The sequence below is a fragment of the Salvia splendens genome, chromosome 8, assembly GCF_004379255.2.
Source record: "Salvia splendens isolate huo1 chromosome 8, SspV2, whole genome shotgun sequence".
Classification (NCBI taxonomy): Eukaryota; Viridiplantae; Streptophyta; class Magnoliopsida; order Lamiales; family Lamiaceae; genus Salvia; species Salvia splendens.
The window spans coordinates 1265523-1326386 of record NC_056039.1 but is presented as its reverse complement, the minus strand read 5'-3'; the positions used below and the strand labels follow the sequence as shown (position 1 = coordinate 1326386).

At 40.0% G+C, this 60864-nt stretch overlaps 4 protein-coding genes across 33 annotated transcripts; 3 read left to right on the top strand and 1 right to left on the bottom strand.

Moving 5' to 3' along the window:
• Nucleotides 1–18351: 18351 nt before the first annotated feature.
• Nucleotides 18352–23146, bottom strand: LOC121744194. 9 transcript variants are annotated; one of them, XR_006038511.1, is made up of 7 exons: nucleotides 21726–23146; nucleotides 20739–21390; nucleotides 19643–20052; nucleotides 19271–19561; nucleotides 18933–18983; nucleotides 18660–18780; nucleotides 18352–18552 (listed from the first exon to the last, which is right to left on the bottom strand). XR_006038511.1 is itself a non-coding variant. In XM_042137669.1 (6 exons), the coding sequence occupies exons 2-6, from the start codon at nucleotides 20761–20763 to the stop codon at nucleotides 18493–18495; spliced, it is 432 nt and encodes a 143-aa protein (XP_041993603.1). In that variant the 5' UTR covers nucleotides 20764–21390; nucleotides 21726–23144; the 3' UTR covers nucleotides 18352–18492. The 9 variants fall into 9 exon arrangements, 1 of the variants encoding a protein (XP_041993603.1); XR_006038507.1 differs by having other exon boundaries at nucleotides 18933–19561; nucleotides 21726–22359; nucleotides 22533–23146; XR_006038510.1 differs by having other exon boundaries at nucleotides 18933–19561; nucleotides 19643–19735; nucleotides 19878–20052; nucleotides 21726–23145.
• A 94-nt stretch (nucleotides 23147–23240) lies between these two features.
• Nucleotides 23241–25345, top strand: LOC121744192 (F-box protein At5g49610-like). Its single transcript, XM_042137666.1, has 2 exons — nucleotides 23241–23375; nucleotides 24067–25345. Exon 2 carries the CDS (start codon nucleotides 24082–24084, stop codon nucleotides 25246–25248), a length of 1167 nt encoding a protein of 388 aa, XP_041993600.1. The 5' UTR covers nucleotides 23241–23375; nucleotides 24067–24081; the 3' UTR covers nucleotides 25249–25345.
• A 5550-nt stretch (nucleotides 25346–30895) lies between these two features.
• On the top strand, nucleotides 30896–36502 carry LOC121744190 (sialidase-like). Of its 22 annotated transcripts, none has more exons than XM_042137645.1 (21): nucleotides 30896–32149; nucleotides 32232–32306; nucleotides 32386–32460; nucleotides 32588–32662; nucleotides 32775–32849; nucleotides 32959–33036; nucleotides 33139–33213; nucleotides 33321–33395; nucleotides 33506–33577; nucleotides 33678–33752; nucleotides 33860–33934; nucleotides 34047–34121; nucleotides 34223–34303; nucleotides 34379–34453; nucleotides 34564–34614; nucleotides 34701–34821; nucleotides 34895–35002; nucleotides 35233–35393; nucleotides 35508–35834; nucleotides 35944–36066; nucleotides 36143–36502. In XM_042137645.1, the coding sequence occupies exons 1-21, from the start codon at nucleotides 30977–30979 to the stop codon at nucleotides 36305–36307; spliced, it is 3210 nt and encodes a 1069-aa protein (XP_041993579.1). In that variant the 5' UTR covers nucleotides 30896–30976; the 3' UTR covers nucleotides 36308–36502. The 22 variants fall into 22 exon arrangements, with proteins under 22 accessions (XP_041993579.1, XP_041993580.1, XP_041993577.1 ...); XM_042137646.1 differs by having other exon boundaries at nucleotides 32383–32460; nucleotides 34229–34303; XM_042137643.1 differs by having other exon boundaries at nucleotides 32383–32460.
• Nucleotides 36503–39431: 2929 nt separating this feature from the next.
• On the top strand, nucleotides 39432–48972 carry LOC121744193. Its single transcript, XM_042137667.1, has 4 exons — nucleotides 39432–40111; nucleotides 40194–40203; nucleotides 48159–48352; nucleotides 48466–48972. The coding sequence occupies exons 1-4, from the start codon at nucleotides 39935–39937 to the stop codon at nucleotides 48631–48633; spliced, it is 549 nt and encodes a 182-aa protein (XP_041993601.1). The 5' UTR covers nucleotides 39432–39934; the 3' UTR covers nucleotides 48634–48972.
• The last annotated feature ends 11892 nt before the right edge of the window (nucleotides 48973–60864 follow it).

Below are 60864 nucleotides of genomic sequence, written 5' to 3'. Positions count from 1 at the left end.
GGACGGACTCAAGGCAAACCCCTCAAAAGTTCAAGTCGTTCAGAACATGGCAATGCCGAAGTCCATACATGACGTGCAAAGGCTAACCGGATGTCTAGCCGCACTGAATCGATTCCTTTCCCAAGCAGCCGAAAAGCAACTGCCGTTCTTCAAGGTGTTGAAAAAGGCACCAAAGTTCGAGTGGGGAGCCGAGCAGAAAAAGGCCTTTGACGAGCTCAAAAGTTATCTAGCCGAGCTTCCTATTCTCTCTGCTCCAACCGAAGCCGAAGCAATATTCTTATACTTAGCGGCATCGGATCAAACCATCAGCGCGGTGCTTGTACGAGAAGAAGGCCTAAAGCAGCTTCCCATCTATTTTACAAGCCGAGCATTAAGAGGTCCAGAAACCAGGTATCAACCACTGGAAAAGATTGCTCTGGCATTAGTAAATGCAGCAAGGAGACTGCGGCCATACTTCTATGCTCACAAGGTATGTGTCTTAACTGATCTGCCACTTCGGCAAGTGTTGACCAAACCAGAAGCATCAGGCAGAATCGCCAAGTGGGCTATAGAGTTGGGAGAGCACACAATTGAATATCTACCTCGGAAAGCCATCAAGGGACAAGCCTTGGCAGATTTTCTTGCGGAAGCAAAGTTCGATCAAGCAATTCATGTTATTGCCGAACAGAAGAATTCTGCCAATGCCGAACTAGCACAGCCCTTGGAATCCGAAGTAGAGCCGCCGGACTGCTGGAGCGGATTCGTAGATGGAGCTTCAAACAAGATGGGAAGTGGAGCTGGTATTCTACTTGTCGCTCCCGACGGACACGAGGTAACCTACTCACTTCGGTTCCTATTCCCCACTACTAATAATGAAGCCGAGTACGAAGCCCTCCTGGCCGGACTCCAGCTAGCGCAAAGTCTGCTCGTCAAATCTCTCAAAGTCCATTGTGATTCACAAGTCATAGTAAATCACATGTTGGGTACAAGTGAAGCTCGTGACGAGAGAATGAAGAAGTATTTGGACAAAGCGCAAAGCATCAGCCGAAGTTTCTCCTATTTTCGGATAATCCGCATTCCCAGAGCGGAAAATAGCCGAGCAGATACCTTAAGTAAGTTGGCCTCAGATCCGAGCTCAAAGGCGGAAGAATTAATGCATCGAAGCATTGATGAAGCCGAGGTACATTCAGTATCCAGCTCGCCGAACTGGATGACGCCGATCTTGCAGTATCTGGATCAAGGACAATTGCCCGAGGATAAGAGAGAAGCTCGGAAGATCACGTGCCGAGCACTTCGGTACGAACTTCATGAAGGAGTCCTCTTTAGAAAGTCTTACCTCCAGCCGTTATTGCGGTGCGTAGGACCAGAAGAGACGGACTACATCCTCAGAGAAGTTCATGAAGGATCGTGCGGTAGCCACATCGGAGCCAGAGCTTTAGCTAAAAAAGTTCTGAGATGGGGATATTATTGGCCAACCATGGTACAAGAGGCAGTGCAGCTCGTCAAGAAGTGTACGAAGTGCCAAATTCATGCAAATGTCCCAAGGATGCCGCAGACCGATCTATACACTATGCAAAGCCCTTGGCCTTTCATGCAATGGGGCATAGACATAGTGGGACCACTTCCTCAAGCTCCTCGGCAAATGAAATTCCTTATCGTTGCCGTGGACTACTTCACGAAGTGGGTGGAGGCTGAACCATTAGCTACGATAACGAGCTCAAAGGCATTGGACTTCGTCTGGAAGAACATAGTGTGCCGATTTGGCATACCTCACATCCTCATCTCGGATAATGGGACTCAGTTCACCGACAAGACGTTCAAGAATTGGTGCCAAGAGCTGAACATTCAACAGCGGTTCACTTCGGTCTCCCATCCCCAAGCAAACGGACAAACGGAAGTAACGAACCGGATTCTGGTGAAAGGGTTAAAAGCTCGGTTAGAACAAGCCAAAGGACAATGGGTAGAAAATCTCCCTCAAGTCCTATGGTCCTACCGAACTACACCCAAAACCTCCAACGGTGAAACTCCGTATAGTCTGGTGTACGGCACTGAAGCCGTAATTCCGGTGGAGATCGGCGTACCCAGTCCCCGAACTCTAAATTTCTCCTCAGAAATGAATGACGACGGACTGAGAGCAGAACTAGATCTCGCCGAAGAAAGAAGAGAATTGGCGTGCATAAAAGCAGCCAAGTATAAGGAGCAAGTAGCCCGGTATTATAACCAAAGGGTGAAAAAGCTTCAATTTCAAGTGGGAGATCTCGTCTTGAGAAACAACGAAGTAAGCCGAGCAGAAAAGCTGGGCAAACTCGAGCCCACATGGGAGGGTCCGTATCGGGTGTCAGAAGTCCTCGGCAAAGGGTCTTATAAATTGACTCACATGTCAGGAGAACAAGTACCCCGAACATGGCACGTCTCCAACCTCAAGAAGTTCCACTTGTAAGAGACAAAGTCCGGTCAGTCTGTCTTGTGTCTAGTTCGGTCATAGGGGTACATGTTTTTATTTGTTTGTTTTTTACTTGTACCTTTTACTTGTCGTTTTATAAAAAGTTTAAAGTTTTTTTCTTTCATCTTTTTCATTTTTTCTCTATGTGTTTTGTCTCTATGTGCTTGTCGTCTCTTACAAATGGTACCAAGGTATATCGTTCTTTAAAGACTGATCCCCTTTTTAGATCGATTATTAAAGACTATTGTGAGTCCAAGCTTCTAAGGAGGATATAAGACCACAATTCAGCTTAACAAGCAGTCCGTCTGAAACGAACTGCAATAAGCCAACGATTGTGAGTCCAAGCTTCCAAGGAGGATACAAGACCGCGATTCAGCTTAATAAGCACTTCGTCTGAAACGAACTGCAATAAGCCAACGATTGTGAGTCCAAGCTTCTCAGGAAGATACAAGACCACAATTCGGCTTAAGAAATAAGCACTTCGTCTGAAACGAACTGCAATAAGGGAAAGTCCGATCCACGCGATAAACCTCGCCGAATTAGGACAACCAAGTTCGGTCAAAGAAGTTTACCTCATAAGACCGGGGACGACCATGTCTAGTCAAAGAGGTTTACTGCATAAGACCACTTCGGTTAACTGGGAAAGTCCGATCCACGCGACAAAACTCGCCGAATTAGGACAAGGGAAAGTTCGATCCCGGCGACAAAAATCGCCAAATTAGAACACAAACCAAGTCCGGTCAAAGATGTTTATTTCATCAGACCAAAGACGAGTCCGGTCAAAGATGTTTATTTCATCAGACCAAAGACGAGTCCGGTCAAAGATGTTTATTTCATCAGACCAAAGACGAGTCCGGTCAAAGATGTTTATTTCATCAGACCAAAGACGAATCCGGTCAAAGATGTTTATTTCATCAGACCAAAGACGAGTCCGGTCAAAGATGTTTATTTCATCAGACCAAAGACGAATCCGGTCAAAGATGTTTATTTCATCAGACCAAAGACGAGTCCGGTCAAAGATGTTTATTTCATCAGACCAAAGACGAGTCCGGTCAAAGATGTTTATTTCATCAGACCAAAGACGAGCCCGGTCAAAGATGTTTATTTCATCAGACCAAAGACGAGTCCGGTCAAAGAAGTTTACTTCATAAGACCAAGGACCAAGTCCGGTCAAAGAAGTTTACTTCATAAGACCGAGGACAAGTACGATGAAATTTTTTCGCTAAGCTGTAAATACAGTGTTAGAAGCGAAAACAAAATTTCATTTTTCAAATCTTGTTCGGCATACAACTCCGCTACCCTACAAGAAGAGATTTCACCTCGGCGAAGTCAAGAACGGCTCACAGATATGTTCCGAAGGCCAGAAAATCAAGAAGATTTCACCTCGGCGAAGTCCGTGGGCCACAAAAACGGCTCACAGATATGTTCCGAAGGAGGCGCCAAGACCACGTCTTTCTCTGGCGCTCTCGGGGGCTTCTGGGCCTTCCCCTTCCCCTTTGCCGAAGTCGACTCCGGCTTCTTCGGATCCGAAGAGGTTTTTTGCCTTTTCGGAGTCCTCTCGGCATCAGACGCCGAGCTGGTGGTTTTCGGCCTCTCCGGCTCCTTGGACTCCGAAGATTTGCGGCTAGCCTTACTCAGCATGTACACTGCCAAAAAGCAAGGAAACAAGGTTAGTTTTCGCTGCTAAAGCAGTAAAGCATAAAAAAGAAATCCTCACCCTCAGTTTCTTCGTCCGAAGACGAGATATTGAACACGAGGTCGCCCTTGACGAGCTCAGTTTCCGAGTATTGTTTCCTAATCATAGGAATCTTATTGAGCTCGCCCTCGAGCTCGGCCAACGGTTCTAACCGAGGATGAGGAATCACGGACTTCGGCCCTCTCCAGGGAAAGCCCGGAGCCGCTGTCCTATTATAAAAAAAGAAGCGGTTTTGCCATTTCGGCCACTTGGTTTTGCAGAATGCCCTAAAAGGCTGTAAGGGGATCAAGTAAAACCAAGATCCTTTCCTTTTAAATTGGAAAAAATTAAGGATTGCCCGCACAGACAGATCCTTATCTAGCCTACGGAGTTCGGCAGCAAAAGCCGACAAGTGCCTCCAAGAATTCGGAGTCACCTGACCTAAAGGGAGTTGAAAAAAATCAAGAAGCTCTACAAAAGGTGGGGGAAGAGGGAAACGAAGCCCGCATTCTAAGCAGGCTTCGTAAACGGTGGCATAACCCTCCGGCGGGTCGTTAGCCCTATGATCATCGTCGGGAACCACCGCCTTCCCCCCGGGAAGAAGATATTTTTCGTGTAGAGATATCACGGTGTCCTTACTCAAGACGCTGTGAAAGTATTCTACAGTCTTCTCTCCGGACTCTTTCCGGCTAGAAGACCCCTTGCCCCCTCTCCTACCGCTACCCGACTCCGAAGAAGAAGAAGAAGACATTTTTCTTACTTTTTGAAGGTGAAGAAAGTCTGAAGAAGCTCGTGAAAGCGGAAGAAAATTTCTCGAGAAAGAGAGAGTATAGAAGACGCAACAGCAAAAGTGCTTCAATGATGAAGAAAGGAGGTACTTATCAGATTCGGCGAAGATTTCAAAATCGTCGCACCGTTTCGAATCCCACCTTTTCAGGATTCAACGGCCGGATTTTACTGTCGCATTTAATGCGGCCACGCGCAAGGCACGTCCCCTGACGTCAGCCTCCCCCGTACCTTTATCAAAATGCCGAAGTGTCTCGCTTCGCCGAAGTGATTCACTTCGCTTTTCGGGGGGGGTAGTGATGGGGTACGAACTAAACCCTAATGGCAAGCCCAATAACAGTGACGGCCCATCAGCCCAGAGCCCAAGAAAGAGTATCTGTTCGGCACCAAAGAGTTCGGCACGACCAAAGAGTTCGGACTCAGCCTACAGCTCGGTAAAAGCCGACCAGTCAAGCTCTCCTCTCAGATCGGCAAGAGCTGATCGGTAAAGTCCAGCAGTTCGGTCTCAGCATTCGACCGAACTAGGATTTAGTGGACTCATGAAAGGCCTCCACGACCTCCGCTATACCCACGATCTATTTAGTGGTACGAAGCAGTTATTGAGCAGTTATTGCTCACCCACGATCTTGTTAGTGGGGCTGCAAACCACGACCTTAGTTCATTGTATAAATAGAACTTAGATCAGATAGAAAAGGGTTAAGCTCTCTAGAGATAAAATACCATATAGCAAGTCTGTGTTGTAAGCTGTAATCCCAGATCAAGCAATACAATCTTGCCCTCCCTTCTTCCCGTGGACGTAGATTTACTTCAGTAAATCGAACCACGTAAATTCTTTGCGTCGTCGTTTTCATTCTCTACCAACATTTACTAACATCAGAAATTCGCGGATCCATCAATCATCAAATCTAAAATGCTTTAACTCTTTTAATCTCATTAGTTATTTTACGTGTTGGATTGGTAGATGTGAATAAGTTAGCATGTACATAGAAAATATTAATTAAAAATTACAATCTAATCATTCTAGTGTGAGTTCATGCACTGCATTTGCGTGTATGCTCGACTGAATGAATCGAATTAGGGGTACCGTTTTATTTATTTGAAGAGGTAATTAATAATCGCACATTTAATTTGTCATGACATCACTATAATACTTACTTAAATAGTATTAAATTAAATATTTTGTTAAACATTGTTTTGTTGGAAAAGCCCCCAACTCAAAAGTTTTTAGTTTAATTTATGTATGGCCAAATGAATAGTTATAATTTAAAGTTGGCGTCATAACTGACTCGAACTCAACGACATATAACTCAATCCCGATCAATGCATCACTTTCTTGTTTTTAATACTTAGATTATTTATTTTAAGTGTGTGGTTAGTTTGTTTAATTTGGTTTTCATTTTATTCACTTACGCCAGGAATAAATTAGCTTGTTTTATATGTGCACGTTAACAAGGAGTATTTGAGTACTAAAATGTTATCTTAATATGTAACTCAAATTTAAATAATATATGTCACCATATCATATACGATTTGGGTCGCAATCATATTACTATTGAATTGTGGACTTCAAAAAATAACTGAGCTTACGACTTACGAGTCAACGGGCATGGTCCTTTACGAAATAGGAGTAATTAAAATAAACAATTAAACATCCTTGTAGTGAAATTACATTAATCATATTGCATCACTTAAATTGTTTTTATATTAATCGCAGTTATGCGTATATGTTATCGCAGCTACTTGTCACCCACTAGAAAGTGGAGTAAATAGGAGTATGATTGAGATGATTCAAGAAAAAACGTGTTCTCTCTACCCACAAATAAATAATAATAATACTTAATTATCTGCTATACAAATATATGTATCGACAGAGTTAACAGATTTACCTTTAATTCAAATACATTAAAATATCATAATTTTATGAACATTATGTATTTGCATTTAAGTATATCATTTTATTTATAGACATGTTTGATGTTTATTTATTTTCTATAAGTACTTATGTTTATTTATTTTCTATAAGTACTTCAATCGTCCCTACTAAGTTTAGTTAAAATTTTGGATATGAAAATTTAAAAATAGTGTTGAAAAATATGAAAAACATTTTAATGAAAAGAAATAAGAGATGTATTTATTTTCAAATATAAATATGGATATTTTTAATGAGATGAATTAAAAAAGATAAGATGGATATAATATTGGCATTATAAATAAGAATGTAACTTGAAAAGGTTTAATAATTTTCTAATATGAGTTGTGACGAAATTAAATTTGAATTAAGTATCTCAGAACCCTTGGCTTTACATCACATTAATAAAAATCTACAACAAATTGCCAAAAACTAGGGTCAAATTGATAAAACAACCAATATTGTTTGGATTCAAGTATTTTACTAGCACAAATCGACAGCGAAATTAAGATCAATGTGGAGTAACTAGTAACTAGGTACGTACTTACTTTAATATTCAAGCAGACAAGCACCAACCAATGAATTGGTTTCACTAGATTTTTGGAACAAAAAAATGAACTGAATCAGTATTAAAATATTAGTACTATTTGAAACTCTTCTTCAATTGAGTGTTGCAGTGGATTTGCATGACGAGGGGCGCCGACTCATTGAAAGGAGTGAAGGTAGGTTGGCCACTGATCTTCCTATTACTAGGCCTACGCTTATGATTATCTTTTTCTTTTTCTTTTTTTTTGGTATTTACTGAGGGCATCCACTGCGCGGCGCGCCACGGTCCCGCGTTCCGTCGCGAAGGGACGGAACGCTCGCGCGACGCGTTGCGACACGCCGTCCCGATCCCGTCCTACGGCCCGTGCCTGCGAGACACGGGACGGGCTGTCACGCCACGCGCCGTGGCGACGTGGCGCGCCCCTGCGCCATGCGTGACGCCCACTCGTCGGCCCGCGAGCGGGCATCGTCACGCTGACGCAATAAATCAATTTTTTTAAAAAAAAATCGAATTTAAAAACAAACTTTTTATTTATAAAAATAGTTTTTATATTTAAAAACAATTTTTACAAATAATTAAATACAAGAAATTCGTAATAGCCCACATATATTTGATGGATTTGTGAATTTATGAAACCCATTCTTGGTTGTTTTTCTTTTATAGAGACAACCTTGAATGTTTTATGTTCCACTTTCGAAGTGGGACAAAGTCATTCTTGGTTGCTTCTCTTTTATAGAGACAACCTTGAATGTTTTATATTCCACTTTCGATGTGGGACAAAGTTATTCTTGGTTGCTTCTCTTTTATAGAGACAACCTTGAATGTTTTATGTTTCACTTTCGATGTGGGACAAAATCATTCTTGATTGTTCTTCTTTTATAGAGACATACTTGAATGTTTTATGTTTCACTTTCGATGTGGGACAAAATCATTCTTGGTTGTTTCTCTTTTATGGAGACATCCAAGAATAATTTTGTCCCACATCGAAAGTGAAACATAAAACATTCAAGGATGTCCATATAAAATTGTATTTTAAATTATGTCATTTTTATTTTTTTAAGATTTTAATTATGTTTTTTTTTAAATTTTAAGTTGTATTTTTATTTTATGTTGTAATGTTATTTTAATTTTAATGAAGTGTGTTTGTTTTGAATTGTGTTGGAAATATAAATAAAAATGAAATTAAATGAATATTAATTTAAGGGACGGTTAAGAGATGGAGCGTTGCAGGTTCCGTCCCTTAGTTAAGGGATGAAGTAAAAAAGTACATTGGAGCCCTCAAATAGTAGTTAAGGGACGGTATGGAGACAGCGTAGTGGATGCTCTGAGAACTAGTACTCTCTCAGTTTGGATAATTTGTAAAAGACAATATAATAAAAAATAGAATTTTAAAAAATATAATAGAAAGTAGAGTTTTAAAAAATATAATAAGAGGTGATTTGAAAAAGTCTATGTAATGTAAATTCTAGTTTAATATATTAATTTTAAAAAAATGTGAATAGGAATGAATTAGTGGAATATGAGATTTACTGTTAAAAATTGTAAAAAGTGAAATGAGATAAATTATATGGGATAGGCTAAAATGAAAAAAATAGGACAAATTATTTGGGAGTAGTAGTGTATTTTCCTATTCACATTTATATTTGATGTCCTTTAAAATCCCCGTTTGTTAACCAATATACATTAAATCAAAATTAACCAATTTAAATTAGTAGGAGTACTACTACAATTAAAGTCGGTAGGCACGGCTTCTGTTTAGGCCATCCGCAATGGCGCCTAGCGCACCGCCTAGTCGAGCCTCGGCGCTAGGCGGTCCATTGCAACCGCCCAGCGGATTTCGGAATTAAAAACCACCGAGCGCTCGGCGATCCGCTCGGTGCTATTGCAGCGCCCGGATCGCCTATCGCACTGCCGAGCGGATTTTTTTTTCGAAACATTATATATACGCAGTTTGTACGTCATTTTCATTCGCACCACTTGTTTTAACGAGTACTCTCTCTATCTTAATTTCTGTACAAGATCAACACCGAGAAATGAGTAACGCAGGTGGTAGTAGTAGTGGTAGTGGTGGGGATGCTGAGTAGTACGATAATGAACGAAGTGCTAGAGGCCTATACGAACCGTGAGATTGATCGATGGATGCAGAGGGCCTTGCAGTCGGCGGTACCTCGACCTCGCCCAGTGGTCCACCGTCGAGTGATTGATCGTGATCACGTAGCTGCACATCAGCGCCTATACGAAGACTACTTCGCACAGGAGCCGCGGTTCAACGCCAACCATTTCAGGCGCCGTTTTAGGATGAGCAGGGCCCTGTTTATGCGTATTGTTAACGCTTTGTAGCATCGATATCTGTATTTCCGCTTCAGGCACGATGCGGCTGACAGACCCGGCCACACACCTATTCAAAAGTGCACTGCGGCAATCCGGCAGACATGTGGGACGAGTACCTCCACATCGGTGAGTCGACTGCCCTTGAATGTATGAAGTATTTTTGTCTGGGCGTGATTGAAATATTCAGTGATCAGTACCTTCGAAGCCCTACCCCCGAAGACTGCCAGGATCTTTTGCGGATGCACGGGGAACAGCATGGGTTCCCGGGGATGTTAGGCAGCATAGATTGTATGCATTGGGAGTGGAAGAACTGTCCCGCTTCCTGGAAGGGGTTCTACACGACCGGCTACAAGGGAAAGAATCCCACGATGATCCTCGAGGCCGTAGCTGATTACCGAATGCGGATTTGGCATGCGTATTTTGGGATAGCCGGTTCGAACAACGACCTCAACTCGTCGTCACTTTTCAACGAGCAATGCCAGGGTGTCGGTCCGGCCATCAGTTTTGTCGCCAACGGCAACTGGCATGATATGGGCTACTACTTGGCCGATGAGATATACCCTAGGTGGCCCGTCTTTGTGAAGACGATCCGATGTGCATCAGATGAGAGGAAGGCCTACTTTGCGGCACGACAAGATTCGGCGCGCAAGGACGTCGAGCGCGCATTTGGTGTGCTCCAGTCTCGATGGGCGGCAGTTAGGGGTCCAACGCGTTTGTGGCATGTCGACTGCATTGTTGATATAATGTACGCCTGTATTATCATGCACAACATGTTTGTCGAAGATGAAGGTGTACAACTGACTAGTTGGACCAACGACGATAATGAAGCCGGTCCAAGCCACGGCGTGGTCGCCCCCAACGTACGGAGTGGGGTACCTCACGATGAAGCCGGCCGCCTCCAAGCACATGCCGACATGCGCCACTCGAAGGCTCATATTCGACTCCAAAAGGATTTAATTGAAGAGTTATGTGCGCTGAGGGCCGCACGGCGCTAGTTTTTTTTTAATTATGTAATTTTTTTAAGTAATGCACTTTTTTTTAATTAATGTACTTTTTTTAATTAATGTATTTTTTTTAATTATGTAATTTTTTTAATTAATGTACTTTTTAAATTTGTAATAATATTATTGAATTTTCTCGTATCTATGTCGTAAATTTAATTACGTATTTTTTGTGATTGTTAATTATTTGTTTTATACTATAATTTTGAGTGATGTGACTAGGTTATGGCTGAGCTATTTGGTTGTTTTGATGATGTGGCAGGAGGATTTTTAGTGTTATGATGTGGCGGGAGGAGTTTGTGGCTAGGTTATGACTGAGCTATTGCTGAGCTATTTCTACTGTGGACGTCGGATTCAATCAATTTATAAAAATCTCCTCGTGCACTCGTCCACTCTCTCTGGTGGCGAAACCTCTGGATTGTACTTTTTCGTCATTTTCTTGACGCTTTCTTAGAGTGTCCACTATAGGGGGCGGACAGCCCCCTCCCACCGCCGCCCCCCGAATCGAACCGCCGCGTCAGCCGCGGCTATAGCAATAGACAGCCGCGGCTATAGCCCCACTCCTTCTCTCTCCAGCCACCCTCAGCCGCGTCCTCGCCCCGCTCGCGGCAATTCCGCGTCCGCCGCCCCTCCCCCCCCACCCGCCGCGTCCACCCCCGCGGCGGACGCTCTTAATGTCGAGACGCTCCCTCCAATTCCCAGCCTCGATTCGGGCCCTCCTCGGCCCGAGCAGGCTCTTTAGGGCTTCGGTCGAATATTGGGCTTTGGGATTGTGTAAAGGCTGATTTCGTACCAGATTGTACTAAAATTTTCGAGTTCATTTTCTTCTGTTTTTTTAGTATGAGATATAAGTGTGTTTTTACATTTTTGTATTCGGCCTGCTTGTTTTTTCTTTTTATTTTTAATCGAAATTGGTTTCTTGAGGCGTTTAATTTTCTTCTGACAAAAGAAAGCATAAATAATCAAAAGTGGTTTTACTGTGTACATTCTAAAATAGAAGTAGATGTTAGAGCGTCTAGAGCGTCTCCAGTGGAGGCTAGCGGATAGGCTAGCCGATCGCGGGCGCTAGCCTCCATTGCGACAATTTAGGCTAGCCGATCAGCGAGCTCTAGCCGATTCGCGGGCGCTAGCCGCTCCGCTAGCCGCCATTGCAGGCTCGGAATCGGCAAGCCGATTTTTTTGTAATTATATAATTTTTTTTTATAATTTACTTTTTTTTATAATTTAAATAAAATTATTGCATTTTCCCGTATTTGTGTCGTAAATTTAATTCCGTATTTGCGTGATTGTAATTTTTAATTATGTAATTCCGTAATTCATGTGTGGAAGATGAGTTTTTTTTAATTATGTAAATTTTTTTAATGTACTTTTTTTAATTTAAATGAAATTATTGAATTTTTCCGTATCTGTGTTGTAAATTTAATTCCGTATTTTGTGTGATTGTTAATTATTTATTTTTATAATTTTATTTATTATGGCTAGCCTATTGCTTATCCAATTGCTTGTCCTGATGATGTGGCAAGGAAAGTTTGTGGCTAGCCCTATTTACCATCGTGGATGATCTTATATTTTTAGTGATGACACAAGATTTTATAAGATCTTGTTTTTATATATTAAATAGAAATGTTTATTTAATTTTAATTATAATGGGATTCAGAACTAGCCGTTGCAATCCAATCGGAACTAGCCGTTATAATCCAATCGGAATTGCGCTTGAATGCAATTGAATATCAGTGAGATATCCAATTCATTCCAATCTTCAGTCCAATTCGAAATCCAATCCAGATAATTCAATCAAGAAAATCAACATGAGAAACCCCAATTCCATCTTCTTCGAGGAGGAAGCAGAGGTCGTCGGAACACAACGCCGCCGCCCGTCGCCACCCTCTCCACGCCCGCGCGGCCGTGCGCCACCCTCTCCACTCCCACGCGGCCGCGCGCCACCCTCTCCACGCCCACGCGGCCGCGCGCCACCCTCTCCACGCCAACACCGCCGCGCGTCTCTATCTCCACGCCCACGCGGCCGCGCCCCACCCTCTCCACGCCGCCGCGCGCCACCCTCTCCATGCCCACGCGGCCGCGCGCCACCCTCTCCACGCGGCCGCGCATCTCCATCTCCACGCCCACGCGTCGGCGCGTCTCCATCTCCACGCCCACGCGGCGGCGCGTCTCTATCTCAACGCCCACGCGGCCGCGCGCCACCCTCCCCACGCCGCGGCGCGGCTCCATGTCTACGCCCACGCCGCGGCGCGTCTCCATCTCCACGCCCACGCCAACGCCGCCGCGCTTCTCCATCTCCACGCCCACGCCAACGCCGCCGCGCGTCTACACAGCCACGCCGCCGTGAGAAGAGGCATGTTGAGCTGTCGCCCCTGAGAGTTTCCCTCCTCCTCACTGATGAGGAGGAGTTGAAAAGAAAGCGACAAATGCTAATCTACTTCACTGATGTCCAAGAAATGGAGCTTGCCTATGATGGACCCTGTCAATTTGACAGTCCAGCAAATTTCATTGCAGTTGGCTTTGCCGCTGTGGAGGGCCTTCACAGAAGAAGAAGTGGAGGCTATAGAGAAGACTAGGCTGGTGGTTGATGCCATTGATGGCCGTGGAAAGTTCTACAGGATCGAAATTTCCAAAAATGGACAGCAACATCTGGAATTGAAGGGGAAGGGATGGGCAGATCTCCACGAAAGCAATGAAGCAGAAGAACGAAAGAGTTTCCAGATGTTCCTTCGCAGGAAAACTTCCTCCCTAGTGCTAGGATTTCTTTTCTATCGAAACATCTAGGATAGGATATGATTCTGTACCCTGTTCTCAACTCAAGAACAGGCACATTGTAATTCTTTTCTGTTTATATCAATAAAAATTGATTTTTTACAGAAAAATTGCTCATTTTTCTGTTTAGGGTAGTATGTTTCTTGATTGTGTTGAAGTGTTTTGGCCAAAGTGTGTGTGTTTGATATATAGTTTCTTGGTGTTTATGTGCTGAAAGTAATGTGATGTCAAGAACTTGGGTGCAGAACATAGGCATTATAATCAGTAACTTGCCTCTGAGTTCAAGAATTTTGCGGAGTTGTTTGTGTATTTATGTTAATGAATTTTTATTCCGTGTGTGAGATCTGAGGTGCTATACATTATGTTGAGATATCTGGTGTGAAAGTGCAGTATGGTGGTGCTTTTGAGCTATGCGTAGTTGACTGCAATGGTGAGCCTTTCTGATGTTTACATACTGATATGTGTCTGTATTAGTATATGGGTATGCTCTTTGGTCTGATCTTCTTATGTTTTTTCAGGCAATTGCAGACTTGACTAAAGCGTTGGATTTGAACCCTATTCTCCAGACATATTGTATGAAAGGGGTAATCACATTTACTTGTAAATATTAAAATTTTGTTTTTAGTCTTCAGCTTAATGTTTTTTAGGCACATGCTTAGGGTTGCCATATAATATGCTGCTGGATACTTTTCTTGTAACTGTGTTTGTGTTATAGCTAGTTGAAATTGCAGAATGTAGCCATATGACACATTGCAAAAGACATTTGATTATGGATAACTGATGCAAGCTCTCAAGAAGAATTTAAAGGTGGATTTTCAGATACCATCTTGTGCAGTACTGACTTTACGATTTGTCATGGAGTCCTCAATTTGTGTGGATATGGTGATTTTAGTATAATATGTGCAGGCATTGTGAATTTTAAATTTTAAGGATTACAAAGCTGCTGTTGAAGACTTATCAACATGCATAGAGGTTGATGATCAGAACAAATCCGCTTTGACATATTTGGTGAGCGCACAAGATTTAACTGTCTTTGGATAATGACGTCGATTAACATATATCCAGACAATCATGTAGATTTTAATTGTTGGTGTGACAGGGTTTGGCTCTATCTTCGCTGGGTGAAATATAAAAGGGCCGAAGAGGCACATACTAAAGCAATCCAAATAGATCAAAATTTTCTTTAGGCTTGGACTCATCTAACTCAGGTAATCCCATTAAAACACAGATTGATAGAAATCTCTTATTCTTTCTTTGTGCGCGCACACGCGTGTGTGTGGTTAAACTCTTGTCCGGCTGGAAGCATGTCAAAAAGAAGAAAATTTGTCAAGGTTTCTTGCTTTTAGGACAGACTGCCATTTTTTGTTATTTATCATTTGGTGTCTAGATGTTGGGACCTAAATGGTGCTGTCATTATGCAACCTTGGCCTCTCTTGTTTTAGTTTTGGAGTAGTAAGGTAATTTTAGAACTAAACAAAGAAGAATTTGTTGCTTAAAGAAACATCATGTCATGCCTCAAAATATTAGAATTAGGCTTGCAAGTTGCAACTGAAGGACTGTGAATTAGTTGCTTGGTGAATGTTTCCCTATGTTGCTTTTACTGGAACTATATCTCTCTCTTTTTGTAAGTTCATTCTCCACAACTATCTTGACTACAACATTAATAGCCTAATTTGATCTGTCGTAAATTATTTCAAAATTTTACACTGCCTCTTTCTGTTTCGTATAAACATAACACGACCAGATTTTGCTAATGATAGCTAGGACGAAATGCTGAATTAACCTTGAACATTCAAGGACAGACAAATTATAAACAAATTGAAGGATTTAAGAAGTTACATAGTACAATATTTGGTTGAAATGGAGAATGAACCACATTATATTTCCTCAGAAAACAAGGCGAGATATATGTATGAAGACATGTTCCTCGTAGAGTTTCTCTATTAAGATTTAAGACTGCTAAAAGCCTCCACTGGACAATTCATCCCCAACCATCACTGCTGAACCTGAGATTTATAAAGATATGCAGTGGTGGATACAAAGTCCGAGTGAAAACATGCCAAGAAATCTTTATATGTCTAAACTGTAACTATCTTAACATTTAACAGTAACACAATGGCTTTTCATCTAAAAGAGCGCGTGTTACCCATGGTAGTCCATTATTGCTTTTCAAATTCGTGTAGTTGGTCAAGATTTTTAATTAATTCATGTGTTAATTGTGTATATCAGGACAAGGCAAGGTGCATTACACAAGGTTTGCAAATGAGCCTACTGTGTAATTGGATAGCACAGATAGGCTATCACAGATTAATGTTATTTTGATTGAATATCTAATTCTCTGTGAAGTTCATAAGCCTCTGTGCTGGATTATTTACATGTTGTCAATGTTACATTTTTAATCTACAAGAATTATGGATAATGTTTGGTCTTTTGACAGTTCTATAAAGACATGGCACATTTAGAAAAAGGCTCTACGATATGAGATTCTGAAAATTGATGAAAGGTTCGAATAAGCTACACTTCTGTCTGATATGATCAATTAATATTATGTGAACAATTGGTGACTTACTAGTGGTATTTACTCTTTAAAATGCATTGTATTTACATTGTTTCCAGATTTTATTTGTTTACTCAGTAGCATATAGCTCATATTTTTCCTTGAAAGCAACTTGGGAAGTCATGGCGGAGTTCTTTGGCCCACATGATTCTATATTGTCTTTTCATGCTGGCTGTCTTGGGGCCACATGAATTTCAAATTGAATCTATTTTTAGTCTACTATTCCTACTGAATTTTTTTGTTTCTTCATGTAACCTTTTACGTGGAACAAAACCCAAGTTTATGGGACCTAGGTACCTAATGTTCTGCAGTCATCTTGTTTAAAGAAGTTGTTTGTGTGTAAAATTGTAAATCCCCTCTCAAGTTTCATATCCAGAGTCCAGACATGAACTCCTTATACTGATTTTTGTCATGCTAGTCAATCAGAGGTCACATTGCTTAATGAATGCTCAATCTGGTTACTACATGTATAAAAAGTTTGTTAGTAATGATCTTTTTCCATGACTATGAAACTGGTTATTAAGTTACTATGTAATGTAATTGTATGAGACCTAACTGATTTTCTTATTTTATCTTCAATATAGTTTAAATATGTGGTCTAGAGTCTATAGACTGGTTTACATTGATGTTTTAAGGTGTTTGTGGGTTCTACATACCTGCATATCATACAGAAGAAGTAGTTTCCAATTTTATTGATTTCAACTGCTGCTCAGGCTTGCCATAACATACAGGCTTCTTCGGCCTTCGCCATGGAACGGGAGAGCAAAGGTAACATTCTAAAGTTAATATGGTTGCATCTGATACTTGGATGGATATGCTAGCTATTGTTATATGTAACAAGTTAGGTTTGAATTATAAAATATTAATTTGATACCACTCTATGTTGTGGTTTATTTTATGTTATAGTTATATGTTTAAGCTCGGAGCTATACCCAAATTGGTCAGCAATATGCACAGAGATTTCTACTGGAAAATTTCCTTTTTGACTTGAATACACAATCCTCCAGATATAATAGCATTCTTCCAAAACTTTAGCTTTTAGCATTGAAACTGCTTTATATTATGTGTGGTTTCTCGTGAGCTGTAAGTTTATTTTTACTTTCTGCTTTGAAAATTGTCTTACATTACTCTTCCTATGCGCGTGTGTGTATTACTCCGTGTTTTTAGTTTCTTCATCACTGTTTAGTTGTTTGGATTATTTATTCTGAAAATTCGTAGTCTAATCTCCTACTAGCAAGCTTTGTCTAATATACTTGGCAGGAAAACTATTGGTTTGATGTGTTTGTTTCATATATCAAAATAGATAACTTGAGTTACTGTTTGAATTGATGATTGCAGGAATTATAAACGGGATTGAGTATTGGTTCAGAGTGAGGATTAGGTTAGAAAGTGTATTGTTCTCTGTATTCTTATTATATTTGTGTTTGAGCATGTTATAGAGAACATATGCCATTTAAAGCTTTGTATTAACATGATAAATATTATGACCAGTATTTTATTTCAAGACATCATTCTCTTAGTTGGTTGTTGGACGTGTGACAAATCAATTTTTTGAAGCATAGGACTTTTGACTTGCTTTCACAACTCTTGAAGAACAATTTGAGGCCAATTAAATAAATGTATTAGTAAGATATCTGAAAATATTCAGTTTATCTATTGCTATCTTGAGTGGAAAATGTGATATAGCCAACAAGCAGAGAAGTGTGAGTTAGCAATGTGGACTGAGTCAGTTCAAAAATTTTCTCCTGATATGGTTCTGGTTTTGGTTCTGCTTCTTTGCTTTTCTTGCTCTCTTACTATTTGCTACTCGTTCGCACAAACTGATTGACTCTATCCGAATATGAATGTGGGACTAAGGACTTGCTGCTGTACAGAAAGTTACAAACTGATTGGAAGCATTTGTCTTAAACATGGAAAGAAAGTGAGGAGAAAAGAACTTATCCCTTCTAGTCAGAACAGCGGTGGTGCCGGTTGCAGCAGCACTAGCAGTTTTTTTTTTTTTTTTGTAGCAGAAGATGGAAAAAAAATCTGAACCATGTGATCCAGTTGTTTGGTATTTGTTTCAGTTCATCTACTTGAGATTAGATTTGGCCTTACACTATAAGTATTAGTATTATTAGTATTAATTTATTTTTGAATAGATAGGGAAACATGAACTATCTGGGGATTAATGGTGCTTGCTGTCAATTGTTAGATACCTACAGTAGTGGAGTATTATTTTGAGGAAAAATTGAGTTGTGCACTTAATTTCTTGTGCGGCCTTTTTTGGTTGGAATTTATTTCTGGATTTGGATCCCAAACCCTTCTTAGAACATTCAGTGTTGCCAAAACATTAATGGAGAGAATAAGTGTACAACCTCATGATCTATCTCAATTGTAGTAAGAAATAATATACTGTTGGACAAGTCAAACATTAAATGGCTATCCGGATTTTCAATTCACTCCATGCAGTGTCTTGTGCCATTCAGGATCTCTGGCAATTTGGATTCGTCTCATCTTCTTTCACATTCGATTTGGATTGTCTGGACTAATGAGTTCATTGGTACAGGGCTCTGCAGAACAATTATCCTAACTTTAGAGGGTAATTTAGAAGATGAGCATTGAGACACACACAAACATAATCAAATATGCATATGAAAACTGGTAATTAGAAGCTTACTTCTTTTGGTTTGAGACTATCATTCAAAGGCAGAGGATGAACACTCACTAGTTTAGTGTTTTCAGAATTCTGAGGATCCTGTCCTTGCTCAAAAATCGGTGAAATTGGAGCCAAGAAAGAACTGAAACCGATATACATTAGTACTAAGTTAGAACTCAAAGGAAGTGGTTGTGAAAAGCAAAGTTATCATGGACGAACGAATCAGAATCAGTGAATCATTCATGGTAGCATACAAGCATACAAAGAACATCATCGAACAGAAATAGGAAATACCAGAGCACAATCCTAAGGGCTTGCGCCTTCAAAGGCTCACAATGGCAGGTCCTACAAGATGAGGCACAATGTTAGTCAACTACACGTATGCATAGCTCAAAACGCCAGCATCGTGCATTTCCACACTAGATATCTCAACATGATGTATAGCACCTCAGATCTCAGTTCTCACACCCGAAACCTAAGTCCTTAACATAAATACACAAACAACTCCGTGAAATTCAAGATCATGAACATTTTTGTACATGTTCATGCTACCTTAAATTGTGCAATAAAACTAATATTTCTCAAACAAGAGAGATGATAAACAATGAAGATGTTACGTCAAAATGTTGTACCTTTTCCTTGCAGAATCTGCCCTAATAGGGGAGCTTATATACCAAGAAACGAATAAACTCTTTAGCCTTAAGACAATATATGTATATACATATAAGAAAAAGAAGGAAAAAAAAGTGGCAAAGAAGGTGATCGATAGGATATGGAGCTGACGTAGCATCTTCAGAAGCATATGGACCGCTGCATTCATCTTCAGAAGCATATGGACCGCTGCATCCTTGCTCCTCACCCTCCCAGTCGTTGTCTAGAAGCTTCCTCTGCGGCCCAGTCTCGCTACATCTCTGGCTGGTTTCCTGGCGATTCATAGGTTCAAATCAGAGGCGTGTGTTATGTAATGAGTGGCGTGAGGTATCAAGAATTCGAGAAAAATTTACTCTTGTAGGTGATGGCAAAGCCCGTCCTGCTTTTCCACCTCGGATAGTTCAAAGTTGGGCTCTCTTCAACACATGAATGCGGCCCAGCACATTCTTAAGAGGTGAATGAAATGTCGAGCAATATTTGCCACACAAATGTTCCCAAATATGGTTTATATATTGAATGTGTTTTAGAGGGTTTCTAACTTGAGAAAGTGTGATCCATCGACTATGGGAAGAGAGATGTTTACAATACCTGTCATACAGTCGAGTAGCCTCTTCTTGAGAGCCTACAGTTCCTAAATGGATCTGTTTCTTGTCAACTTTAATGGCAGCTTGCCATTTCAAATTCTTGAAATAGACGCCTCTCATGATGCATGGTTCTTGGTTTTCGACGTGCTTCCTTTTGTGTCTCTTTCTTCGTTTAACCTCTGCTAGAATGAAACCAGTAAGCAACAAGGAATCAAAGAAAGTCACTACTGAATCAGTCAGAACAACATAGTATATGGGTGAATTCATCAGAACCAACAATATGTTACTATAGATCTTCAAATCAACAAAGTCCAAGGAGCTTTGCTTCTACATTTGGTACGATGTTTATAGACGTGATAGCCATTATAATGCGCGACTCAGTCATAATTTGAGATAATTTCATTTTCTGGAGCTACTCCTATTCACCTTGGGCTATGAACAGGACGATGAAAAACATATGAGGAAATTAAGCATGTTCGATCACTGTTTTTTCGTGAACTGACACATTCATCGTTTGAATTTCAGAAGGTTGAAACCACAGATGAAGGTATGTTGTTGATTTAAGCATATAATACAATCATCTACAGCTGTGGTCTTTTGATGCGCATTGGTATATGGCTCTGCTCTTTGCTCTGATTTTCTTATACTTTTCAGGCAATTGCAGACTTGACTAAAGCGTTGGATTTAGTGGAGTAGATGATATGCACAAAATCATACTATATACTATGAAGCTTAGAACAACCAGCATCAGGAACTTGCACACTAGATAACCCAACATAATGTATAGCGCCTCAGATCTCACACCCGAAACCAAAAATCATTAACATAAATACCAGCGAAATTCTTGAACTCAGTGGCAACTTACCGATTCTCATGCCAATACAGAGCATGGCTATGTTCTTGACATCACATTACTCCTATTCACCGTGGGCTATGAGCGGGCCAATTAAAACATATGAGGAAATTAAGGATGTTTGATAACTTTTTATTCGTGGACCGACCAGTGTTATGAAAATCGCGCTTGGGGCGCGCTTGGGGCGTGGGGCGGTCAGGGCGCGGCTGTAGTCGCCCCAGCCACCCTGGGCCGAACGATATTCATGGGGCGGGCTGGGGCGAGACTGGGGCGGGTTGGAGCGAGCCGGGGCGGTTGGGGCGGCTGAAGCGCAGGCGGACCGACCCGCGACCCTAACAACACTGGGACCGACACATTCATTGTTTGACTTTCAGAGGCTTGAAATCACGGATGAAGGTATGCTGTTGATTTAAGCATAATACAATCATCTACAGCTGTATTAATTAGCTACAAAATGAAACTAATACTCAAATCTACATAAATGGATGCCATAGACAGTCTGCAAAAATAGAGATAATTCTACTCGAACCAAAGCTGATAGGAGTGCTTGACCAGACCGAGAATGGAGGTACGAAGAATGAAAACAGACCAGGAAAATGCTGAAGTGATGCACTCGAAGCAGCAGATATGTTTGACAAACCAGGGACGGTTTCCAAGCTGGTTCCTGGACAATGATAGAAATCAATATCAACAAATATACACAAGAATGAATTTGCAACGACAAAAACAATGAGATAATCGAGAATTTATATTCCAACATTCATCCATCAACTTTAAACACAAATTTTCTCTATTCAGATGTTTAAAGAAGTATGAATCAGTAGTAACAGCAATGCCAACGACAAGGGCAGAGTCACAAGAATGAAGAAACATTCAAAAGTGTGAGATGCGAAAATTTGATGGAGTTAAATGAGTAAAACAATCATCCATATGCGATACATTATTTAGTGGAGTAGATGATATGCGCAAAATCATATATAATATAAAGATTAGAACAACCCTCTATCTGTACATGATGATTCTATCTTTGTGGCGGCCTACAGTTCCTAAATGGATCTGTTTCTTGTCAACTTTAATGGCAACTTGCCATTTCAAGTTCTTGAAATAAACACCCCTCATGATGCAGGGTTCTTGGTTTTTGACGTGCTTCCTTCTGTGTCTCTTTCTTCGTTTAACCTCTGCTACAATGAAACCAGTAAGCAAGAAACAATCGAAGAAACTCATACTGAATCAGTCGAACATAAAAACAAAGTTCAAATTGAGTAGACAATATGTTACTATATAGGAGCAATATATATCAGAATCTTCATGTATGTATAAAGCCTCTGTAAAGCATATTACATATAGTATTTCGTGATAGAACGAGACCATCTCGCTACTTAACCAGTTGATCATGTTTGGGAGAATTCGTCAGAAAAACAAAGTTCAAATTGAGAAGACATATGTTACTATAGATGTTCAAAGCAACAAAGTTCAAGGAACTTTTCTGCTACATTTGGTACATCATGCATAATTTTGCTTTCGATTGACTGCAAAAGCTTGCCTCCAATGCTTCCTAGATATCTTGACTTGAGCTGAGGATCCTGTCCTTGCTCAAAAAACGGTGAAATTGGAGCCAAGAAAGAATTGAATCCTATATACATTAGTACTGAGTTAGAACTCATAGGAAGTGATCATGAAAAGCAAAATTACCAAGAACGGACGAATCAGAAATAGTTAAATCATTCATTATTACATAAAATAGGTATGCATTGATGCTTGAAAACAAGCATACAAAGAGCATCATCTAATAGAAATAGGAAATACCAGAGCACAATCCTAAGAGCTTGCGCCTACGAAGGTCACCATGGCAGGTCCAGCAAGACAAGGCACAAATTTTGTCAACTACACGTATGCATAACTTAAAACGCCAGCATCGTGTCTTTTCACACCAGATATCTCAATATGATGTATGTCACCTCAGATCTCACACCCGAAACCAAAAGTCATTAACATAAATACAAAAATAACTCTGCAAAAGTCTTGAACAACTAAGACGCAAGTTACCGATTCACATTCCAATACAAAGCATGCCTATGTTTTGCACCCGAGTTCTTGACATCACATTACTTGAGCTCATAAATATCAAACACACGCACTTTGGCCAAACTCTCACCCCAAGTAATCAGCCACAACCTCAATACCAACACAAACATATATCCTCAATACCAACACAAACATATATTCTCCGTGACATTAACATAAACACTTTGTGAACCAATCTGTTTCCTCAGTCTACACAACAATTTGTGGGTGCAATTCAACAAAAGAACAAGCAAGAAATTTAAAAAAAAAAAACTCCCTGGGATGTTGGGGTGATGTTAGATCTGTACATCAGTACATGGAACAATCATTGTCAGCTCACATTTAGAGATTTTTCTTACCTAATTTTGATCGAAAAAACAAAACTTGTTTATGGGAATGTTGTTTTATATATGTCGGGTCGGATCTGCGTCGGTTACGGGTCGGAGGGTCCGTTCGTGCATAATATAAGAATAGGAAATAATATCATTGTTTCGCAATCTATTTCGGCCGCCGCTCTCTGTCTCTTTCTGTCTCCCCCAAATTCAAGTCCTCTCCCTACCAGATTCAAGCTCTCTCTCTTGAAAGGTAATCTCCTCTTGTTTATTACCGTACACTTATTTTCAAGATCCAATTTTTATGACAAATGGGTTCTGGTTTTGAATTATAGAAAAGCATAATAGTTTATTTCCAAGATCCAATTTTTATGACAAATGGATTCTGGTTTTGAATTATAGAAAAGCTTAATAGTTTATTTCCAAGATCCAAATATTTCCCAGATACAATTTTTATGACAAATGGGTTCTGGTTTTGAATTATAGAAAAGCTTAATAGTTTATTTCCAAGATCCAATTTTTATGACAAATGGGTTCTGGTTTTGAATTATAGAATTTTCCAAGATCATTTGTGAGAAAATATTAATTGTATAATTAAATTAACTAAATTAAATTGAGCGTAGGAATCTCTGTGTGAAATCATAAATCCATGAATCCTATTTATATAAGGCCAAGTCATAAATCTTATAAATAGGACACCAATTCCATAGGACAAAAGCCAAATTTGCTAGAGAGAAAGAAAGAAAGAGAGAAGTGGTGTGCAGACTATTTAATCACGGCAAAGTTTCATACAGAAAGAAGCAAAATCATGGAAAACTAAACTCATGCTTTTATATATTTTTGGTGTGTAATCTATGGCATGCTTATCTGTATAGTCTCTGATTTTTGAGCAAGACTCTGTTAGGTTTTTTGTAATCTAGGCTTATGTATAGTTTATTCTTTAGGTTCAAAGTTAGAATATGATCTCCAAAGACTCAATCCGTCGAAGAAGGAAGCAAGATTTCTTCAAATACCTACCATCAGAGATCCTCACCGATATCCTATTGAGACTTCCTCTTGAAAACATTGCAACTTGCAGATGTGTTTGCAAACCGTGGCTCAATCTCATTGAGACTGACTATTTTAACAAGTCCCATCTTTCTAAATCCTCCCCTTCCCTAGTGGTCTCGATACCTGATACAAATTCAAATTGGTTCAATGTTTTCAAATTGGAAGAGAAGCCAAAACGCAAGCTGAATCCAATCACCAAGTTTGATTTCCCCCAAGCATCAACAATACAAGGTTCTTCCAATGGTTTGCTTCTTCTGAAAAATCCTTTTCGTGATCATCTTTATGTATGTAATCCTATCACCCGTGAATTTGTTGAGCTCAGTGGCCGTCTTACTCGCCCTCGAGAAGATTGTTATGGAATTGGAGTGAGCAGAATAAGCGGACAACATAAGGTTGTCTATCTCAACCCTACCTACGACGGATGTCATGTATACACTCTTGAATCAGGATCTTCATGGAGACGCGTTGAAGGTGTTATCCCCTCGTTTGATTGTTGTCACAGCTCCGTTGCTGCATTTGTTAATGGCAATCTCCACTGGTTTGTTTCAAAATTACGGGTGCCCCCTTACGTTTGCTGTTTTGATCTTGAGACAGAATGTTTTAGCACTTTCTCTCCACCAACTGAATGTCTCAAGAGAAACAACATTGACAAGGGAATGTTGTGTACTTTAGGAGATTGTCTGTGTTTTTGTGATGACGAACCAGAATTTAAAAGTGACTATTATCACGTGATGTGGTTGCTGAAGGAATATAAATCAGTTGAGAAAAGTTGGTGCAAGGTATATGTCAAAATCAGGCAAGGACCTCAATTAGATGTCCTCATCAAACATCCTCATTATGGTCATGGTTTATTTAAACGCCTTCTGCCTATCAATGTTTACGAGAATGGAGACATGTTGATGTTATGGAATGAGGAACACTTTCTATACTACTCTAAAAAGTGGAGAAGTCTTAAAAACATTGGTTTGTTTGGTAAAATGGATGATGATTCTTTCAATATTAATTCCATTCTCCTCACTCCAAGTTTTCTCTCACTCAAAAGACAATTTGGTATGAAGAATGTAATATCATTTTAGTTTGTACTTTTTTTTTTATCGTCATCACAGACTTGTAATTTACTTATGCGGACTGTTTTTATTTATTTAACTATTTTTAATTCATTGTTTAGTTAAATAAGCCGTTTTTCTTTATTTAGTTTATATAGGGGTTGTAATGTGTTTATATATTTATTCTTCTGCATTCTCATTTTAGTTTATACATTTCTAGTCTTTCTTATCATAGGGGTTGTAAATCTTTAATTAGAATGCCTTCGTCAAAAACTTTCTATTGATATCAATTTAAAAATTATTTACACATCATTCTTTATTTCATATTCCTTTCATTTTCCTCCATTTATAATTCCAGGTTACTAGTTTAAAATTGCACGTGTTTTAGAAAATGTGAAAGAATATAGGTGAAAACAATGTAAATCTTACTTTTAGTGTTCAATTGCATCGTTATTTTCTTATGAACATTTATATATGATGTCCTTTGAAATCCCAATATAATTTTTAGCAAAAATAAAGAAAAAACAATGAGCAACTCAAATTATATGTAATCAAGATCATGAACATTTTTGTACATGTTCATGCTACCTTATATACCAAGAACCGAATAAACTCTTTAGCCTTAAGCCAATATATATATGCATTTATATAAGAAAGAGAAGAAAAAAAAGTGGCAAAATAAACTCTATATATCAATGGGGGGTTAGAAGGCTAACATATCATCTTCAGAAGCCAATGGACCACTGCGTTTAATATAATGTAATTTTTCACTGTGTTTCATTTTGGATTAACAAAACCGTTATTATCAATTTTGCTGAAACTTGTGACTTTTTCTCACAACGCTTCAAAAAAAAAAAAAAAAAAATTCAAGGTAATCCTTGAATATTATGAATGCAAGAATACAACTATACTATAATACTCCACATTTGGGGTGAATTTTATTTGTATTATGTGAAAGAAAAACATGCTAATATTATTAGGGTCTTGGCAATAAAAATTTGAACATCCCAATAACACTAATGTGTTTTCCGTTTAGAATACGCAAAAAATGTCTCATTCAAGAACTTTTTTTTCCTAAAACCACACCAATTTCGAAGTCGGCCTAATACTCCTTCCATTTTATTGTGAGTCATATATTGATTTTATATGTTCATATTTGAGTCATTTTCCCCAATATTGCAAAAAACAACTTATTTGATCTCTATTTACTTTATTTTTAATTCTATCTAATTCAATAAACATCATTTACTCAATTTCCTGAATTAAAAGAAACACACAACTACAATGAGTTGGATGAAGTAGCTAATAATTAGATCATCTCAATCTCATCACGGACATAGCAGCAAAGTATTTGAAATTTCACTAAAAAAATTAAACGAGATCGAGAGATAAACCATATAAAAAAGAACATCAAGAAAACACAAACACCAACAACTAAATGCTACTACTAGACTAGCATTTACCACAAATCAAAGTAAGTAGATTATTAAATACGAAGAAGAAGAAGCTACTAATATATCTATCTATGATCACCATTGTTATGAACCTTCTTGCTACTCTCAAGTCTTATGCAAATGCAAATGCTACTCACTTGGGATGTTTCCACTTAGCCACCTAATTTTGATGCAAAAAGCATAAGTTTTTTTTGGGAATGTTGTTTTTCATATATGTCATGTCGGGTCGGATATGCGTCGGTTCCGGGTCGGAGGATCCGCGATTGTGTAAATATAAATATCACAATCTATATTTTTGGCGCCGCTCTCAAATTCATGTTTACTTCTCTCTCTCAAATTCAAGTTCTCTCTTTACCAGATTGCTTTCTCTCGCCCGCCTGCCCAGGGTAATCTCCTCTTGTTTATTACCTTATCTAGCCTTCACTTATTTCCAAGAGAAGCTTAAGCACAAGCACAAGCAATTTTCAATCAACATGTTTGATTTCCCCCAAGCAACAAAAATTCAGGGTTCTGCCAACGGTCTACTTCTTCTAAAAATCCATTTCGTAATCATCTTTATGTATGTAACCTATCACCCGTGAATTTGTTGAGCTTAGAGGCCGTCTTACTCGCCCTAGAGAAGATTGTTATGGAATTGGAGTGAGCAGAATAAGTGGACAGCATAAGGCTGTCTATCTTAACTCTAAATACGACGAATGTCATGTATACACTCTTGAATCTGGATCCACGTGGAGGCGCGTTAAAGCTGCCATCCCCTCCTCTGATCGTTGTTTGAGCTCTGTTGGTGCATTTGCTAGTGGCAATCTCTATTGGTTGGTTTCAAATGGGTGGAAGAAGTTTCCTTATGTTTGTTGCTTTGATCTTGAAACAGAATGTTTTAGCACATTTCCTATACCCCTCAAATTCATCGCGGATAAAAAAAATCCCAAGGGAATGTTATATACTTTGGGGGATTATCTGTGTTTTTGTGATGACGAACCATCAGATATGGTTGTTGAAGGACTATGAACAAGTTGAGAAAGGTTGGTGCGAGTACATGCCAACATCAGGCGAGGACCTTATATATGTGTCTTCAGACATCATCGTTATTATGGTCATGGTTACCACAAACGTCTTCAGCCTATCAAAGTTTATAGGAATGGAGACATGTTGATGTTATGTAATAAGGAGCGCTTTTTATACTACTCCAAGCGGAAGAAAAATCTTGAAGAAATTGGTTTGTTTGGTAAAATGGATGATGATTGTTTGTAATAGTGATGGGAATTGATCACTATTACGTAATAGTGATGTTTTTTAAATGTAAAACTTTGGAAATTAGATTTCAAAATTTAGTTATGTTAAAATCAGTCTCATGCATTTTATCTTTATGATATTCATGTACTGAAAAGGTTAAAACTGAACATATATCTCTTACTACTACTCCTATTTAAATAAAACCAATCTCAACAAATAATTAAAAATTTTAGAGCATCCGCAATGGCGGACTTCCGCGCGGATGTCAGACAGGCGTGCGCGACGTCCGCCATTGTGCAACTGTTCAGCGGATACGGACGTCCGATGCGGACACCGCATGTCCGCGCCTTTCCACTGACGTCCGCCATTGCGTTGACTCCTACGGAAGTCGGCACGGAATTCCCGATTTTTGGATTAATTTTTTTTTGTTAAAAAATTCTATAAATACGTCTCGTTGCACTTCATTTCAATCGCACCATTTGTTTTAACAAGTTTTTTTTTTCTCTCTCTCTCTAACACACTTTTCTTTCGAAGAACAATGGAGCACCATGTTAGCGATTCTCCAGCTTCGAGCGACTCACCGTTGCCTTTTTTTCCCGTCGGCGGGACGACGCCGATGTCCGCCGTGATGCCCCAACTGCAGGGGATGATGCCCCAATCTCAAATGCCGGCGGGGATGATGCCATGGTACTACAACATGTACCCGCAGTGGTATGAGATGATGAGATAAATGTCCCAGATGCCAGGGGGGAGTTCAGGAATGCCCGAAATGCCGGATATGATGCTCGGAATGTCGGGTATGATGCCTGGAATGCCGGGGATGATGCCCCAGATGCCCGGTATGACGATGCCGGGGATGATGCAGGGGTCGCCGTCGGGTGCGGGGAGAGTAGGAAGGGGGTCCCCCAATCATCGATGGACAACGTCTACCGGCCCTACATGGATTTACTGTCGCAGGACAACCCGGCGAGTACTCCTGTCGAGACCCAGTTCACTGTCCTTGACACGTTCTCGCTGGAGGAGTTGGGGCTGTCTCCGATCCGGGATTTTCCCACCGACGCGCCGACGCCCACGGGGAGAAGGGGAAGGGGGAGGGGAAGGGGACGGGGCACTACATCACCTGCGGCGGTGTACGATGGTGGGTCGGGGGCCGCTGGGTGGGGGAGGGGTCCAGCGGGAGCAAGAGGACCATCTAGAGCATGGAGGAGTGCATTGCGCTGGCGAATGCGTGGATCAGTGTAGTGGAGGATCCATACGTCGGGGCGAACAAGCCTTACAACGGAGAGCAATGCCGGAAACAGTCGGAGCGGCTGAGGAGGCAGCTCAGCCGCTTTGCCAGCCTTTACACGAACTGTCTCCGCATGGCGTCCAGCTGCATGTCTGCCGAGGACGTGAAGCTTGCAGCGCACCAGCAGTACTTCGATCCTTCAAAGGGGTTCGGGGAATTCAAGTATTAGGATGTCTATCTCGTGGTGCATGATTCAGCCAAGTTCACTGCGGGTGTTGAATCTGGCTGGCCGAAGCGAACAAGGATCAGCGCCTCCGGGGAGTACAGTAGCAGTGCTGGTTCCTACGAGCTTCCCCCAGTCGAGGCAGAGTTCCCGACACCCACATCGTCGAACCGCCGCCGTCGCTCGGTTGGGCAAAAGGCCGCGGCGGGGACTCCGGGGGGAAGCGGCAGCGGATCCGCCGAGGCCCAATCGGCAGCTCCCTCCCAAAACGATCCCGAGAACCCCTCATTCGCCCGCATCGACGCACATGAAACCTTGTTACGTGCGATGGTTGAATGGCGCCAAGCGACCGACCCCATTACAAACGGAAGCTTAAACCCCTCCTCAACGAGATGTCGGATAGCGACGGCGAGGGGGGTGGCGGCGGCAGCGGCGACGACGAGGGTACCGGCGGCGAGGAATCCGAGGAGTGAGAAAAAGGTTTTTTTTATATTTATGTAATTTTTTATGTATTTTTTTTAATTAAGTATGTTTTTTTAAAATAAAGTGTTCTCATTTTCTCCATATTTATGTCGAAATTTTACTTCCGTAAATTGCTTAATTCCGTAAATTGTTAAATTGGTGAATTTGTGAATTTTTTTAATATGGGAAGTCCGTCGGGATGTCCTTGGGGATGTCTGCCACTGAGCAGTGGGATGTCCGTATGACGTGGCATCCGCAGTGGGAAGTCCGTATAACGTGGCATGAGGTGTTTTTGGGATGTCCGCCGGGACATCCGCACCTCTGCGGATGCCCTTAACTAAAAAAATGCAAAATTATAGTAGTAGTAGTAGTAGGGGTGTGCATTCGGGTTTCGGTTCGGTTTTTTGCCAAAACCGAACCAAAACCGAAAAACCGAATTTAGTTCAAAATCAAACCGAACCGAACCCGAAAAACCGAAAAACCGAAAACCGAAATTAAAAAACTGAAAAACCCGAACAAAACCGAAAAAACCGGAAAAAAAAACCGAAAAACCTGAAAAAAATAAATATAATATAAATATATAATTATTTATGTGTATTTTATTTTATATTTACTAATAGAATATTTATATATAATATAAAATTAATAATACATATAATATATATTATATAGTAGAATATATTAAAAGAATATATATATTATATGTAATATAATGTATTAAATTAATAGAATATATATATAATTCGGTTTATCGGTTTTTCGGTTTTTTTCTTCGCCCGAACCGAACCGAACAGAAAAACCGAAATTTTTTTATTTTTAAAACCGAACCGAACCGAACCGAAAAACCGAAAAAACCGAACCGAATTTCAAAATTTCGGTTTGGTTCGGTTCGAATATTCGGTTTCCGGTTTTTTTGCTCACCCCCTAAGTAGTAGTCATCGACGGTCCACGTATATTCTCCGCCCAACTCTGACTCTGACAACTAATTCAAAATCCCAAAATTTCCCTCGCTTTTCAAATTCTCAACAGAATTTGTAACTTCCTCCTTTCTCTAAATTCAACCGCAGTTATCTATCTCTCACCACCTTCCTTCTCCACAAATCCATTTCCAAATTCTGCAAAAAATATCTCCCAATTCTCGACTTCTTGGATTCCGAAATGACGGATGAAAAGAAACCCGCTGAACCACCTGCTCCGATCGATACAAAACCGCCTGCTCCGGTCGATCAAACGCCTCCTGCTCCGATTGATCCAACCCCTCCTGCTCCAGTCGATCAAACCCCTCCTGCCCCGCTCGATTCAACACCGCCTGCTCCGGTCGATCAAACGCCTCCTGCCCCGGTCGATTCAACACCGCCTGCTCCGGTCGATTTAACACCACCTGCTCCGGTTGATCCAACCCCGACTTCTCCAGTCGATCCAACCCCTCCTGCTCCGGTCGATCAAACGCCTCCTGCTCCGGTTGATATAACCCCTCCTGCTCCGGTCGATCAAACCCCTTCTGCCCCTGTCGATTCAACACCGCCTGCTCCGGTCAATCAAAACCCTCCTGCTCCGGTTGATATAACCCCTCCTGCTCCGGTCGATCAAGCCCCTTCTGCTCCTGTCGATTCAACACCGCCTGCTCCGGTCAATCAAACCCCTTCTGCTCCGGTCGATCAAACCCCTCCTGCTCCGGTCGATCAAACCCCTCCTGCTCCGGTTGATATAACCCCTCCTGCTCCGGTCGATCAAACCCCTTCTGCTCCGGTCGATTCAACACCGCCTGCTCCGGTCAATCAAACCCCTTCTGCTCCGGTCGATCAAACCCCTCCTGCTCCGGTCGATCAAACCCCTTCTTCTCCGGTCGATTCAACACCGCCTGCTCCGGTCAATCAAACCTCTTTTGCTCCGGTCGATCAAACCCCTCCTGCTCCGGTCGATTCAACACCGCCTGCTCCGATTGATCCAACCCCTCGTGCTCCGGTCGATCAAACCCTTCCTGCTCCGGTCAATAAAACCCCTTCTGCTCCGGTCGATCAAACCCCTTCTGCTCCGGTCGATCAAACCCCTCCTGCTCCGGTCGATCAAACCCCTCCTGCTCCGGTCGATGAAATCCCTCCTGCTCCGGTCGATAAAACCCCGCCTCCCGAGGAGAAGGTGACTGCACAGGAAATGTGCGACGCGCTCTACAACTTACCGTGGAGTTCGATTTTCGCTCCCTATCCTCATATTGAATATCAAGGAGGAACGAATTTCATATATTGTGATAGTTCTTCCACTGATGGCAGTAGTAGTGAAGACGATGACATAGCTCCAGTTGTTGACTTGGCGAACCATCCTGAACTCCCAGTAAGCCGCTTAATCTTGCTTTCTTGACTTCTGATTTTACATATATCTGTTTAATTGTGTATTTCCTTTTATTTGGAAGCAGTTATGTGAGACCGGGCCTTCATCTCCGGTTCTATCACCTACGGAAAGGGCTGATACACAAAATCTTGTTTACGCCGTAAGCCGCTTAATCTTGTTTACATGATTTCTTATTTTGTACATATCTGTTTAATCATGTCTTTCCTTTTTGGAAGCGGTTATGTGAGACATGGCTTTTATCTCCGGTTCATTCACCTACGGAAGGGGCCGTAACAGAAAATCTATCCGATCATGTAATAGCTCCTTTTCTTGACTACTCATACTTGATTTAGTGTTTCTTTTTGGTGTTTCTTGTTTTCTTGACTTCTGATTTTATAGTATATCTGTTTAATTGTGTCTTTCCTTTTTTTTTGGAAGCAGTTATGTAAGATCGGGTCTTCATCTCCGGTTCTTTCGCCTACGGAAGGAGCCATTGCAGAAAATCTACCCGATCATGTAATAGTCCCTTTTCTTGACTACTCATACTTGATTTGGTGTTTCTTGTTTTCATGACTTCTGATTTTACATATGTCTGTTTAATTGTGCCTTTCCTTTTATTTGGAAGCAGAAATGTGAGGCCGAGCCTTCATCTCCTGTTCTTTCACCTCTGGAAGGGGCCGTAGCAAAAAATCTATCCGATCATGTAATAGTCCTTTTACTTGACTACACTTGCTTGAGTTGGTGTTTCTTGTTTTCTTGACTTCTTATTTTACATATGTCTGTTTAATTGTGTCTTTCCTTTTATTTGGAAGCTGATATCTGAGACCGCGCCTTCATCTCCGGTTCTTTCACCTCCGGAAGGGGCCGTAGCAGAAAATGTATCCGATCATGTAACAGTCCCTTTTCTTGGCTACTCTTACTTATTTGGTGTTTTTTTCTTGACGACTGATTTTACATATACCTGTTGTGTCTTTGCTTTTATTTGGAAGCAGATATCTGAGACCGGATCTTCATCTCCTGTTCTTTTACCTCCGGAAGGGGCCGTAGCAGAAAATCTATCCGATCATGTACCCGTCCCTTTTCTTGACTACTCATACTTGATTTGGTGTTTCTTATTGTCTTGACTTCTGATTTTACATATATCTGTTGTGTCTTTCCTTTTATTTGGAAGCAGATATCTGAGACCGGGTCTTCATCTCCGATTGTTTTACCTCCGGAAGGTGCCATAGAAGAAAATCTACCCGATCATGTAATAGTCCCTTTTCTTGACTACTCTTACTTGATTTGGTGTTTCTTGTTTTCTTGATTTCTGATTTTACATGTCTGTTTAATTGTGTCTTTCCTTTTATTTGGAAGCAGAAATGTGAGATTGCGCCTTCATCTCCGGTTCTTTCACCTCCAGAAGGGGCCGTAGCAGAAAATCTAGATCATGTAACAGTCCCTTTTCTTGACTACTCTTACATATTTGGTGTTTCTTGTTTTCTCTGATTTTACATATAACTGTTGTGTCTTTGCTTTTATTTGGAAGCAGATATCTGAGACCGGATCTTCATCTCCTGTTCTTTTACCTCCGGAAGGGGCCGTAGCAGAAAATCTATCTGATCATGTACCCGTCCCTTTTCTTGACTACTCATACTTGATTTGGTGTTTCTTGTTGTCTTGACTTCTGATTTTACATATATCTGTCGTGTCTTTCCTTTTATTTGGAAGCAGATATATGAGACCGGGTCTTCATCTCCGATTGTTATACCTCCGGAAGGTGCCATAGCAGAAAATCTACCCGATCATGTAATAGTCCCTTTTCTTGACTACTCTTACTTGATTTGGTGTTTCTTGTTTTCTTGATTTCTGATTTTACATATGTCTGTTTAATTGTGTCTTTCCTTTTATTTGGAAGCAGAAATGTGAGACCGCGCCTTCGTCTCTGGTTCTTTCACCTCCAGAAGGGGCCGTAGCAAAAACTCTATCCGATCATGTAATAGTCCTTTCACTTGATTACTCTTACTTGATTTGGTGTTTCTTATTTTATTGACTTCTGATTTTACATATATCTGTTGTGTCTTTCCTTTTATTTAGAAGCAGTTACCTGCGACTGGGGCTTTATCTCCGGTTTTTTCACCTCGGCTATTGGCCATAGCAGAAACTCTATCCGATCATGTAATAGTCCCTTTTCTTGACTTCTGATTTTACATATATCTGTTTATTTGCGGCTTTCCTTTTATTTGGAAGCAGATATGGGAGAACGGGCCTCCGTCTCCAGTTCTTTCATCCCTGGAAGGGGACATAGAAAATGAACCTTATTATAGAGTAATAATCTCTTTACTTGACTACTCATACTTGATTTGGTGTTTCTTTTGATTATATAAGATTGGTGTTTATTTGATTATATAAGATTAATAAACTGATTTTCCTCCCAGGATGATTCGGAAGATGTTGATAGATATGATCCATATGTGTTCTTTCGTATAGTAAGCCATTTTCTGATGTAATATTAACCCAATATAGTGTTTATCGGTTACTAGTTGTACATAATTATGTGTGTAATTATTGACAGGGAGCTGGGCTGCTGAATATGGACAATATATGCTTCATGAATTCGGTTTTGCAATGCTTGGTGCATACTGTGCCATTTTATGAGGCCATTATGTACCAAAATAACCCATTGCTGTGTGTTTGTAAGTATATTCGATTTCCTTGGTGGATGAGTTATTGGCGATCAACATTTAATGTTTTTGAACTCAACTGCAGGTCCCAATGGAAAGTTTTGTATAAAGTGCAGCCTCGAAGAGCTATTTCGATCACTTACTTCAGGAAGGAAATATTTTGTGCCTCAGACACTAGTCCAGAATTTAAGCCGTATCACTTTTTTAACGTATACTTGGATATGCAGAGTTTCAATAAATGAAACTCGAGCTCAATCTTGAACTCGAGTTTCAAGATTTGGTTTTTTGAACTGTGTATAAAATTGTCATAATGAGCACGGAGGGCTATCATTTGTTCAAGTTTGTGGCTTTTGAATTGTGTGCACGTTTATTCAAGCAATTCTGTTGATTGTTTTCTCTATGATTCTTTGACTCAACTGCTAGACATTTCACCTACCTTCAAAGTGGGTCGACAGGAGGATGCTCATGAATTCCTTTTGAATTTATGGAATAAACTAATGGAGTGTGACAAGTATCGTGACGATATGGATAATGAACATAAAATCTTTGTGGCACGACTGTTTGGTGGCCGTCTTGTCAACAAGGTGATATCAGTATTCTTCACCCTCTTTTGTTTGTGACATGCAGAGTTTTCCTCAATTCCATGAAGCACGGTTATAGTTTGTAAGCTGAAATTTACATTGCTCTGTTACCTGCAGGTCATGTGTTCATGTGGTAAGATTTCTAGTAAGACAGAGGATGTATGGGACCTGCAATTACCTATCGAGAATTCGGACACTCTCATCGGTGCTCTGCAAGCTTATATAGTAACAATAGTACCTGACTTTCGCTGTGAAAATTGTGGGAATGAAGGTATCGTACAGAAAATTGACCTGGATCGGCTTCAACCTGTTGTCACGTTTCACCTGAAGAGGTTTGACAGACTGAACAACAAAATCAAAAAGCATGTGTCATTTCCACCTCAGTTGGACTTGAAGCCTTTCACTCCTAGAAAAGTGACTTTTCCCTTCACTAGTGTAGGCAAAGTGAGTTTTATTTTTGTAGTTTATTTATCCCAAAAAACAAAAGGATGGTCTTTTTATTGTTCTGGTGTTTATTCTTAAGTTTCAATGTCTATTTTTGCTGGTTTTGCAGATGCATATATACTACGAGCTCTATGCTATTGTAGTGCATGAAGGGGAGACACCAGTCGCAGGTCATTACTACAGCATTATTCGCTTGAACGCCAATGAGTGGTACAAATATGATGATTCACGAGTAATGCACTGAAACCTCTTTATCACTTTGATTCGTAAATTTATCTATTTAATAGCTGACTATTCTACTTGTGTAGATTACAGCTGTAGATGAAGAAGAAGTTTTCAAGCAGATGGCCTATATTCTTTTCTATCGTCCGGCCGACTCGACCAGCTTTACAGATGCCGTTCGAGCTCTGCGATCAGAGCGTGCACGGGGTGATAAAAAGGGAAAATGGCAGATTCAGAAACGAAGGAGATAAAAAATATGCTTGGTTAGGAAGTGATCCTCTGTCAAGTAGAGATTTTGGAAATGCAACATAGGCTATTGTTTGAATATTATCTCTTGATTCAATACCCAATATATACTTTAGGCAATTCATTGTGAGGAAAATAATTGCAGTATTTGTTGGTTTCAGAAAATAAGTGAAGTTTGATTGGAAATGAAAGTTGAAACATATAATATGGCCTTTGATTTATTGTTGAACTGGAACAGCAGCATAGATGTGCTTGTCATTTTGGGGTGGGAGGTGATGACAACGACGACTCTACTTTCTTGATTAGTTGAGCTTTGCACGACCAGCATGTTGAATCGGATCTTCTTCGCATATGTGCTTCTTATCAAGTGTGTGTGGCATGTAAAGTGCTGATTTGCAGCGGATGCCCCATTTCAGTTCTAACCACCTGCAAACACACTCTTAATAATTACTACTACTATATTTCTTATCTAATGTGAGTATGTAAACCTAAATCCTAATAGAGAATGTAAAAACTGATGTTAGTATGTAATCCTAAAACCTAATAAAGAATGTTAAATTTTTACAGATATCTTTCAAGTTTATCTTTTAATTAGCTATAAATATTTTAAGATTAGTCAACGAAAATGAGTATTGTTTTGAAACCGTCCATCATGCTTTGTTGCTTGTCTTTTTGTCATTTAACAACAAATCATAACAGTGATGGGAATTGATCACTATTACGTAATAGTGATGTTTTTTAAATGTAAAACTTTGGAAATTAGATTTCAAAATTAAGTTATGTTAAAATCAGTCTCATGCATTTTTATCTTTATGATATTCATGCACTGAAAAGGTTAAAACTGAACATATATCTCTTACTACTACTCCTATTTAACATAAACCAATCTCAACAAATTCTAAAATAATTAAAAATTTTAACTAAAAAATGCAAAATTATGTCATCGACGGTCCATGTATATTCTCCGCCCAACTCTTGACTCTCGATCCAAAACCGCCTGCTCCGGTCGATCAAACGCCTCCTGCTCCAGTCGATCAAACCCCTCCTGCCCTGGTCGATTCAACACCGCCTGCTCCCGTTGATCCAACCCCGACTTCTCCAGTCGATCCAACCCCTCCTGCTCCGGTTGATCAAACCCCTCCTGCTCCGGTCGATCAAACCTGTTAAGGGTGCACTCCCTTAACAAGTTAAGATTCCGGCGACGACGAGAGGTCGACGACGAAGGGATAAAAGTGGACGTCTCGGGCTTTTCCCGGGATCAGCTCCAAACTAGGGTTGCGAGAAAATAAAGAAGACGATAAAAATAGGAAAATACGATAAAAGAAAAATAAGATAATTTGATATTTCTTGAATGATCAAAATGAATAACAATGTCCACTATTTATAATAGTGGATACCATAACTTAATGAGCAAGACAAAAGATATGAAAAAATATGCAAATCCATAATTAACTAACTAAATAATAATAATAATAATAATAATAATAATCGTATCAACTCCCCCACGGTTAAAATCCACCTTATCCTCAAGGTGGGAACCATGAAGCAACGATGAGCGTCGAGGAATCCTCCTGGGTCAAACATACACCGAATAGTTGAGCATCTCCCTGCATCATCTCCATCAAAAATCACAAAGGGATGAATGCTCAAGCATAGAGTATCATTTTGCGGAGGAATCAACCGGGCATCAGCATCGAGTGATGTTAATTGATGATTCATATTTGCAACATTCTTAACATGTGATGAATCACTCAATAATTCCATTGACGCGTTGTACCTCATGGAATTACCCAAATCAACCTTAGCTTGAAGAACCTTGATTGGAAAAGCATTTAGTTGCATCGAGCACTCAAACTGCCCTTGAACTTGTTCCTCCTCGCGCTTGTGATCCTGACTGGGTTTCGTCTCCTTCTCAGCCTTTTCAACTCCACAAACACCAGCAGAAGAATCAAGAATCTTCTCGGTGGAATAATCAAATCCATCCTCAATGGAGCCATCCTCCTCGTCTATCACCTCAATCGGAGGCAATTCTTCTGTCCGAACCTCTTCCATGATCGGCATCTCTACGTCACTGGAAACAAAGATAGGTTCAGCGAAAATCTGAAATTGGGCATGCTGCGACGGACGCGGCAAATGTTGGATTTCAGCAAACCCATTGGCAGGGGTTGAGATCGGGATAACAGCAGTGGGCAGTGGCGTGGCTGTCGGTGGACACCAGCAGGACGATGAGTGTTGCGGGGTTGTTGGCGGCCAGCCGGTTGAGGGCGGTGTTGGACTCAGCTGCGTGTGGGGATCGGTGTAGTACTGCGGCTGACTATAGGGATCAGTGTAGGACGGCAGCAGACTATATGGATCGGTGTAGGTGAAGGGCGGCTGCAGGGCAGCAGCTGTAACCGGCCAGTAGGATGGCTGTTCGAGGTATGCGTGCTGCTGTCCATAAATCTCGTCCATACGCGACTCCAATCTGGCCATACCTGCCATCATATGTTCGAACATTACTTTAATTGGGTCCAGGGGCGGTGATTCGACGACCGACGACAGCACCGGGTCCGTTACCGCCGGCAGGGAACACATGGGTTCCGTACGACCTCCGAACGATTGACAATCCTGCTCTTGTGAAGCTAACTGTTGCGGCTGTGGGTTGTGTTGCCAATCCGGCGGATCGGGTGGTTGCTGCCAGGGTTGAGTGTTCGGGCGTGTGGGCTGGCTGTGCAGCGGCGGTTCCTCCCACAAGGGCACACTGAATTGGTACGTCTGCTGCCATGGCTGGACGGCGCTGCGGAAGCTGTGTGGCTGCGCTAGCCAGTAGGGAAACTCCGCATCGGGCGGTGGTTGTGTACGGTGGTAGGCGGCGTAGTTGTAGGACATGACGACAGGAACTGGGGGTGAGATTACAATGAAAGCACCAATTGTTAAGGGTGCACTCTCTTAACAAGAGGTCGACGACGGAGGGATAAAAGTTGACGTCTCGGGCTTTCCCCGGGATCAGCTCCAAACTAGGGTTGCGAGAAAATAAAGAAGACGATAAAAATAGGAAAATACGATAAAAGGAAAATAAGATAATTGGATATTTCTTGAATGATCAAAATGAATAACAATGTCCACTATTTATAATAGTGGATACCCTAACTTAATGAGCAAGACAAAAGATATGAAAAAGATATGCAAATTCATAATTAACTAACTAAATAATAATAATAATAATCGTATCAAAACCCCTTCTGCTCCGGTCGATTCAACACCGCCTGCTCCGGTCAATCAAACCCTTTCTGCTCCGGTCGATCAAACCCTCATGCTCCGGTCGATCAAACCCCTTCTGCTCTGGTCGATTCAACATCGCCTGCTCCGGTCGATCAAACCGCCTGCTCCGGTCGACCAAACCCCCTCCTGCTCCGGTCGATCAAATCCCTCCTGCTCTGGTCGATTCAGCACCGCCAACTCCGGTCGATTCAACCCCGCCTTCTCCAGTCTATCCAACCCCTTCTGCTCCGGTCGATCAAACCCCTCCTGCTCCGGTCGATCAAACCCCTCCTGCTCCGGTCGATAAAACCCCTCCTGCTCCGGTTGATAAAACCCCGCCTGCTCCGGTCGATCCAACCCCGCCTCCCGAGGAGAAGGTGACTGCACAGGAAATGCGCGACGCGCTCTACAACTTACCGTGGAGTTCGATTTTCGCTCCCTATCCTCATATTGAATATCAAGGAGGAACGAATTTCATATATTGTGATAGTTCTTCCACTGATGGCAGTAGTAGTGAAGACGATGACGTAGCTCCAGTTGTTGACTTGGCGAACCATCCTGAACTCCCAGTAAGCCGCTTAATCTTGTTTTCTTGACTTCTGATTTTACATATATCTGTTTAATTGTGTATTTCCTTTTATTTGGAAGCAGTTATGTGAGACCGGGCCTTCATATGGGAAAATCGGGTTTGTGGGGGAGTTGACACTAAATATTACGTAAATGTACCCATTTTGTTGTCTATTCCAGAAATGGGAAAAACGCCAACCACATTGGCGTTTTTATTAGTAAATACGCCAACGTCATTGGCGTGTTTTAAGGTAAATACGCCAACGATGATGGCGTTTTATACTTGTGCCGTATTTTGGGTGTATGCTCTCGGATTGTAATTACGATTAAACACGCCAACTTGGTTGGCGTGTATAAATAAAAAAACGCATTTGTAAATGGCGTGTTTTCTTTGTTGAAACGCCGAACATATTGACGTTTTGTAAAAGACGCCAACCGGAGTGGCGTATTTACTTAATCATGAAAAACGCCATTCTGAGTGGCGTGTTTAATCAGACTGATATACCAGGCGTTCCTCCCCCAAATCGTGAAAACCTCACAACACACAGCCTTCGCGATTTCTCCAGCTGCGCGCCTTCTCTCCGTGATTTCGGCCTACATTCATCAATCGGTGCTATTCTCCCCCAAATTCATCTATTTTATTCGGTTAGTATGCTTACCTTTTACATAATTATAGTAATTGGTGGATAGCTAGGGTTTGTAATGGGTTGTGAATTGAGTAGAAATATTATGCATTTTGGATTGGTTGAATGATATTATTGTTGATTATTATGTTGGATTGTGTTGGGTTTAAGTTAATTTGTGTATAAATTTGATTATAAGCCTAAACCCTAGGGTTTTTATAGCTAAAAAATTGGGCAAATTGTTTTGATTTATGTGGGTTTTGGTTGATTAGTTTAGATTGTTAAATTTGTTTAGGTTAGGCAAAATTGAAATTGGTAGGTTGGGCGAATTGTTAATTGAAATTGTTAATTTTGTGTAGGTGAATTGGTTTATGATTTTGAATGTGCAATGTTGTGTAACTTGCTTATTTGATGTTGGTGTTCAATTTTGTGATATTGGATTAAATTGTATCTAATTATTGAAATGGTTTATGGTTGGTTATTGTTGAATTTGGTTTATGAAATTGGATTAAATGTTATGGTTGGTTATTGTTGAATTTGAATTATGTAGGTAAATTATGGCATCATCTTCAACCTCTCGTCGTCGGCTTGCATGTGGTCCTGCGGATCCATCTGTATTATATTTTCAGAGACAACACGTCTCTAACAACATATGGGCAGGAGTTCCATCCGAAGATGTACGCTGCCGACGATTTGAAGGAAAAATTTGGGATGTTCCCATCCAGCAACATGTCTTGACAATAGTGGACCAGATGGGGTTTGGGGGTATGTTAAGGTGTGGTAAACCAAAAGAAATTGACCACCATCTTATCACAGCTCTGATTGAACGTTGGAGGCCAGAGACTCACACGTTTCACTTTCCAGTCGGTGAAGCGACTGTGACACTGGAAGACGTGGAGGTCTTATGGGGCCTGAAAGTTGATGGAGAGGCTCTGACAACTTACATCCCCCCGACGGACGCGGGATATTGGACGGACAGGTGTATGGATTTTCTAGGATTCATACCGGAAGCATCCGAGTTGAAGGAAATGGCTTTTAAGCAGACGAGCTTATCGCGCCAATTGAGGATTGAGCTGTCTAATGACCACGAACACTACATATATGCTCAGCGGGCTCGTATCTATTGTCTGCTATTACTTGGTGGTCTGATGATCCCCAACGCCACCGGAAATAAAATTCCGTTCTTCTACCTACACTTTTTCATGGATATAGAACGGTGTTCTACATATAGCTGGGGTGGGGCGACGCTTGCTTGCTTGTACCACAATTTGTGTGAAGCGGCCGTTGGTCAGAGGACGGATGTAGGGGGAGCCTTAACTCTATTACAACTTTGGGCTTGGGAGAGAATCCCAAATATTAGACCGAGGATGCTAGATCCCGTGCATACAGACTATCTACCATGTGCAAGCGCGTAAGTTGTTCATTAATTGCGTTTTTAAATTTAATGTTCATCAATTTTCGTGTTCTTCGCTCATAATTTAAATTTTTTAGATGGAATGGCCCGGCGTCATATGTAAAAGCACCCGGACATTGTGTTGAAAATTTCCGAGATCAGTTCTCCATGATGCATCCTAATCAGGTACTTCATATATTTATAAAATGTTTTTGGTTTTTTGTTTTTTGTTTTTATGGAAATTATTTTGAAAAATTTGTATCACATGTAGTTTATTTGGAGGCCTTATCTCCACCGGGAGTTGCCGGAAAGTTGTGATGCCGGTCGTCCTATATGGATGTCGATCACAACGCTTATTTGTTGGAATCTGGCTGAGCCACACCTGCCACACCGAGTGTTGCGCCAATTCGGGATTGTCCAACCGTATATCCCGGATCTCCCCCGGTTCCACGGTTCTGATTTTTTGAAACAGGATCGCCGTGGAAAAGCTGGTCGGAATTGGGTTCAATGGCACGCCAATTATATACAGGAGTGGGACAACAGACACTTTACGATATGGACTGATCTGGAGGACAGTACTGAGCCTGTTGCAACGGAAGAATATATGAATTGGTTTCGCCAGATCACTGTGGTGTATTTAACCAAACCCGGCGTGCATGCTGAAGAGGGATTCCACGAAACCGCATCTTCTCATAACTTTACGGTACATTATTCATACTTAACTAAACCCTGATTACTTATTCAAATTCATATTATGATATGTACTTAACTTTGAAAAATTGTAGGTGGAGACGCTTCACAAAATACGTCACTATCTAAGTGGTCGAGCTGCGACAGGACATTTCTGTCCGGATATGGAAACCATTTCGAGGATGGTTGAAGAAGGACTGCAGATATCCGGGGAGCCTCAGCTGATGGACTACCCTCCTTCGCAGCGCTCTGCAATGGACGTGGACGTACCCATAAGGCAAAAGGCAAAACGACGAACCAAGCAGAAAACCGTCCGCGGAGAGTCGTCATCTCAGTTCGTACACGACTCCGATGACGATTTTGAGGACCCACCTCCACCGAGCTCTGCACTTCGAGGCCGTCATTCTATTAGCCATACCGGTGGTACCGGAGAAGATATTGGCCTCAGTGATGTCCCCGCTTCTCCACCGCGGTCGTCTGTGCAGGAGGATCTTGAGAACGCTGTTGTTCAAGATACTCCTCCCTCAAGGATCCCTAGATCTACATCTACTATTGGGAAGGGGATACGGCGTCTGTTTATGCGGAAACGTCGTGACGATTGAACTAATTTGAACTCTTGATATTACTGTAATTTGATATTGATGTTTTTTCATTTGATTTGAACTCATTGATTTTAATTCTTTATGATTAAGTATTTGGATGTCTGAATTATTATTTCCTAGTAGAAATGAAAATGAAAACAGGCAAATAAAGAGATATTGGCGTTTTTGTGAATGTTAGTCTTTGTGAAAAACGCCAATGCTATTGGCGTTTTTAAGTTAGTTTATATTTTTGCCCGTTTTGTCTACGACGAATGCGGACATTCTGAACAAACACGCCATTCCCGTTGGCGTTTTTAATAAGACGCCATTCCCGTTGGCGTCTGTTATTTAAAAACGCCATTCCCGTTGGCGTTTTTAAGTGAGTGTGCACGGAACGAGCCAGGCGGCCGAGGTGCCGAGCAGGGGGGCCGAGGTGCCGAGCAGGGGGCCGAGGTGCCGAGCAGGGGGTCGAGGTGCCGAGCAGGGGGGCCGAGGTGCCGAGCAGGCGGCTGAGGCGTTTTTAATAAGACGCCAATGCCGTTGGCGTCTTATTTAAAAACGCCAACGGCATTGGCGTTTTTAAGTTAGTTTTTTCGTTGCTCGTTTTTTCTACGCCGAAAGCGGACATTCTGAACAAACACGCCAGTCGCGTTGGCGTGTTTCAGTAATAACACGCCATTCACGTTGGCGTTTTAAAGTGAAAAGACGCCAATTAAGTAGGCGTCTCTTCTAACACGCCACTCACATCGGCGTGTCCTATCAAAAAACGCTCCCACAACTAAGAGTTTTTAATCATTTCATCATTATTCAATATATAAGTACATACAAATATTACCCTATACATTAGTCCAAATCTTGCTAAATACAGAAATCCAATATTACACAATGCATACGTTCAATTGTCTCGCCTTTTCCGCGTAAAAAAGCTACGGATCCCCTTCCCGATTCTGGCGGTTGAGAGTCTAGACGGAGGAGTCTCTCGCACAACGACATTCTCTAAATCAACCCCAAAATATTCGTCTCGCACAGAAGACCGAGGTGGAGAATGTGGGACATCACTGAGACCGATGTGTTCGCCTGTACCACCAGTGTGGCTGACAGAGTGACGACCTCGAACTGCAGATCTTGGTGGAGGTGGAGGCATAAAATCGTGATCGACATCATCAGTGTGACTGACAGAATGACGACCTCGAACTGCATATCTTGGTGGAGGTGGAGGCAAAGAATCGTCAGCGGCATCATCTATCAACTGATTATCCATCCTTGGTGGAGGTGGATGCAAAAAATCGTCAGCGGCATCATCTACCAACTGAGTATCCATCCTTGAATGAGCATTCGGGCAGTTGCGCCTGTCGTGCCCTGGTTGACGGCAATGTTTACATCGGCGTCGGGCTCGTGGCTGGTCAGCTTCACGGACATCCATCTGATTAGGAATCCTAGTAGTACGGTATCGACCGCGACTTTTAGGCATTAACTGAGCTCGTGAACATTGCAAAGTCCATTCAGGCACGGCCCAATAATCTTGGTGTCTGGGTGGATTGAACACCGTAGAATATTGGTGTACCCAAACACTTGTGCGGTATACGGGATCAACAAGCGACAGCATGTTGTCGTTTCTAAAACGCGCAACTGCCGCTGCATGTGAACATGGAAGTCTCCACATCTGCCACTTTTGACATTTGCAGTGCGAGTCCAAGTACTTTACCTTCCACTTATTAGCGCCCTTTCCACCAATTCGACGCTTTGTTCGAACCACATAATGCCCTGCAATTGTGTTGGGTGCTCTCACATTATGCAATTGACCTTTTGCATCATTTTTGCACACCTTTTCATGCGCCCACGGGGTAAGTGGTGTGGCACACTGTGTTGATGCAATTGACCGGTCATTGAACCATTCTATTGTCCTCCAGAATATCATATCAATGCAAGCTTTAATTGGGAGTTGTCTTGCGCCTCTCAACACATTGTTGTAAGATTCCACCATATTAGTGGAAACCTCACCCCATCTTTTGTGTTTGTCATACGCCAGATTCCATTTTTCTAACTCCACGGCATCAAGGTACTGCAAAGCCTCGTTGTTGACGTTTCGAAGTAAACGACGTCTGATCTTAAACTTGCGCTTCTTGGTAGCAATACCAATTTTCCAAACAAGTCTTTTGACCATGATACCTTTGTGATTCTGCAAAACATTCTTTCTAACATGTACCAAGCAAAATCTGTGATGACCCACATTGGGTTCTTCTTTCCATATGGGAGAATTCATTGCATCTATGATTCCCACATGCCTATCAGATATGACACATATTTCATGCTTTGCTACATGAAGTCTAATGCGTTCCATAAACCAATTCCAACTTTCTTTGGTTTCCTCATCAACAATGGCATATGCAACAGGCAAACATTTCTTATTAGCATCAAATCCAACGGCAATAAGAATTTTACCTCGACATCGTCCACGTAGATGAGTTCCATCAACCGTTAAAACTGGTTTGCATAGTTGAAAAGCCTCCACAGCTGGTCCAAAAGCCCAGAATACGTACTTGAATACCTTGTTCATACCATTGCTTAATATGTCATCGTGCATCCATTCCACAATTGTGCCAGGATTTTGTCTTTGCACTTCATTCAAATAAGCTGGTAAAACTTTGAACGACCACTCCCATCCACCGTATACAAGCTCAATCGCTGTCCTCCGAGCATACCATGCTTTCTTGTAACTAACTTTGACATGAAATCTATTTTCAATATCCGCCACAATTGCTTTTACCTTGTAGCAAGGATCGTTTTCTATCTGATGGCGAACACTCAACGCTATCATACCCGACGAAAGATTAGCGTGACCATTATAGTTACGATCCCCCATGCAAGTATGACCAGTGCTGAACACTCTAATTTGCCAGTGTTCATCATGCTTCCTCAGTGTTGCTCGGCACTCCCACAAACATGGCGGTAAGGACTTATCTTTCGGATTTCCCTGTGGCCACTTACAAACTGCATGCCATCTCTTTCCTTTACTTTCAACAACTGTATATTGTCGGATTTTTTCCAAATGCCAATGAGTCACAGCTGCCTTCAATTCCAACTTCGTTCTAAATTTAGTATGCAAACCGACATTGGTAGGATCCTTTTCACTCCAATAATGCACACTGGGATCATCACGCTCAAAGTTTTTGGGATCAAAACTATCATATGGACCTGGTAAGGTGCGAAAGTAGTTGATTCCAGGCTGTGGGAACTGTGGAACTACTCTTCCTCCAACTGCCCTTCCACCAACTGATGTTTCTCCAACTGCTGTTTCTCCAAGTGGAATGGATGGTCTTGAAGCAACAAATTGTTCATCATCCGACGGATCACCATCTGAGTCTGTACTAACCGTGTCGGAATCTTCAGAATTATAAGGTGATTGTGGATCAAGAAAGTCGGCTTTATCAGGACCTATTATGTCCTCCACCACATCACAATTGTCACGATCCCCTAAATGCACGCCTCCAGCTTCAAAATCTTGTGTTGCAGCTAAATATGGTTCTTCGGCTCTCGTAGACGTACCAACATCAAAATCTTGTGTTGCAGCAAAATATGGTTCTTGGGCTCTCGTTGACGTACCAGCATCATAACTTATGACATGATGACTATGATGTTGAGTAATTGCCGAATACTCAACATATAATTCAATTACACCTCCAATAACCATACTCTCACTAAACATTAGTTGCATGCATACTTCTTCTAGTTGAACACCTATAAACGTGACTCCGGATCCAAAGCATATAGTACGTTTCCATATTATTTGAATATTGTTTTCATATATGCTTATCCCCATCCTTTCACAAATTTTTTCCACAAGGTCATCGTACGAAATTGTTTCATCCAACATAATGAATCCTTTAGCAAAAGGAGGATCATACGAAATAACTGCTCCGGGAATTATCTTTCCACCCCAATATAAATTGACACACCACGTCATACTATCTGCAATAATGTAAAACACAAATAAATATGTATTATTTTTACATTCATCATTATGTAGAGTCAGCCAAAAAATTGACAAAATAATTCTATTAAATACACTACAATATGTATTATCATAACAATCCATAAAATATACTATAACATATAATAGCATAACAATTGGTCAAAATGCATAATATTTCTACTCAATTCACAACCCATTACAAACCCTAGCTATCCACCAATTACTATAATTATGTAAAAGGTAAGCATACTAACCGAATAAAATAGATGAATTTGGGGGAGAATAGCACCGATTGATGAATGTAGGCCGAAATCACGGAGAGAAGGCGCGCAGCTGGAGAAATCGCGAAGGCTGTGTGTTGTGAGGTTTTCACGATTTGGGGGAGGAACGCCTGGTATATCAGTCTGATTAAACACGCAACTCAGAATGGCGTTTTTCATGATTAAGTAAATACGCCACTCCGGTTGGCGTCTTTTACAAAACGTCAATATGTTCGGCGTTTCAACAAAGAAAACACGCCATTTACAAATGCGTTTTTTTATTTATACACGCCAACCAAGTTGGCGTGTTTAATCGTAATTACAATCCGAGAGCATACACCCAAAATACGGCACAAGTATAAAACGCCATCATCGTTGGCGTATTTACCTTAAAACACGCCAATGACGTTGGCGTATTTACTAATAAAAACGCCAATGTGGTTGGCGTTTTTCCCATTTCTGGAATAGACAACAAAATGGGTACATTTACGTAATATTTAGTGTCAACTCCCCCACAAACCCGATTTTCCCGGGCCTTCATCTCCGGTTCTATCACCCACGGAAAGGGCCGATGCAGAAAAGCCGCTTAATCTTGATTTCTTATTTTGTACATATCTGTTTAATCGTGTCTTTCCTTTTTGGAAGCGGTTATGTGAGACAGGGCTTTTATCTCAGGATCATTCACCTCCGGAAGGGGCCGTACCCGAAAATCTATCCGATCATGTAATAGCCCCTTTTCTTGACTACTCATACTTGATTTGGTGTTTCTTGTTTTCTTGACTTCTGATTTTATAGTATATATGTTTAATTGTGTCTTTCCTGTTTTTTGGAAGCAGTTATGTGAGATCGGGTCTTCATCTCCGGTTCTTTCACCTACAGAAGGGGCCATTGCAGAAAATCTACCCGATCATGTAATAGTCCCAAGGGAATGTTATATACTTTGGGGGATTGTCTGTGTTTTTGTGATGACGAACCATCAGATGAACTTGAGTACGATAATGTGATATGGTTGTTGAAGGACTATGAAGAAGTTGAGAAAGGTTGGTGCGAGGTACATGCCATGATCACGCGAGGACCTTATACATGTTTCTTCATCCATCATCGTTATTTTGGTCATGGTTACCACAAACGTCATCGGCCTATCAAAGTTTATTGGAATGGGTACATGTTGATGTTATATAATAAGGAGCGCTTTTTATACTACTCCAAGCGGAAGACAAAGTCTTGAAGAAATTGGTTTGTTTGGTAAAATGGATGATGATTGTTTGTATATCAATTCCATTCTTCCTCTCACTCAAAAGACACTATGGTATGAAGAATGTAATATCATTTTAGTTAGTCCTTTTTTTTAATCCTCATCATGGACTTGTAATTTACTTATTTTTATTTATTTAACTAGTATTTTTAATTCATTGTTTACAGTTTAGCATGTCGAAATAGTGTCACAATGGCATGTGGTTAAGGATAACAATGTTTGGAAAATCATGACCTGAGGAGGGGAATAATAAGAAATAAAATAGAAATGGTAGAGAATCATTAATAAAAGAATCATCAAACTTTACTCGAAAACACCCCTATCACGGCTCAACCTATGTAGCATAAAATCTATATAGCTCAGTCTTATGAATATTTCGATTATGTTGATACTTTTCATTTTCACATTGAAACAATTTCTATAAATTGGAGTGATTCAATGTAACGTATCAATGATAAACATAATTGTCTTCATTAACTTTAAGAGTAAGGGTCAAATTTGGCCCTAAACATATAACGATTTTATGATTTTGGGTATAAATATTATGTTTTTAATTATTGCATCACATGCATTTAAACTTCGGCCTGACTCAGTCCAAAATGGATGAAGCCGTCAAATATAGAGTTGGGCCTTGTGCCTCCTGAGCTTGCTTGTTTTACACATTAGTGACACTTGCTACTTTCCTTTTTGTTTCTAGAGTTGGGCCTTGTTTGCTGGGATCAGACTTATTGCCCTTAATTCTACAGCTCTCTCATCTTAGTGTAGATTATTTGATTTCTACTACTCTTTTGCCTTTAATTTAATGTTCACTCAGCTTGCAACTCATTTCATATAAACATAGCCACATTCATTTGTCATTAGCATAGTACTACACTTTGTGAACCAATCTGTCTGTTTCCTCAACCTACACAACAATTTGTGGTTGCAATTCAACAAAAGGAGAAGCAAGAAATTTAAAAAAAATACTCACTTGGGATGTTTCCACTTAGCTACCTAATTTTGATGCAAAAAGCATAAGTTGTTTTTGGGAATGTTGTTTTTATATATGTCATGTCGGGTCGGATATACGTCGGTTCCGGGTCGTTGGATCCGCGCTTGTGTAAATATAAATATAATCATGGAAAATAATATAATAGTAGTATCATTGTTTGACAATCTATTTTTTGGCGCCGCTCTCTCTTCTATCACTCCCAAATTTCAAGTTTGGTTTTTTTTTTTTTTTTTGCGAGTTCGAGATACATTCGGCAAGCGAGCTAGTCCTCCCCCAGCCCCTCATGGCTCGAATACTAGCCCCCCCCCCCAGCCGGGAACCGGCCCGTTAGCTTGGCCTTGGTCAGGCCCGCAGTCTAGCCTCCCTCCGACTTGGTCCAGGCCCGTAGACTACCCGTCACCCTCAGACTGGTCCAGGTCCGCAAGCTTGCCAAGTCCCAAGCCTTGTTCAGGCCCACAGGGGAAATTAATCCCAAGTTGCGCCATCTAGGAGTCGAACTCGAGACCTCCAGGATGGCGCGACATCCTTGCCACCCTCCTCAACCACTTGAGCTAGGGGGCTTGGATCCAAATTTCAAGTTTGGTTCTCATCTCTCTCTCCCAAATTCAAGCTCTCTCTCTTGCCCGCCCGCCCAAGGTAATCTCCTCTCGTTTATTACCTTATCTAGCCTACACTTATTTCCAAGATCCAATCTATACATATATAAAATGGGAGTTTTGGGACGTTTTGAATAATAATTTTGTTCGAGGGATGTAAATGCAATTAAGAAAAGTTGAGGCGTTACTTAACAAAAATGCCATTGTGGTTAATTATAATATGAAAAATGCCATTGTGGTTAATTTAAATGCATATTATAACTTTTAATCACAATTAAGTTATAGCTAATAGGGTTATAAAGAAATGGAAGCTGATGGGTTACAAAGAAATGGAAAGCCAAAAGACTCAATGATCCCATAAACTATAGTAATTGGAGGATTTGGCACTCTCCATAAGCAATTGCAAAATCATAAATTTTGAGCACAATTATTTGAAATAGTATTACATTTTCGTGTAGTAAGTAGTAACTGCCACAAAGGAGATGTTTATATATGGAGAACGATGATAATTTAGTAACTTCCATGGATTAATCTTTGAGCCCATTAATTATTTCAAATACTAATTTTCCGCATTGATTTTTAAATTACAGAGTAATTGAATTTAGGCGTTTAGCAAAACGTTGATCTCTTTCCAATTATTTTGATGTCATTATAAATATTATAATAAAATAAAATAAAAATAGAAAACAATTGAAGAATAAGAAGGATCAATTGAATTGGAGGGTCTCTTCACTTTAATCTACATAATTACATATTACTCTTTTCTTTATTTTATAATTAATCCTAATTAATATAGGAATAAGAAGAGACTCTTAATTACAATATCAAACAAAAAAATCTCTATAAATACTCATTCACGATTCAGTCACAATTCCAACGATGAGAAAGATAAAAAAAAAATAGGAAGGTTGGCGGTTTACTCAAATTTAACGAGTGCGAATGCGGAATTTGGGTTTGAAATTGGTGAGTATTTTTTTTGGAATTTCATAGTCTTGAACTGTGTGTATTGTGATTTTTCAATATTGGCCTTCTTGCACAATTTTATATCATAAACTCTTATGATCCACGAACAAATTACAATATAGGATATGTGATTCATTTTTGTTTGAAATTTCGTTACCTCAGATGGAGGTAAACTAGCTTGATGCAGAAGATGACTCTAATGCAAGATGATGAAATTAAGTGATGAGATGATTACCAGAGAATATGAAGGTTGATGGAGGCGGATGTAAATGATTGCGAGGAGAAGGTAATATGGAAACATATTAGAGCAAAAGAGAAGATGGAGGTGGAAAACAGATTTTAACCTAATTGAATTTATTGAAATTTTCATTTTTTTCTAATCTATTATTTCTTGATTATTAATAGTACTTTATTGTTAATTGATTTTCAATGAATGAAATTATTAAATGGTAATTGGATTTAGCTTAGAAAGTCTAATCTACAACCACATACTAATATAGTACTATTAATTACCACTTTCAATAATATTGATGTCAATGGGGTAAATTTATGTCATGATTGAAAGATTTAGATCATTCCTTATTCAAATATTGGATGTATAATAAAATATATATTATGCAAAATTGTTTTTTTTTCAATCAGCATAATGTATTATTATTTCAGTTATTAAAGACACTACAACTTTTCATTTGCACCAAATTGCTTTGGTTCTACATAAACCATCTGCATATATTGTATTCCTTCCCCAATTCTCTTCCTCCAATGTCTAAGACATTGTAGAGCTTTGGATGGAAGGACTTGAAATGAGATCGATCGAGTAGCTTAAAAGACCGGATTGATCGGGAAGCGGTGATTGGAGGGAATAGATTGTGCGTTTTGATAGGTAGAATCCCCGGGTGGTGCCGAATCCTGGAATCGTGGAGGGCGGACAAAGAGGGACAGCGGTGCTTGCACCTTGAAAATGAGAATGCACCAGCGGAGAAAGAACGCAAAACTCCTTTTTTATAAAACTTTTGAAAATTGCATTCATGTCCTCCTTGTGAGAGTATTTTTCGAATAGAGCATGATAATTGTACCTGGTTCAATTCGGAAATGAATAAAGAAAAGAAATCTTTCATCGAGAAAATTTTTGGGAGGAAACATAGAAGTAAACGGCGATTTTTTTAGATTTAGGATTTCATCTCTAACTGTAAATTGGACTTCATTATTTTGGGCTAAATAATTACTGGCGAGAAGGGCGATATTTATGAAATAATAGTGGTATAATTTTTTCTACACATTTGGTTTTAGCTAATATCTACATTATTGTAAAATAAGATTAAATTTTTATATCTTTTGTCTTCATTTTTTTGTGATTATCCAAGATCTTAGGGGAACAATAAAACTTTCAATAATGTTAGCTATTTTATAGTATTAGTATTGTGGTATATGTTATGTAATTTTAAATGTTAATAATGTATTTAATGTATTTTATTTTAAAGTTAGTGAAATTTGTATTCAATTTATAGTATATTTAATATATAAATACAATTAATAAACAAATTGTATTAAATTATTTACTTTATAAAGTTGTTGTAGTTGGATATATATCATGGGCATGAAAGCATTATTAAGGAGTTAGATTAGCCGTTTAGCATAAATATGATATTTAAAAACTGTTATAAAATTAGATGCACGAAATTAATGAAATTAATAGGTGAATCGTTGATTGATTATAATATTAATGAGTGCCAATTCATTTTTAATTTATGAAATTGATGTTTAGGGAAAAGAAAAACAGAATGTCATCATGTTTTTTTAATTAATATTGCATTTTCTTGATATGAGCATATAAACAGATTTACAGCCAAGATTCAGGTAAAAAACCTCTTCTATCAGTAAGGATTATCAAGTAAGCCGACCCAATGTAAGATATCTAATACAGATCTAAAACCTGCAAAATAGAATAAGTGATCAATAAAGTAAAATTGAATTAGGGCGAAGGGAGAATTTTATTGATATTTGGCTCATTTGTTGGTCATGATGAGTATATTTTAAAGTTAAGGGTTTATGATTTAGGTTTCAAGGTTTGGATTTTTAGTTTATAGGGTCACTATATTGCAATGAAATGAAGCTCGACTAGGAAGTGTCTCACCACTGCAATCTTAAATTATTGCAACTAGGAAGTGTCTCACCATTGCAATATTAAATTATTGCAACATAAACTTGCTCCTGCAATTATAACTCAACGGTTAATTCATATTTTCATAGTATTAAAATGTTTTTTTTAATTTTAAGCCATTTGAGGAGATCATGCAGATTGGTAATGTATGTGATGAAATGATTGCAACATACATACTTTCATACATTTTTACAATAATATAAGAAAATAGGTTAAATTTTTGCATTTTTAGATGATTATCACAATGTTAATAAATAATAATAAAATTAATAATAATAATAATAAGGTTTTATTTAGTTTTGTGATAATTATGAGAAGTAGAAATGAAAATGTTTTTGAAAATAAATTAAACTGAGAGGTGGAAGTATAAAGTTTTTTTGAAGATATATTGATTACCTATCTAAAAATTTGAAGTTAAATAGTAGTACTCCACTACTAATCAAACCTCTATAATATTAATTTTTATTCTTATTCTTATTCTTATTCTTATTCTTATTCTTATTCTTATTATTATTATTATTATTATTATTATTATTATTATTATTATTATTATTATTATTATTATTATTATTATTATTATCATCATCATCTTTGGGGAAGTAGAAATGAAAAGGTTTTGGAGGTGAAAAGATTTTTTGGGTTCGCGTAGTAACGGAGAGAAGTGAAAAGGTTTTAGAAGAGGTGATGAATGGAAAATATTTTAAATAGCTAATGGTATTTAAATAATTAAACGCATAATCAATAATGTTGTTACAATACAAATTGAATTTTCATGTTTTATTTTAGTAAAAGTAAACTAAACGTTGGTTGACTTGCAACTTTTGTGGCTCAATCTCTTACATTGTTCTACTACGTTTCTACTTAGTTAATTGTACAATATAAGTTAAATGCACATATTAAATTATATGAATAAAATACAAATAATTTAATTTAATTTGTGGTCATATTTATTAAAAACATGGAAATGTACATTGATTTTATTTTTCAAACTTACTATATCCATATATTTTTTTCTATATTTATGTACAGTTTTCAATATTATCATTACATAATATAATTTTCTTATCTCAAATTTGTGACACAAATTATTATAAGCTCATCATTTGTATATCACAACTTTATTTTAATAAAATTCACTACTTTAATCAAATGTATTATTTACAGTATTTATTATTAAATACAATATAATTTTAGACCCCATATAATTTTATTGTTTCAAAAAAATATTTCAGATTTGAAGAGAATTTTTATAACAATGGAGTATTTAAATTAGGTATAAGGTTTTATTCTCACCCCACTCCCAATCTCTCTGTGTTTTTTAGGTTAATTTTTTGTGAGCAATATTAATTCTATAATAAAATTAACGCAATTAGGAAATAATCCTATTTACATGAGTATAAGGCAAGTCATAAATCTTATAAATAGGACACCGATTTCATAGGATAGGAGAGCCCAAATTCGAGGTGGTGTCAATTTGGTGTAGAGAATAAACATACAGTGGAAATTTGCTGGAGATAAGTTAGAGAGAGTTGGTGTGAATTTGCTGGAGAGAAGTGGTGTGCAGTTTAATCACGGTAAAGTTTTATACAGAAAGAAACAATTTCACATGTGTAGTGTTACAACTATAATTCATGGAAAAGCAAACTGTATGCTTTTATTTTTTTGGAGTATAATCTATGGCAATATGCTTATCTGTTTAGTCTCTGATTTTTTTAATACTTGCAAGACTGTTAGATTTTTGTAATCTAGGCTTATGTATAGTTTATTCTTTAGGTTCAAAGTTAGAATATGATCTCCAAAGACTTAATCCGTCGAAGAATGAAGCAAGATTTCTTTCAGAGATCCTCACCAGAGACTCCCTCTTGAAAACATTGCAACTTGCAAATGTGTTTGCAAACCGTGGCTCAGTCTCATTGAGACTGACTATTTTAACAACTCCCATCTTTCTAAATCCTCCCCTGCCCTAGTGGTCTCGATACCGTCTACAAATTCAAATTGGTTCGATGTTTTCAAATTGGAAGAGAAGCCCAAGCGCAAGCCGGATCCATTCACCAAGTTTGATTTCCCCCAAGCATCAACAATACAAGGTTCTTCCAATGGTTTGCTTCTTCTAAAAAATCCTTTTCGTGATCATCTTTATGTATGTAATCCTATCACCCGTGAATTTGTGGAGCTCCGTGGCCGTCTTACTCGCCCTCGAGAAGATTGTTACGGAACAACATAAGGTTGTCTATCTCAACCCTACCTACGACGGATGTCATGTATACACTCTTGAATCAGGATCTTCATGGAGACGCGTTGAAGGTGTTATCCCCTCGTTTGATTGTTGTCACAGCTCCGTTGCTGCATTTGTTAGTGGCAATCTCTACTGGTTTGTTTCAGAAGCCCCCTTACATTGCTGCTTTGATCTTGAGACAGAATGTTTTAGCACTTTCCCTCCACCAATTGAATGTCTCAACAGAAACAAAACGTTAACAAGGGAATGTTGTGTACTTTAGGAGATTGTATGTGTTTTTGTGATGACGAACCAGAAATTAAAAGTGACTATTATCACGTGATGTGGTTGCTGAAGGAATATGAATCAGTTGAGAAAAGTTGGTGCAAGGTATATGTCAAAATCAGGCAAGGACCTGAATTATGTGTCCTCATCAAACATCCTTATTATGGCCATGGTTTACACAAACGTCTTCTGCCTATCAATGTATACGAGAATGGTGGAGACATGTTGATGTTATGGAATGAGGAACACTTTCTATACTACTCTAAAAAGAGTGGAGAAGTCTTAAAAAAATTGGTTTGTTTGGTAAAATGAATGATCATTCTTTCAATATTAATTCCATTCTCCTCACTCCAAGTTTTCTCTCACTCAAAACACACTCTGCTATGAAGAATGTAATATCATTTTAGTTTCTACTTTTTTTATCCTCATCACACACTTGTAATTTACTTATGCGGACTGTTTTTATTTATTTAACTATTTTTAATTCGTTGTTTAGTTAAATAAGCTGTTTTTCTTTATTTAGTTTATATAGGGGTTGTAATGTGTTTATATATTTATTCTTCCGCATTCTCATTTTAGTTTATACATTTCTAATCTTTCTTTATTTACAATTAGAATGCCTTCATCAAAAACTTTCTATTGATATCAATTTAAAAATTATTTACACATCATTCTTTATTTCATATTCCTTACATTAAATGGGTACATCTTTTACATAAGAGGAAATACGGTATGTGATTGTCAATAAAGCACAAGGTTGGTAAAAAATCTGTGCTTTGGGAAATACTACCATCTTTTTTCATCGAGGAATCATGTTGTGCATTGTGTTTTTGTTGCATAATCTGTCAATTTTTGTTATATAGCAAAATACTCATCTTATTTTAATTTTGTTGATATATAAATTATTAGTTGAGTGTAATACGTTTTCCATCCACTTTGTTAAGAATTAATCCACGATATACTTGTATTAGAATTGGATCACACATCTCTGGCTTTCTGGCGATTCATGTTTAGTTCTCTCTCTCAAATTCAAGTTCTCTCTTTACCAGATTCAAGCTTTCTCTCGCCCGGTAATCTCCTCTCGTTTATTACCTTATCTAGCCTTCACTTATTTCCAAGATTCAATTTTTATGACAATGACTTCTAGTTTTGAAAATTATAGAAAAGCTTAATTGTTCTTCTATTTAAATTAGGTGCTATAAGATTTTTTAGTCACCCCAGTCGAAATTAGATGGAGAGAAGAAAAAGAGAGTTGGTGTGAATTTGCAATTTAATCACGGTAAAGTTTTATACAGAAAGAAACAGTTTCATATGTGTAGTGTTATAATTCATGGAAGAGTGAACTGTATGTTTTTAATTTTTTTTTTGGTGTGTAATGTATGGCAATATGCTTATCTTATAGTCTCTGATTTTTCTAATACTTGCAAGATTTTTTGGTGTGAACAGTATGATTTTTTGTAATCTAGGCTTATGTATACTTTATTCTTTAACTTCAAAGTTAGAATATGATCTCCAAAGACTCAATCCATCAAAGAATGAAGCAAGATTTCTTTAAATACCTACCATCAGAGATCCTCACCGATATCTTGTTGAGACTCCCTCTCGAATACATTGCAACTTGCAAATGCGTTTGCAAAACGTAGCTCAATCTCATTGAGAGTAACAATTTTTTAAAGTCCCATTTTTCTAGATCCCCTCCTACCCTAGTAGTTCTTATGCCTGATACAAATTCAAATTGGTTCAATGTTTTCATATTGGAAGAGAAGCCCAAGCGCAAGCCGAATCCAATCACCAAGTTTGATTTCCCCCAAGCATCAACAATACAAGGTTCTTCCAATGGTTTGCTTCTTCTAAAAAATCCTTTTCGTGATTATCTTTATGTATGTAATCCTATCACCCGTGAATTTGTTGAGCTTCGTGGCCGTCTTACTCGCCCCCGAGAAGATTGTTATGGAATTGGAGTGAGCAGAATAAGCGGACAACATAAGGTTGTATATCTTAACCCTAACTACGACAGATGTCATGTATAAACTCTTGAATCGGGATCTTCGTGGAGACGCGTTAAAGGTGTTATCCCCTCGTTTGATTGTTGTTACAGTTCTGTTGGTGCATTTGCTAGTGGCAATCTCCACTGGTTTGTTCCAAATGGAAGGGAGATTCCTTATATTTGCTGCTTTGATCTTGAGAAAGAATGTTTTAGCACATTCTCTCCACCACTTGAATGTCTCAAGAGAACTATCTTTGACAAGGGAATGTTGTATACTTTGGGGGATTGTCTGTGTTTTTGTGATGACGAAACAAAATATAAACGCGACGATGATGATGTGATCTGGTTGTTGAAGGAATATGAAGATGTCGAGAAATGTTGGTGCAAGGTACATGTCAACATTAGGCAAGCACCTCTTTTACAGGTCCACATCAAACATCCTTATTATGGCCATGGTTTACACAAACGTCTTCAGCCTATCAATGTTTACGAGAATGGAGACATGTTTGTTGGAATCGTGCTTGGTCAAATGATTTTTGACTAATAATAAATGGTACAAGACATTTAATTTTGTGAAATTAAATGCAATTGCGTCGATCTATGTTCCGAGTAGATGACCGTAGTATATTCATTTTCTCAAATCCGATTCCTGGTGAGTGAGAAATAATATATTAAAGTTGGTCACAATAAAGCTAGAAATGAGCTATGTGACGAGACTAAGGGATTAATTAACTAAGTGTTAATTATCCCACATCGGGGATGATAAACTTCTTTGATGAAGTATTTAATCAGATGAATTATTATGTGTAATAATTATCGTGGAATAAGACGGGTGACAGAGCCCATACGCGCGCGCCGCCGCCCGCCCGCGACCCGCGCACCGTGCACTGTGCCCCGTGGCCCGTGCACCGGGTGCCTGGTGCCTTGGACCTTGGACCTTGGATCTTGGATCTTGGTCTTTGGGTGGTCTTTGGGCTGTTCTTTGGAGCTGGTCGTTGAGCGTGGTTCGAGCCCCGCTTGTTCTTTTTAGACCACCCCAAACTCCACGCTATCCCCGACGGGTACTAGTTCACGTCATGGTCCCACTGGACCCCGACGCACAACGGGAGACAAACGGTCCCCGCTGGACCCCGACGCATAACGGGAGACCAAAGGTCCCCGCTGGACCCCGGCTCACAACGGGAATCAAAAGGTCCTTGCTGGACCCCGACGCATAACGGGAGACAAAAGGTCCCCGATGGACCCCGACGGTCCATGCCATGGTGTATCCCGTCGTGTAGCATGTCCAGGTGCGTCGTGTCTCTTCAGCTCCCAATGGCTAGTGCACCAGTCAGTAACCCCCGGCGGTTACAGTCAAACCATCATGGCACACATGATGGCTGTTGACTCCATCAATGCTCCTGCTGGTGGACTTGGCCTATAAATAGGCAGTCACTCCATGCATTGCAAACAATGTTTTTAGACACACAACACATTTGCATAGCCCTCTCTCTCTCTCTGCATTGTCTTCCTGTCGAAGCTCTGCCCTCGCCATCATCTAGTTCGCGGAGCTTGTTCCGTCTGCGGTGCTGCAACGAACAAGACGAAGCCGTTTTATCTTTGGGGACGACACGCCAAACCGAGAACACTACCGGGGCGTATCTCGTCTTGCGGAAAGAGGACTCCTCGACTCGGCTTACATCTTTACGGTTTATTGTTTCGAATTCTATTTTATATTTTCAATTCAATTTATTTTCCGTTTAATTTCTCCGTTCTTCATTGGGTTGTTTTATGCCCGGTTAGTGTATCTCTGTATCACAGTTATTAATCAAATTTCCACAACAATCGCAAGACGAGATATACTTGCCGTTGAAGAAGGAGATTGAACTTTAAAATTGAATCTAAAACTTTCGAAACTAATACCTTAGCGTGGAGATGGATCCCGTCGCTGCGTTCCGCGTCGCCGCTTTCCCCGACTCCAACACCGACGTGCTCACTGTTCCCCGCTGGGTCCCCATCGGGTCCCCGCCATGACCACGACTCCCGTCGAGTACACCTCACTACTCTTGATTACCCAAGCGCCTTGAGCGCTCACTAACCCATTTGGGCCGACTGGTGCATCCACGTTGAGTGGCACCGATGGTTCCACATTAAGTGGTTCCATGGGATCCTTGATAGGATCGAGTGTTGGACCTTTCGAGGTCAACACGGGTGTTGGGGCCTTCGGGACCAACACGAAGAAAGACGGTTCCACTTTTTGTGGTTTCGCGAGATCCTCCAATGGATCGTGTGTTGAGTCCTTTGGGATCAACACGAGTGTTGGGGCCTTCGGGGCCAACACGCAAACTGACGGTTCCACTATTAGTGGTTCCTTGAGATCCTCTAACGGATCAAGTGTTGAGGCCTTCGGGATCAACAAGTGTGTTGGGGCTAACACGAGAACTAGTGCTTCCACGTTTAGTGGCTCCATAGAATCCTCTAATGGATTGAGTGTTGGGACCGTCGGGTCCAACACGAGAGTTGATGCCGTTGGGATCAACACGACTGACTCCAATGTGGGGGAGAGACCTCATGAATGGCCAATGACAGGGAAGTCCTACGGGACGTCTCCCGTCGTTCCCATGGATAGGGTCGTTGGGCGTGTCCCATTGGTCTCAAGGGACGTCTCCCGTTCATCGGGAGACATGGGAGACGTTTTGCTCCCGTCCTTGCCTTAGAAAATGTTGGAACACATTTGACACACGTTAGGTCCCAAGGGACGTCTCCCGTCCGTCGGGAGACATGAGGGACATTCGACTCTCGT

Bases quoted from the DNA above. Each gene is read 5' to 3' on its own strand.
- LOC121744193 (XM_042137667.1), top strand. From the start codon at position 39,935: ATGCGCGACGCGCTCTACAACTTACCGTGGAGTTCGATTTTCGCTCCC. The intron at 48,353-48,465 runs GTAATAGCCCCT...TTTTGGAAGCAG, and splicing joins CCGAAAATCTATCCGATCAT to TTATGTGAGATCGGGTCTTC.
- LOC121744194 (XM_042137669.1), bottom strand. From the start codon at position 20,763: ATGCTCTGTATTGGCATGAGAATCG. The intron at 18,781-18,932 runs GTATTTCCTATT...TATCGGTTTCAG, and splicing joins GCCCTTAGGATTGTGCTCTG to TTCTTTCTTGGCTCCAATTT. The intron at 18,553-18,659 runs GTAAGCTTCTAA...ATTGTTCTGCAG, and splicing joins ATAGTCTCAAACCAAAAGAA to AGCCCTGTACCAATGAACTC.
- LOC121744190 (XM_042137643.1), top strand. From the start codon at position 30,977: ATGACGGATGAAAAGAAACCCGCTGAACCACCTGCTCCGATCGATACA. The intron at 32,307-32,382 runs GTAAGCCGCTTA...CCTTTTTGGAAG, and splicing joins CACAAAATCTTGTTTACGCC to CGGTTATGTGAGACATGGCT. The intron at 32,461-32,587 runs GTAATAGCTCCT...TTTTGGAAGCAG, and splicing joins CAGAAAATCTATCCGATCAT to TTATGTAAGATCGGGTCTTC.
- LOC121744192 (XM_042137666.1), top strand. From the start codon at position 24,082: ATGATCTCCAAAGACTCAATCCGTCGAAGAAGGAAGCAAGATTTCTTC.